General features: G+C 43.4%; 1 protein-coding gene across 1 annotated transcript; it reads left to right on the plus strand.

Moving 5' to 3' along the window:
- Nucleotides 1-16,903: 16,903 nt before the first annotated feature.
- On the plus strand, nt 16,904-52,012 carry LOC144492347 (actin-binding protein WASF3-like). Its single transcript, XM_078210343.1, has 10 exons — nt 16,904-17,036; nt 18,510-18,644; nt 25,134-25,287; nt 30,181-30,298; nt 32,095-32,097; nt 40,682-40,857; nt 45,745-46,008; nt 46,657-46,666; nt 50,137-50,503; nt 51,855-52,012. Exons 1-10 carry the CDS (start codon nt 16,904-16,906, stop codon nt 52,010-52,012), a joined length of 1,518 nt encoding a protein of 505 aa, XP_078066469.1.
- Nucleotides 52,013-72,089: the final 20,077 nt, after the last annotated feature.

Genomic DNA, 72,089 nt, shown 5'->3' on the forward strand with positions numbered 1-72,089 from the left:
CAGAAGCCCCCCTGTCCTCTGACACTGGCAATTATGAATTCCCACCAGTGCCTGCACCATGCAGTTGAAGTCCTCAGAAATGGAGGTCATGAGCTGAACCATGGTGCGGACATCTCTTGCCATGGAGTACACTTCCTGTGCCAATGCCTCCACTGTGGATGCCAACCTTGCAGTGTTGTTTTGGTGCGCTGAAGTGACAGCACCATGTCCTGGGACATAAGTTGAGGGGACCCCTCCAGTCGCCCTTGCAGTCCAAGGAGGGATGCTGTCATCTCCTCCTTGATGTTCACAACTCTGCCTTTGCAACCCCAACAAGTCTGGGATGACTGGATCCAGGGACACACCATTGAGCTGGGGCCCAGCATGTCTTGAGGATTCTCTTGTTTGTCTGCTGCCCCCACTTCATCATTAGCACAGGCAGGCTCTTCCTCCTCCCCGGCCAGTTTGAGAACTGTCTCCTCAAATGGTGTGAGGGTACTGAGGTCCGTCATTACTCTGGCTGGACTTGTTGTGGTTGAAATAGGGAGAGTGTAGGTGGCAACGTTGACATTTAAGATGGTGATGAGGTATGCAGGCGTAGGTCTCGAGTTGGAGCTGGAGTGTGAGGAGCATGGCAGCAAATAGGTGGCAACATGGTGATTGGGGGTGGGGGGCTCCTTATAGGTGTTGGCAAAGGCTGGAACCAGTTGGGTGACAGATGAAGGTGGAGGTGGGGGGCATGTGAGAAGGAGTCCAGAAAAAGGCTCACTTAACCTGGCTGAGCGAAGAAGATCGTTCATCTTCTTGTGGCACTGCTGCCCCATTCTCTTCTGCAGTGAGCTTGCACTCACCAGAGCTGCCACTGCATCCCAGGCATCCCAAGGGGTGGTGACCTTGGTGGAAGGCCTTCTCCTGTAGTGGGGGTAGAGTGCCTCCCACCAGTGTTGCACTCGCTCTGAGAATTGCAGGGCAGGTTTCCTGTCTGCCATCCCCTGCAGTCACTGTGGAACAAGTGCTGGGGAGCTGTTTATATGGGGCTCCCCACTGATTGGCACATTTAAGTTCTTCCATGGTGGGAGGTTATTCTCACGGCCATAAATACTTTTGTCAATGAGGCTCAAGACATGGTCAGAAATTACATTGGAGCGTCTGCACGATTCAGTTCGTTTTTCTCACTGGAATTCACACTCTGCCAGATTCTGGTAATATTGCCCCCCTTATCTTTGATCCTTGCTGCAAACTGTGTCCCTAACCATTGAGTCCATCTCCCTCGCTGGCAATTGTCTAAGACTGAACCGGATTGTTCACAACTTTGGTCTTTTATTAGACTTCATACTGAGCTTCCAACTGCATATCTGTGTTATCACTAAGACTGCTTTTTTGTAATTCTAACATTGCCTGACTCTTGTCCCTCTCTCAGCTCATCTGCTGCTGAATCCCTCATTCTTGCCTTCATTACTTCTGTTCTTGACTATTCAGTTGTAGTGCTGACCCACCTCCCACAATTTCCCCTGCATAAATCTGAGGTCATCCAAAGCTCTTTTTCTCATGTCCTTACTCACACCGAGTCCCCTATACTCACTGACCTAAATTAGCTACTGGTTAAGCAGTTGCCTCCATTTTCAAATTCTGATCCCTGTTTTCAAATCCCTCTGTGGCCTCACCCTCCCATTTCAGTATTCATCTCCAGCTCCACAACCTTCTGGGATATTTGCATTCCTCTAATCCTGGCTTCCTGAGCATCGTAAGAAGTTTAACAACACCAGGTTAAAGTCCAACAGGTTTATTTGGTAGCAAAAGCCACACAAGCTTTCGAGGCTCTGAGCCCCTTCTTCAGGTGAGTGGGAATTCTGTTCACAAACAGAACTTATAAGACACAGACTCAATTTACATGAATAATGGTTGGAATGCGAATACTTACAACTAATCCAGTCTTTAAGAAACAAAACAATGGGAGTGGAGAGAGCATCAAGACAGGCTAAAAAGATGTGTATTGTCTCCAGACAAGACAGCCAGTGAAACTCTGCAGGTCCACGCAACTGTGGGAGTTACAAATAGTGTGACATAAATTCTGATTCTAGGATCGCATGATAAAGACTCAGGAGGAAAAAAGCAGAAATATTTATGTGAAATAGTGTGACATAAACCCAATATCCCGGTTGAGGCCGTCCTTGTGTGTGCGGAACCTGGCTATCAGTTTCTGCTCCGCGACTCTGCGCTGTCGTGTGTCGCGAAGGCCGCCTTGGAGAACGCTTACCCGAATATCAGAGGCCGAATGCCCGTGACCGCTGAAGTGCTCCCCAACAGGAAGAGAACAGTCTTGCCTGGTGATTGTCGAGCGGTGTTCATTCATCCGTTGTCGCAGCGTCTGCATAGTTTCCCCAATGTACCATGCCTCGGGACATCCTGAGCATCACCAGTTTTAACTTGCTCCACCATTGATGGTTGTGTCTTCATCTGCTAAGGCCCTACGCTCCTTACACCTGCCTATCTCTCTTTCCTCCTTTTGAGACTCCCTCTTAAACCTACCTGTTTGACTGAACTTTAGGCCATATGCCCTAATATTTGCTTAGGTGGCTCAGTGTCAAGTTTTATTTTATAATATTCTTGTGAAGTGCTTTGGGATGGTTTATTGTAAAAACGCAGTGTGTAATTGTATTGTGGGTCGGTCTCTCTTTTCTATGAAGTGTTGCCCAGCTTCTGCTTAGTGCCTTCAACAGCTGGTGTGGCTGAAATGGAATATATGTTACACAATACAGACATTAGAGGGGTGATTTTAACCTAACCGGTCAGACAGCCTGCCTAATTTTACACTCCATTGATTTCAATAGAGAGTGAAATGGGACGGCGACAGAATGCTACATGACGTTTTGCTGTCAGTTTCCAGCTGAGCGACTTGGGCTAGGAATTATTCCCTAGGTGTGCAACAACAAATATTGAGGAAAGAGTCTTCTTATAAACGCATCACTCAACTTTCACAATTAATTTACAGTGAATAAGGGAACATAAAAACCATGATGAACTCTGGCCAGTAAACTGCCAGTCAGAGGGCAGTTTGATATCTGGCAAAGTAGAATGAATGTTGACATCTGCAATACCACAACTTGGCTATGGGTGCTTTAATTGTCCCACATAGGCAGTTGATTACATCATGTGCCAGTGGGAAACCAGCCGAAGATACAAGTCCAAGCTCCTGCTCATTCTGACTGGCATCATCACAGGCAAAGTTCACATATTTGCCAACCCTGGCAAGCTGTCTACAGGGTGATCTGGCATGTGTCTGTGGCAAAACCCTGGAAGGATCAGATAGCCACAAGATTGAGCCTCTGCCTGCTTGCTGCCCAGTGTGGTGCCTCTTCTAAGCTGCATTCCTCTGCTCCTCTCCCTTCTACTGCTCAGCTTCAGGCTGCTGTTGCTGGTCATGTTGCTCTTTTTCTGGTGTCTGGTTTAAGGCTAGTCGAGGTGCCATCCATGGTGACGTAATTCAGAAAATGTAGAGAGTAAGTTCTCAGCAAAAGTGCTGTGAAGAAACACTTTCTCACTATTGGCTATGTAGCTGTGAGTACTGGGTGCAGGATTTTCATGAGTGTTAATCATCTCCCTCAATTTCTATTGTGTTCTCGAAAAATCTTGAAAACCTTTGATTGCGATGTTAAACTTAAAACCATGTTGAAATATGACTCCAGTTGAGCGAATACAGGGGATTGTGCACCTCAAGTTGTATAATGCACTTGTGGTAAATGGTGGCTGGAGCCGGCTTCCCATTGTGCTGGTACTTTTGCTGGTTTTAATTCCTCACCTCCATCCGAACCCATACAATCCTGCATGTTAAAATTTCCCCAGAAGTGTTTTGAAGCAAGTTTCTTTGTCCACAGCAGAATGCTTGTTAGTAGTTCTACCATTCTTTGTCATTTGACGGGCGGCATGGTAGCACAGTGTTAGCACTGCTGCTACACAGCTCCAGGGACCTGGGTTCGATTCCTGGCTTGGGTTACTGTCTGTGTGGAGTTTGCACATTCTCCACGTGTCTGCGTGGGTTTCCTCTGGGTGCTCTGGTTTCCTCCCACAGTCCAAAGATGTGCGGGTTAGGTTGATTGGCCATGCTAAAATTGCCCCTTAGTGTCCTGAGATGCGTAGGTTAGGGGGATTAGCGGGTTAATATGTAGGGATATGGGGGTAGGGCCTGGGTAGGATTGTGGTCGGTGCAGACTCGATGGGCCAAATGGCCTCTTTCTGCACTGTAGGGTTTCTATGGTTCTATGAATGTCATTGAAAGCTTTTTCAGATTGAGGTTCAATCTGTAGGTTGTAAATATTAATTTCACTGGCAGCATCATAGGACTTATATTAAACTCTTAGACCACACAGCCAGACACTGATCCTGCATTGTTATTTCTTGAAATGAGAAAAATTCAGCAGAGCTGGTCCTCTCATTGCTCAGCTAGAAAAGGCAATGTGCACCTCGCTTATACAGGACATTCATTCCCTAATGGGTACTGATCTCAGCCAGGCTGGACATGGATAGGTCTGTGCAATTCTTTGTAAGATACAAATGCATCTCTCCTCCTGCCACCCTTGAACTAACCATCAGAAAGTGTATGAGTAACATTTAAGGGACAGTGGGATGTGGATAAAACTAAAGATGTTATAATAAAAGATCAGAAGTGATTTTTCTGGCAGTGCATAGCAGGGACATATGTCACATTACAAAAGATAGTCTAGAATATCTGATGCATTGTATTTCCTGCCACTCACTGGAAAGGCGTAGGGAACAGTTGTTCATACACATACGGCCCGTACTGCGGTTGCCTGTGCACACACACTTCCTGCCACCATACCCACCGGCGGAGATTTTGCCAAACGCCTGGGCAATTGATTTTGAACCAATTGAATCAGGAAATGGAAGTGAATTGACACTTCGTGCCTCACCCCCATTCCACTGTGGACCGAAATAGGCACCCAGAGGCTTTGAAAGAGAAACAGCTGCATCGACAGGGGGTTAAATCCTCTCACAAAACATCAATTAGCTTGCTACAAACCATAATAAATAACACCATGAAAATAAATAAAATAAATGGGATAATTTAAACTTTATTCATGCTATTTTCCCCTAAGCGTATTAGGGATTTGTGCAGGGTTCTCTGACACAGCATAGCTCAGTTGGTAGATAATGGGACTCTTAACCCTAGGTTCATTGTTTTTGAATTCTACTTGAGGTAATAGATTTTATGCTTAAGTATTAGATTCAAATTACGTTTTTATTGATTCTTACTAAAAAAAACAATCAATTCTCCAGCCTCTGAGCCTTCTCACTTCTCCGATCCTTTCACTTACCCGGTCATCTCACTTTCCCAACCCCCCCCCCCCCCCCCCACCCCCCCCCCCCCCCCCCCCCCCGCCCCCGCCCCCGCTCCCCCGCTCACTGCATCCTTCCTCAACCCTTTCATTTCCCCAGCCATTCCACAGCCCACTTCCCTGAACTGCCTGCACACGCTTCCTTCCCTGACCCTCCTGCCTGCTGATCCTCCCATTTGCAGTTTTTCTTGCATCCTCTTGCCATTTTCTTGGTGAGTGAGAGGGAGCGACAGAAGGAAGTGGCAATTGGGAGGGTCAGTAAATGGGAGGTTTGGGGAAGGCAGCAGCAAGTGGGTGAGGTGGCATGTGAGCGGGGGGCAGGGAGGGAAATGGGGACTGAGAGAGTCGGGGGAGTTGGTGAGGGGGGGGGGGTAATTTGAAAAAGTTAGTTATGTAAGTTATTAAGAGGATTTTTAGGCCAATTGGGTTCAAGGCAACCAGTAGGTCTTTGATGTAAAATTATAGGTCAGGTACATAACCCACCCTTATTATACATTTCCTTATAGGAAAGTGATTCCCGTTTAGCATGTTTTTGTTTAGCAAACTCTTTTTAGGAATACATTATGGATGCTGTGTGATGGATAGATGTAATTCTATCTTTAAAATGATGGGTGGAATTCTCCAGCCCCCCACTGTGGGTTTTCCCAAGGCAGAGGCACTTCCCATTGGCCACTGGCGGGATTTTCTGGTGCTGCGAATTTGATGGTGATTTACGGTACTAACCTGTGCCCTGCGGCAAGGGTTGACTTTGGTGGGACCAGAAGATCCTACCAGTGGGAAGGGCTGAGGATTCCGCCCTTGATCTTTGACCTTTGCCTTGCCAGTTTTCTTTCCCCAGTCCTCCTCCTGAAGTTATTGACTTCTTTTTGAGTTAAGAGGCCTTTGGTGCCTTTCCCAAATAGCCATGATCAAGTTTTATGATTGGTGGATGATGATGGTAGTGTATAATGTTCAATTTTGTCCTTATCCAATACCTGAATGGGTGCATATCCAGTAGAGGGCAATTAAAACTGATCAAGAACAAGAATCTAAGCCAATTGCCTGCTCCCTACTTATTTCCAATAACCAATGCATTTATTTGTTTCTAAAAGTCATCAGGTAAACTGTTTTATAATCCATTCCATTTTCTTGCAGCTTTGTTTGTCTCTTCAATGAGCAGGTAGGAACCAGTTGTCCAACTTCCAAATGCTTTTATCAAATCAGAAGTGCTTTGGATTCATGACACATTTTCAGACAGTTTTTTGGTCCACAATGGATAATTGGAATGTTTAACCATCTTCTTGACTCAAAACTGAATGGCCTAGCTGCTTCATAGAATTGTAAAATCATAGAATCCTGCAGTGCCGAAGGAGGCCATTCAGCCCTTCGTGTCTGCACTGACTACAATCCCACCCAGGCTCTATCCTCATAACCCCATGCATTTACCCTAGCTAGTCTCCCTGACACTAAGGGGCAATTTAGCATGACCAATCCACCTAACCTGCACATCTTTGGACTGTGGGAGGAAACCAGAGCACCCAGAGGAAACCCATACAGACATGGGGAAAACGTGCAGACTCCAAAAAGACAGTGTCCCAAGCCGGGAATTGAACCCAGGTCCCTGGCGCTGTGAGGCAGCAGTGCTAACCACACTGTGCTTGATATATTTATGACTTTTTGCATGAAGAAGAACTCAATAATATCTGACCTAAAATTATGATTTATTTGTTTGAACTAATGTCCTACAGTTTAAGATGAGGTATTATTAGGTGTTACCTTATAAAATACCCTTAACATTGTGAAGTAAGAGTTCATCTTTTGATTGCTTTCTGAGCTGAAAAGCCCAAGTTTATCCAGTATTTCCTCATAACATAGATCCCTGATATTAGTAATCAATTTCAAGGCTCCAGTGCATGAGTGTGTCTCTTATTTATTGGCAACTCAAAATGAGACATATAGGGGGCGATCATAGAATCATAGAAATCATAGAAACCCTACAGTACAGAAAGAGGCCATTCGGCCCATCGAGTCTGCACCGACCACAATCCCACCCAGGCCCTACCCCCATATCCCTACATCTCACCAAAAAAATTCTAAGTGCCAAACGAGTGTGAAAATGGAAGAGAATCAGGCTGTTTTTTTGGTTGCGATACCCCCTGCTACTGCGGTGCTTGTAATAAGTCTTCGGAGGCAGAAGTCCCTTCGTCAAAATCCCTTTATTTACAATTCCAACAGCAGTACAAAGTACTTTCAGACAGCAATCTACCTTCGGGAGTCCCAGAGGAACTGACATTCCCGTTTAAATACAAGGAAAAGATTCCCTAATTGGCCCATAAGTTGACTCCTTAATCAGGGAGTTCATATTCCAACAGGCCAACCTCAATGGCTCGATTGAAGTCATTACAGGGCTCTGCGGCTGAAACCCCCATTGTGCATGGACTGGTCAACCGCTGTTGCAGAGCGCCAGCGTTTGGTCAAAGCACGTTAAACCTTGATTATCACCCTCTCTGATTTATAATCCACAGTTTTGGCCCTGTAGTTCAATATCCCTATTGGCTTTGTTGATTGTTACTTTGCATTTCTTGAACATATTTGGCATTGAGTTTACACAGGCTCTTGGGTCTCTTGGCTTCATCTTTGGGTATTGTGACACCATTCAGTAAGTACATGTGTCATCTATTTTTCCTTTCTATGTGTGGCACTTTATATTTCATTTAAATTTCACCTGACATTGCCCTGCCCATGAATATACTTTATTCAACTCATTTTCTAATTTCTAACTTGGTATCATCCGCAAACTTGATCACTTTGCATTGACTTTCTGAATCCATATTATGTTTGAAACACTAGTGGCCCCACCAGTGAATACTGAAGTCAGCCACTCAGTAATTTCCCACACCTACTGAGATAAATTCTAACAAGTCCTCATTTCCAGTCCAGTAGTCAGTTTGTTATCCATTTCATCTGCACAGTTTTGACTTGAACTTGCCTTTTAGTCTTGGGTCACTTGAAAGCAATAATTTGAGCTCAGTGTTCAGTTGATACTTACAAATTGCTTTCACAATTCAGGACACCACAAATTGGATTACTGCAGACATCCATTAATCTGTATCTCTTTCACCAAAGTGAATATTGATGCCACTGTGTCAATCACTGAGTTGGAGGAGGGTAGGACTTCTGGCAGCATTCAAAACAAACCTCCTGCTTTACAGCAAGGTCTGTTTATTTAGCAAACAACAGCATTTATTTAAACAACACATTACAGCAAACGGCCATTTTGCTGAACAGAGTCTATTTAAATAGAGTCTCTTTGAACTATAGCAGCCTGAACCCATAACTGAAACTATAGTAAAGTCTCCCAGTAAAAGAAGAATTATTTCTCAAACAAGATGAAATGAGTGGAAGATAGTTGCATATAACAGATTACGTGCATAAAATCACTCACAGCTACAGTGATTGATGAGGGTGGGGTGTGGTTTACTCGGTCATCTCCATTCCTGTTGGGGCTAATGGGTCCTGATGTTTATGGAGTCATGATGTAGAGATGCCGGCGTTGGACTGGGGTAAACACAGTAAGAAGTCTCAACACCAGGTTAAAGTCCAACAGGTTTATTTGGTAGCAAAAGCCACTAGCTTTCGGAGCGCTGCTCCTCCTGGACTTACCTGACGAAGGAGCAGCGCTCCGAAAGCTAGTGGCTTTTGCTACCAAATAAACCTGTTGGACTTTAACCTGGTGTTGTGAGACTTCTTACTGTATTTACAGAGTGGCAGGGAGGGAATAATGACACTTCTTTGCAGGGTAAAGGGGAACACAGGATTGCTAAGAACTTGAGTACTGCTATATTTAATGGCAGCACTTCAGATTGATTTTTTAAAATTCTACTTCCCACCGGGCAGCTCAGAAGATTGACTGGGTGGGAAATCCAGCTTTGGAAATCTGGGGAAGGGATGGTTCCCTGAGGATTGTCATTGAGCATAGTGAGGTGGGCTAAAGGGGCCGACAGGTCACGGGCAGGGGGAGGGGGGGGGGGTGTGGGGGGGGGGCAGTGTGTGGGGGGGAGGCTAATAGGTCCTGATGTTTACGGAGGTTGCGGGCTAATAGGGAGTTTCGGACTGGCAGTTAGGAGCGAGGCTTGGCATCTCAGGTCTGGAGAGGGTGAGGTTGTCAGATGGCGAGTCAGATGATTGTGGCAGCAGATTTGCTTGAGGATTCAGAGAAAGCATTTCTACCCCTCCTGGCATGTACCCAATCCTGCCACAGTTAAAATGGATGCAGGTGCATTTCATACATTTTCCGAATTATCTCTCGCCCACCATTCCCCGGAAATGACTTCAGCGAGGCCATTGAAGTTGGCCTCTTGGAATATGAGCTCCCTGATTGAGCTTATTATTGCCTGCCCAATCAGGGAATCTTTTCTGTATATATAACTAGGAGTGTCAGGCATTCCGGATGCTGACACAGAACCTGTAGCACTCTATGAACTACAATGGAGTTTGTAAAAAAAAGAGTGGAATCTGGGGAACACCTACTGCTCTGCAGCCATTGGCCATTCATAGACTGGACACGGGAATTCCACTCTTCTGGATCAGCAAATCTCGCTTTAGGGAACTGCTGGCCAATCAAATGTAGCAGCTCTCCAGCACTTTGGGACAGTGGTATACAGGGTTGGATCAGGATTTGGGTAATGTCTGGGGATCTTGCAAGATGCCAAGTACTAGCAGACCCCAGCTGGGAATTCACAGGTCAATGAGGGCAATGGAAAACCTGGGAGCATATAACACCTTTGGTGAGGGAGGAGGGGGAAAGGTGGTGTGGTGGTCCCTCCAATGGTCATAGGGGTCTGTTGGGGAGGGGGGAGGGGGGAGGGGAGGGCCCCCCCTCACATTGCCACCAGGCCCCCCCTCACATTGCCACCAGCAGCCCATGAGGGAAACTGGGCTGGGCTTTTGGTGTGCGCTACTCCCATCGCTGCTTAAATCCTGACTTAAGGGATACAATTGGCCTATTGGTGGGTGGGCTACCCAGCACCAATCCGCCAGTGGTATAATTGTGACGGGTGCAGGTAAAATCTGGCCATATGCTCTTTCAATTAAGGAACACGACTGTAGCCAATGTTTGTGGTAGAATTGCTGTTAATAATGTTACAAATAATTTAAATTTTCAGGTTCTATTCACTCTTAAATTTGGGATAAAGAAAGGAGCAATCGCTTGCAAATGAATTTTGTTTGGGTCTGTAATAAAAGCCGAGTGCCTGCTATGAAAAAAAATGTTGGGTTTGATAAGAAAATTAATTTCAGAAAGACAAATAAAATATCTTTAACGTATGAGTGCTTCCACAATGTGCCACATCTCATTAGCTGTATTGTCAGTGTGTCTTCCCCGTGGAATCTTGCTCAGTTTCCTGTATGTGACTCAGGAACCTCAAGGTGCACTGTGCACTGATACTGTCCGCTTGGTACAGGGGGAACATTAAACACTGCCTGTGATGAACTGCTGAGTCTGATTATGTCTTCATCTGACTTCATGCCCCCTTAAAGCAAGGCTGCTTGCTTGTGATTAGAAGAAGAAACCTATGACGATTTTCTCCTCCTTAACTTGGTGACACTAAGGCGAGTTGCGATGACTCCCATCATTGGTCCAGCAAACTCCCTACAGACTGGTAAATCGAAGCCAACGATTTCCTGATCTGAATGCTGTCGCTGCTGATTAAATGAAGACACTCAAACATCAGGGTGTGCATTTCTGTTTGTCTCAGTGAAATTCCTACATTTTTATGTCCATGTGACACGAAGCCCTCAAAGTCACAAAATGTAGATTTCTACCGATGCTTATGGTGCACTCAGATTGACAGAGATGCTATATTGTGTTTGCTGGGGGGAGTCGGTGACTGGGGCAGATGTTGCGCTGTAGAAGCAGCTGTTCACCGCCCTAATTGTTAATGCTCCATTGGAGATGCAGAGTTCTGCGGCTCCTATAGCTGTGGAATTGTGTATAACCACTGAAGTGTGTGATATCTGTGTGCAGTCTGTACACGTGGTGAATTGTTGTCCTCCCTCTGCAGATCATTAGGAGCATGTGCAGGGCTCCGAGGAAAGACAAACATTTTAAAATTAAACTTGTGATTGCAGAGGGTCAGATCACCAAACCTATTTAAACAAGAAGGGCAGTTATTAGATTTATGTGTGACAAGCATTCAAAGAAGCTATATTTTAAGTCCAAATAATTTTGTTACTTCTATTGAATGGCATTTTTAACAAGTTTGAAATGTTAAAAATTATGACGACATACAACAGTTGTTCCTTTTGTTGTTTGATGCATTGGAACGGCCCTTGGGATAAGGGGAGGATTTTCTATCAAATTTCAAAACCTATCAAAACATCTGTGGCTGTGTAAATACTGGACTTCACTTATTGAGTAACTCCCTTTTCTTTTTGATCTAAAAAAATATGCACAAAGATCTGGAAGGAACAGAACACTCCCACTGCTCAAGCCTTGCGCAGAGGACAGATTTTGATCTGTATGATGCACAAGGTTTAAGCGGTGTATATATGCACGCACATTTCAAGATCCGTACAACTCCTTTAAATGTTTCTTTGTGACACAAAGGAATCAATGTGGGTATATTTACAAAAAGATGTAAAATTTGTATTCATGCATTGTGTACATACATCAGAAAGGCATTGTTTCATGTGCAAATGGTCTTTTCACATTGTGCTCAGGATTAAATCGACAGCATTTGAAATGCAGTCCAATAACATATATCCTATAACATCCTATAAAATGCCTGGGAGTGGCTGATGTTCACACTGATGAGAACAGAAGTCTGACCCACAGCTAGTTCAGGCTACCTGCAACATAATATCATTGAGGCAGCCTTCTGTTAAAGTTGGTCACTTTCCAAACAACCTTTCTTCCGCTGAGTGGGGTTGGGGTTCTGGAGAAGAGTGTTTAGTGGGATATCTGTAACACAAAATGCTGTTTGCACTTTTTAATGTAACAGTATTATCATTGTTGGAGGTTCAATAGAAAGAAACTTGTTTCCTATACCTCTGAACTCTGTTCTTGCAGCCCTCGAAAATCTGGGGCCGCAATTTAACTGTCCTCCCCCACCACGGGAATTGGAGCAGGCGAGGGGCGGACGATGGAAAGGTCCATTGACCTTGGGCGGGATTTTACAGTTTCGGGATGAGCGATGCCATAAAATCCCGCCCTGGGTCTTTGGCACTACCAGAAGAAGCCTCAGATACACAGACGTTAGATGTAATGGTCTCATCAAAGACCCCATAAAAATTTCTCTTGTTGCTGGATGTAGTGCAGGTCATGATCACTTTGGTGAAGGTTTCTACTTTTTGGTATTTCTAATAAAATTTAAAGTTTGTTTTAAAGAGTTTCCAAAAATTCAGGATGATTTTTTTTCAGGTTCTGCACTAAATATTCCTACTTTCTCTCTTAGGTTCTTAACTCATCTGTTGACCCACAGTGTCATCAGGTTATACAGTAGAAAAAGAGATCCTTTGGCCCATCATGTGTGTGTTGGCCATCAAGCACCTATCTATTCTAATCCTTTCGATCGAGAAATAGGGATGTAGGATATAGGAGCAGGGATAGGCCATTCAGACTGACAAGCCTGCTCTGCTATTCAGACAGATCATGGCTGAGCATCTACTGCCATTTACACCCACTATTCCCTTACGCCTTGATATTATTAGTATCCAGATGTCTTTCAATTTCTGCATTGAACATGCTCAATGATTGAACTTCCAAAGCCCTCTGGTGTAGAGAATTCGAAAGATTCACCACCCCTTTGAATAAAGGAATTCCTCCTCACCTCAGTCTTAAACTGCCTGCCACTTCTTCTGAGACTGTGGCTCTAGATTCTCCATGTGGAGATGCCGGTGTTGGACTGGGGTAAACACAGTAAGAAGTCTCACAACACCAGGTTAAAGTCCAACAGGTTTATTTGGTAGCAAAAGCCACTTTTGCTACCGTGGAAAAGTAGCTTTTGCTACCAAATAAACCTGTTGGACTTTAACCTGGTGTTGTGAGACTTCTTACTCTAGATTCTCCAGCCAGACATCCTATTCCCATCTACCCTGTTACACCCTAGAAGAGTTTTCTAAGTTTCAACGAATCCACCTCTCATTCTTTGAGGGTCTAGAGAATACAGGCCCAATTTCCTCAATCTCCCCTTATAAAACAATCCTGACATCCCAGGGGTTAGTCTGGTGAACCTACATTACATTTTCTCTGTGGCAAACGTATCTTTCCTTAGATAAGGAGACAAAAACTGTACTCCAGTTGCAGTCTCACCCAATACAATTACAGCAAGAGATCTTTACTCCTGTACTCAAATCCCCTTGCTATGAAGGCCAACAGACTATTTGCCTTCCTAATTGCTTGCTGCACTTGCATACTTAGTGACACATGAATAAGGACAACGAAGTCCCTTTGAACATCAATGCTTCCCAACCTCTCAGTATTTGAGAAATACTCTGCCTTTCCGTTTTTGCTACCAACGTGGTTGACTTCACACTTGTTCACTTTTATATTCCATCTGCCATATTCTTGCCCACTCCCTGGCCTGTCCAAATCCCCATGAAGCTTCCTTGCATACTCCACACAATTCACCTTCCCACCTAGTTTTGTGCCGTCAGCAAATTTGGAACTATTATATTTGGTCCCCACATCCAAGTCATTTATATATAGATTGTGAGCAGCTGTGGACCTAGCACTGATCATTGTGGTACCCCACTAGTAACAGCTTGCCATCCTAAGAATGACACATTTATTCGTACTCTGTTTTCTGTCTGTTAACTAGTTCCCAAGGCATTGCGGTATTTCACACCCTCATTCAATGTACTTTAATTCTGTTTACTAACCTGTGTGGGATCTTATTGAAAGTCTTCTGAAAATACAAATGCACCACATCCACTGGTTCTCCTTTATGCTACAAGTAATCCTCAAATAACACCAACAGGTTTGCCAAACATGATTTCTCTTTCATAAATTCATGTTGACTCTTCCTAATCATATCATTATTTTCTAAGTGTCCAGTTATCACATCTTTTATAATAGATTCTAACATTTTTCCAATTACTGACATCATACTAGCAGGTCTATAGTTCTAGGTTTCTTTTCTCCCTCCATTCTTAAATAGTTGGGTTACTTTTGCTACTTTCCAGGCTGCAACAATCTTTCTAGAATCGATAGAATTTTGAAAGATAACCACCAATGCATTCACTATCTCTGTAGCCATCTCCTTTAGCACTTTGGGAAGTGGCTCATCTGAAGCTTTATCAACCTTCAATCCAATTAATAAAGAGGTAGTACTCAAAAATTAATACTATTTACTTTAACTTCCTCATTTTTGTAAGTCCCTTGGTTCCTTAGTATTTCTGGGTGATTTTCTATATCTTCCTCCATGAAGGCAGACATAAAGTAACTGTTTAGTTTTTCCGCCATTTCCCTATTTCCTATTATTTCTTGTTAATTTTCCTGTTTGTGCCTGTAATGGACCCATATTTGCCCTTGGTAATTTTTTCCTTTTCACACCTAAAGAGGCTTTTAACATTCCGTCTTTGTTGCCCAATAGCCTATGTTCATGTTCTCTTTACCCTTCTTCTTATTAGTTTCTTAGTCATTCTTTGCTGGATTCTGAATTGTTCCCAATCCTCAGGCTTGCCACTTTTTCCTGGCAGGGTTATGTAACTGGACTAGTAATTGAAAGGCTTAACTAACTAACTTAACAAAACTAATACACAATCCCATTATCGCAGTTCGAGATTTTGGCCTAATTGTTCACACGAATGGCGAGATTCCCAGTGGCAGAGGCTGGATTCCAGAAATCCTGGCCCCGAACTTTGTCCCCATCATTTTCACAAAAAGGAGAATGGGGCAGGTTGTAGTTGCACGTCTGTGGTTCATGGAGGCAACTACACATCCTAAAGTGCAACTGCCTTCAATCAGAATCAATTTTTGTTAATGTAATGCCCAGAACATGACTTGCGCATTTTAGGCTTATCAGGACAAGATCTTTAGTGGGGCTCTTTGCAGATGTAGGGTACACTATTGGAAATGTAGAGTACCTATTTAGATACGGTTCTGGGACACCATTGGGAGAGGTGAGTTGTCCTTTGGGATTGTTCAAAATATTTATGAATGTACAAAAAAAGTGGATAAACGCTTTTGAACTGTCAAGCTCATTGGAATTTTCTGGGAGCAGTCAAGGTATTTAATTCTCCTACCCTTTAAACATTTTAAAGAACTGTTTGCAGCTTTAAAAAAAAACAGTGCTTGCTATTTGATTCTGTCTGTTGGCATAAGCCTGGAAGTTAACATTATAGCATTAGTGCTGAATGACTGGCTTCACAAACTATCCTTACTACAGTGGGCTGCCTGTCGGTTCACAGTTTGATTGACAGTTCCAAGTGCTGATAAAGTATTTGAAGTGGGACTATGAATACGAATGTTTGTTGTTATAATGGATTATGTGAATGAAGGATTTTAAATGGAGTGAATGGGTTTTTTATCAATGAAAGATTTTTTAAAAATTGTGAATTCATCAATAGACACTTAGGACTTGACATTATTTCCTCTCAGCTGAGATCTGCCCATGGTGAAGACTCTGTGAGTTGTCATGCAGCGTGTAAGGACAACAGGTAATGGGTAGGAGGCATAGATTTGCATGAGTTGACTCTGTTGTCACTGAGGCTATAAACGGCCATGTGAGGTGAGTCAGGGCATAGATTAGCATGGAAGGTATGAGGGACTATGGGGGAAATTAGGGGGCAGATAGGACAAAGTGCTGAGTCATTGATATGGCCTTTTCCCTATCCCACCTCCCCACCTCGCAGGCAGCGGGCCTGTCTCTCATTACACCCCACGTACTTCCCCCCCCCCCCCAAAACGCACATTTGACTATGTGGTGAAATTCTTCAGGCGTCGGGTTTATGAAACAGGGAATTCTCCTGACCCGGAAGTGAAAATTCGGACCTTTGAATTCAGTTTTAAAAACCGAGAAAAATTGTGGTCATAGTTGTCATAAAAACACAATTAATTCACTGATATTAATTGAAGTTTTTATTTATTCATTTGCAGAATGTGGACAACGCCAGCAAGGCCAACATTTACTGCCCATCTCTAGTATCTTACCAGAGTGGCTTACTGACCCATTTTAGAGAGCACACTGCAGTGAGTCTGGAGTCACATATAAGCCGACAGGTAAGGGCAGCAGATTTCCTTTTTGAAAAGACATTAATGAACTAGATAGGGCTTCACAACAATGTGGTAATTACATAGCCATCATTATAAATAATATTTTATTCCGGATTTATTTATCAATTGAATTTTTAATTACCTGTGGGTGAGTTGGAATTTGAACTCAGTCTCTGGATCATTAGTCTTGGATTCTGGATTATTCATCTGCTATCATATTTACTTTGCTACCATTCTCTATTTGCAAATAGAGGAACATCTGAGAGAGTAATATTGTTAGTTTAAAAAGTGATTGCTTTTACAAAGTCCTTGCCGTGCCTAGCTTTCTTATGTAACATGCTCTGTTTCAGGGATTTGATGTCGATCTGAAATAAAGATGCCACTCATCAAGAGGATCATTGAACCACGGCATCTGTGTCATGGGGCTTTACCAGAAGGTGTCACCAGTGAGTTGGAATGTGTGACGAACAGCACATTAGCTGCCATTATAAAGCAGCTTGGCAGTCTCAGTACGTACCTTCATGTTTAATCTGCTTTCTGTTATTATTCCTGCCAAGATTTACCGATTGTGCTGAAAAAATGTATTTCTGGTAATGGAAGCCATTCGTTCCCTTGTGGTTGCAAAGGGAACCCATGGGATTTCAATAACCTCAACTCATTTCCAAGTAAGCATGGGATCATATGACACTGTATAGAAGCTGCAAATACCATATTGATGCAGTAGCATGTCCTCTTCTAAGGTTGAAGTTAAGTCAGGTGGCTGGAAGTTGGAAATTTCACCATATAAATATAATGGGCAGAATTTTCCCATCTCAGACTAAGTCCCATTGGGGGATGGTGTGGGGGGGGGGGGGGGGGGGGGGGTGTGGGCGGGGGGGGGGGGGGAGTGTTTGCTGCTGCAGAGGTCAATGGGAGACCATGTCGTATATTCCAGCACCAATCTCATTAATCATGCATCCAGTGGTTTAGTGCTGTGTTCCATGGCTGGGTGGGCTTGATGGCATGTGTCATCATATCTGGGTGCCATATTGAAAAGGTGCCCAACATCACTGACCTACCATTGAAGAAGAAAGAAGATGGAAATCCTGAAGAAAGAATCTCCAGGAACAGGCTTGAAATATCCACCTGATAGATGCTCTTCCCGTCCACTGCTGTAGTGTTCCAGGTTCCACGGTCACTGGTGGCCTCCATCCCAAACACCGGAGGAAGCCCCAGGCATTCTTCAACTAAGTTGCGATTTCTGCACACCATGTTCCAAACGTATTCTGGACCGGCGAGTTTTTCTGCTGGCATCGCAGAGAATTGAAAGTGGGAGGGGCAAGATTCCGGTCAGGTCTTCATCTGCATTCCATTAGTGGGGTGCAAATCAGTTTCACACTGGCCACCAGCGGGTTTCCTGATCCACCATGGCACCAGCTGAAGATCCTGTGGGAAATTCATGGCGGCGTAAAACCTATTTCTTGAATTCCTACTGAATCCCCCCACCCTGTTGGAGACAGCGATGGACAATGTCACAGTGGTACTCATGTAACTCATGCAAGCATGAAAGGAAATGAGAAAGGAGAAGGCCAGAAACCTCTCTGCTCTGGACTTCAAGGCTGGAATTTTACCGGCATGCCTGCCCCAATTCCGGGGGTGGGTGAGGCTCAGAGAACAGTATTCTCCGTTGGCCTCGGGCGGGATTGTATGAACCTCGGGCAGACATACTGGTAAAATTCCGCCCCAAACGTGCTTTGTTATTCTATCACATCCGATGAATTTAAACAATTGTCCACAGCAACTTAGCACACAAAATCTTGCCACATAAACTGCACTGGTATCTTACAGGCATCAACAAAGACAACTGATAGTTATATCTTTGTCACCTTCAATTTCTCCTCTGCATGCAGCTTGCAATTAAAAATTGTCTGTTTCTTCATTATATTGAGAATGCTTAGAATAGACTGTGGTTCTAACTGATGCACTTGCCTTCTTCCTCACAGGTAGACATGCTGAAGATATATTTGGAGAGCTTTTTAATGAAGCTAACAATTTCTGTATGCGAGTTAATTCTCTGCAGGAGAGAATTGATTGCCTGGCAATTAAAGTCACCCAACTGGATTCCACTGTGGAGGAAGGTCAGTGAAGTGGGCGAGAGGATTGCAGACCAGGATAAACTGATAAGCAGTTGCATTGTATTGTGCTGGGAGGGTTTTCTGCAATTTGTATGTATTGGCGAAGAGAAATTAGCCAGATAGAGGACACACAACCAAAGAGCATGATGTGTAACAAAAGGAGTCCTGAAAATATAATCACACAAACATGAAAGGAGGCCTATGTGCATCCGAGGCCTCAAACATTCTCACTGCAAATTAGTACAATTCCCAGCCCTTTCAGAACAAATCACTTACCGGGATTTTACGGCCTCGATCGAGCGATATCGGAAAATCCTGTCCAAGGTCAACGGACATTTCTGTTGTCTGTCCTCGCCCGCTCCTATTCTGTGGCGGGGGGGGGGGGGGGTAGAATCCTGGCAACTGAGTTTGTTTATAAACTTTTAATGTTGCTTTTTCAGAAGATGGGTTTGGATGAAGAAGCTTCTTTTCCCATTTGATTTCAGTTTTACAAAATACTCTAACCCTCCTATCATCTCACTAAATAGTTTTAGTTAAACAGAGTAAAGAACTTCAAGAGCACATATGAAGAACTAGTCACACCAAATTGGCAGGTAGGACCTATATAGACATCTGCACTTAGCACTGATTATGCCTATGCCTAACTTGCAAGTTCACAGACAGATCATGCTTGGTTTCTTAAAATGACAGTTATTGCTACATTCGTAGGAGACGTGATTGAATCATTTTTTTGTAACTCAATCACAGCTTGTTACTTACTCCTGCTGTACTGGCTTTGGGGAGCAATTATTGGAGCAATTATTACTGTGGCAGATTTGTGAATGTGCTCTTTACACATGTGTGTACATCTCTGCTATAAATAACGAATGGCAAAAACTCTCCCCAGAAATTCATACATCTGTCACTTCTTTGTCAGCAGATAAAATGTTGGGTGAGATTTTCTGGCTTCCCCCCAGCGTTTCTCTCGGTGGCGGGAGGCAATGTGGCACTTGCTGGTGGTGGGATTTGCTGGATCACAACACTATCACTGGGAATTTCCATTGAAGCCATCCCATGCTGCCTGGAACCCCGTTGCAGGAGGTGTGCCGCTGGCGGGACCAGGGAATCCGGCCAGAGAGTTCTAGCCATTACCTGCAATAAATTGACTGATTTTGTACAGAAGTTTTTATTATGGGACTAAAGATTCAAATCTCTCCGTGGCAAGCTATGAACTGGCATTTCTATGAAGGTTTTTTGTGTGCCAACATCAAAATAAATGAAACCTGTGTGTGTCTCACCTATATATGGTTTTAAAACCTGGGAAAGCCACTTGGGTGGCACGGTGGCACAGTGGTTAGCACTGCCGCCTCACATCACCAGGGACCTGGGTTCAATTCCTGGCTGGGATCACTGTCTGTGGAGTCTGCATGTTCTCTCCGTGTCTACGTAGATTTTCTCCGGGTGCTCTGGTTTTCTCCCACAGTCCGAAAGACATGCAGATTTAGGTGCATTGGCCATGCTAACTTCTCCCTCAGTGTACCAAACAGGCGCCGGAGTGTGGCGACTCGGGGATTTTCACAGTAAATTCATTGCAGTGTTAATGTAAGCCTACTTGTGACACTAATAAATAAAAAACTTTAAAAGGATGTACAAACAATGGAAATCTTACTGGTTCAAGGAGACATCCTTCTGCTATCTTCCATTTCCATTAAGATAAGGTTCAGAAATTCTGCAAGTTGTTTGCCTGCTTGATGACTATGAAATTAACTTTTAGGACTGGGAACTGTGGAAACCAATAGGAATAAGATTTGCTAAAATGCATTGAGTTTGTTTATTTCTAGTAGTATTTTCCAACATTGATGAGATTTCTAAATGAAAATGATATTGTCTCATTTGTTAATTTTGAAAATGTCTCTCCTGTGAAAAGTCAAAGGCTCTTTTGCTCTTTTCAAATCTTACTGTGGTTTATTTCTGTTTTTGTTGTCTCCAGCTCTGCAATCCCCCAAGGCTGAGCTTCAAATCCCCATACTTTGCGATGAGATCTATATAAGCTTTTGATAATTCATCCAGGAAGATGAATGACAGCCTGAATTTATGTAGGACCTTTAGTGCAGCAAAGTGCAATGCAGAGGCAAAATCAGACAAAAACTGAGTTCAAAGCTGTTTCGAGGTTTCCTCCTTCCTAATAAGGAGCAATATGCATGTTTATAGCATCTTTAATGAAAAAGAAAATTCAAAGGCACTTAACAGAAATTGAATCAAAAATTTGTGCCAAGTCAATGAAAAGAAGATGAGTCAAAACCTTTTGGGAGGGTTTTTAGGAGAGGGGAATAAAAAGATGGAACAGTTTAAGATTCTAAGAGTTTAGGATCTACACAACTGACAATAAGGTAGTTGGAAGGAAAGGTGATCCGTTGAGGCCAGATTCTGAAGAAAACAGAATTCTCAAGACGTTTTAAGGCTTGAGGAGGTAACAGGTTATAGGGTGAAGCCATGAAGGATTTAAACGTGTGGATGAGAATTATAAATTGAAGACATTGGGCTCCTGGGAGCCAAAGGAGCACAGCACAGGGTGATGGGCCAAAGAGACTTGGTGCAGGATAGGATATATTTAGCAATTTTGGACAAGTGAAATTTATGATGCGTAATGTATGTGCGGCAGGCTTGGAGGATATTGGAATAGTTGAGTTTAGATTTGATATTCACCTGGATGACTGTTCCAGCAGCATATGGGCTGATGCTGGAGTGGAGGTCGGTGTTATGATGCGGTGAATATGGGGTAAAATGTCTACCAATACATTGAAAAAGATGCTGAGGTTCACCTGAGTAGCTGGGGAGAAGGGATGGAATCAGTGTCGAGAGCATGGAGTTTGTGCCAGGGGCCGTTCAGTCTCCTCACAGTTTTAACTGGAGGAGATTGTGTGTTACCCAAGAATGACTATCACAAAGCTGTCTGATGGCACAAACATATTGCAGGAGTCAAGAGAAGTGGTGGAGAGATAGAGGTTAGTTTCATCAGTATTCTTACAGAAACTATTGCCAGAGCAAAATTAGGGTGTGCTTCATGCAAAAAGTAGTAGAAATATTAACCCCTCTCCCAAAAAGTCTGAGGATGCTGGAATAATTGAACCTTTCAAGACTGAAATCGAAGCTTTTAGTTTGGTATGGTATTAAGAGATATGGACAAAAGGTGGGTTGAGGCACAGATCAGCCATGATCTAACTGAATCATAGAAGCCCTACAGAGCAGAAGGTGGCCATTTGGCCCATTGAGCCTGCATCGACAACAATCCCACACAGGCTCTATTCCTGTAACCCCACGTATTTAGCCTGCTAATCCTCCTGACACTGGTCACTTTAGCATGGACAATCAACCTAACCCACACATCTTTGGACTGTGGAAGGAAACTGGAGTACCTGGAGGAAACCCACACAGAGCAGGGCGAATGTGCAAACTCCACACAGAAAGCCATACACAGAAGGGTGAACTAGGCTTGAGGGGCTCAATGCCTTACTCTTGTTCCTACTCTATGTTCCTACTCTACATTGTTATGTTATCAGGAACTGATAATATTTGCTGCACAGTGTCACTGACTATGTTAAAGGTTGATAGTTGCAGCAGGTGTTTTACAGTCACTTTGTCGGAGGCCACATATGAACGTAATACCTTGCCTGAGAACCACTCTGGATTGCTGCAACATGTTGCACCAGAGAGGGGTGAGCCACAGATGTCCTGCACTGCAGGGCTTGGCTTTTCATCCTGGTTTGTCATCTTGGTTTGTCAGTTCGAAAGCAGTCCTCTACAGCCAGCCAGGCCTCCTCCAGTGACTGTGAAAGTGAATTTGCCCTCAGCAATGCTTCCTCCCCCGCCCTCACCAAGTGACGTGTTGTAATAATGAGTAATACCCTGTAGGTCTCTCTACCCTCATACTTCAGCTTGCAAAATCACTGATGCCTACACACACTCCCCCACAGATTTCTAACTTAAGGATATTAATTCTGCTGGAACGGATTTGATCTACAGCTAAAAGGAATAGTATTTTAAATTAACCCTGTGTGAGGAGGATTATTTTACCATAAACCTAAAGCTTAATCGTGTCTTTGCAGGGTTTGCTAATGAACTCACTATTTCACCCTGCATTTGAACCCTATTGATTTTGCTGTGTTAGTATAAACTTGGTTTGCTTGGGTGTTACTTACATGTTTGTATGTGTGATATTTAAATGAGACCCTGCTGCCCAGTCTTGTTGGCTTTGTTACTCACTACAGGGCCTCCCTGTTGGGGGGTGGGGGAGGGGAGGTGGGAGGTGGGGGGGGGGGGGGGGGGGGGTGATTCTCCCAAAAGTACTGAATTGGCGAGAAAACTGGTCTAAATTCCGACTGCTTCTTCAGTTCAACTTCAGACTCGAATCTCCCACACTCTGCAATGCAGAGGTCACAATCGTGAATCGCACTAAAAGCTTGGGGGTAGGGTGGGGGGTGCCTATTCACGCCAGAGGCTGACAGCTCTCGAACTGTGCGCATGCGCAGTGGCCCTGATCTGTCTGTCTCCTGTTTGCTGGCCAGCTCAATCGCTGACCAGCCCGGGACCCTAGCAGTGCCCCCCCCCCCCCCCCCCCCCCCCCCGCCTCCTCCCATGGACTGATCGTGGTCCTGCAAGCATTCCCGGGCCAGCCCCAACCACTCTCTCTCCCCTGTCCAGGAGCTGTCTAATGCCCCCTGGCCATGGGCACTTTGCCCCTTGGGCAGTACTACAGGTCACAGGCTGGCACTGCCTGGATGCTCATGCGTACGGGGCACCCCCCCCCCCCACTGTCCGACCCCCTGGGGGCCCCTAATTGCACCACCCCTTCACTCTGGCGGGGTGTCCCGCCAGTCTTTGAATGTGGGGAGCTACTCTAAACCCTGCCAAAGTGAAATACTCCTGGCGGGGTGGGAGATGCTATCGGGCCTGGAGAATTCCGTGCCAGGCTCGATAATCATATTTAAAATATATTTTAAATAGATTTTAAAAAGGTTTAAATTACTTATCTCTCTTCCTGCTGTTTCCAGCGCAGTCCTGGCTGCGTCTGTTCTCCGGCTGTGGGAGATGCGCATGCGTTCCCGCGAAATGGCCAACATGCGAATCTCCTATCCTGACATGCCAAAAAATGTGCCTGTCAGGATGGGAGAATCGTCTGCATGGTTCCTGGACAATTGCAAGGGGTGGGATGGAGGAAGTTGGGGGGGGTGGGGGGGGTCTTGATGGTCTCTATCTTGGACCAGGTCCTCATACTTGTTGGAGGTGAGGGTCATTGGAGATTTAGTTTTACACCTAAAATTCCTCCAAAAATACTCATTTTCTTTAGTGATGTGAAGTGGGGTGTGGTGATATTTTGTGTTTTTAAAAATGAAAATAGAAAAAGATGAAGCATTCACAGCTATTCCAGCCTTGGTGCAGAGAAAAGACACATTCAGGCTTCCAAGCTAAAACTTTTCCTTAAAACTGAAAGAGAAGACCCTTTGCAGAGTGAAAGAAAATGAAAAGGAATGGGAAGGAAAGAGAGAATGGCTAGACTACCTGCCAACTGGAAGTTAATGGAATGAGTAATTTACAAGAAGTTGTTAAACTCGTTCTAGTGAGGTAGTGAAAGTATATTGGGAGAACAAAAGAATAAGTAAAGCTAAGATGGTGTAAAACACAGGAAGACCTCAAAGGAAAAAGACAAGAAAATGGAGGGAAAGGAAGAAGTGTAGGGATGGAAGGGATAGATGAGAATAAATTACAATGAGTCTAATCAAAGGGGCGGTTAGTTCGTGTATGTGTCATTCCATAAAGGAAATAATAAGCATTACCACTATTGGGCCATTACAAAATTTGATTACATTGAAATTGAGAACTAACAGTGTGCACAGTTGGTGGGAGATGGTGGCCTTGGGGTAATGTTGCTGGGCCAGTAATCTAGAGGTCCAGGATGACGTCCTGGGGACATGGGTTCAAATCTCACCAAGGCAGCTAATGAAATTTGAATTCAATTAATAATCTAGAATTGAAAAACTAGTCTCATTGTTGATTGCTGTACAAACACATCTGGTTCACCAATGGCCTTCAGGGAAGAAAATCTACCATTCTTAACTGGTATGGCCTCTATGTGAGTTCAGACCTATAGCACTGTGGCTTAGTCTTAATTGCCTTCTGAAATGGTGTAGCAAGCCATTCAATTCAAAGGCAGTTAAGGATGGGCAACAAATGTTGGCCTTGCGACACCCAACATCCCAAACTAGAACAAATTTTTAACAAGTCAAATTGGTACACAGATTTCAGAGAGTGGGCCATTTTAGGGGATTTTCACAATAACTTCATTGCAGTGTTAATGTAAGCCTACTTGTGATACTAAGAAATAACCTTAAACTTGTGCAAGAAGGAATTGAGGTTAAAAGTTAAGTTTCCCTTTCTTATTGATCATTAGTTGTTGCTATGCAAATAAAAGTGGATATAATATTTCATTAGCCGTCTGTTTGTTTTGGTTTACAGTCTCACTTCAGGACATCAACATGAGGAAAGCATTTAAGAGTTCAACAACACAAGATCAGCAGGTGGTTTCACGGAATACTATTCCAAATCCTGTGTTGGAAATGTTCCAACAATGTGATAAACCACCACCTCTCAACATCTTGACACCATACAGGTCAGTTTACTTGGCACTTAAAAATGCACACAAATCCGGACTATATCAGAGGAAAAATTGGTTTCCTCAACAAGTCACCAGATTTATAAGCAAATCTAATTCTTTCCTTGGGAAGTTTTGATGATTTTTTATACCTTGGTCAAGGTGACGTTAACAGCACATAGGGTGGTCAAGTCAGATTCAGTTTAGAGTGGTTTAAAGCAAAACACTTGATCACACAATGGCCCCATGACTTATGGAAAGATGGGTGACTCTTAGCAGCCAGATAATCTGGAGATGTGGGGATCATGGAGTCCAGTTGAGACTTTCTCTGTTTGCCACCCAAAAGCTGGCCAAGTTGGGAATTTGGCTAGCTCTTACATGGGAAAACCATTGGTAGAAGACTGAAGCTCGGAGCTGGAGTGGGGAGAGGGTGGGGGAATGTAAAGATCACAAGAGTTAGGTATTAGATTATAATTGGTCTGATTGGGGGGGTGGTATTGAATTAATGATGGGGACTCCATCTGACAGGGGGTCAGAATACAGGGTGTCATTGGTGTCAGATTGCAGTGTGTTGGACCATGGGGGTTCAGGAGATTGGATCATGGGAGGGAGAGTTTAGATCCTGATATGGTACATTGGATCACGTCAGAATGTTGGAGGTAGGATCTGTTTGTAGGGATTGGATCATGGTATGTTGGCATAGGACCACAGAGGGTGGAATCATGGGGAAGATGGCAAACTGTAACAGGTTAGTTTTGGGGATTGGAATGAAAAAGTGCTTCGATCCCTCTTGGTCCACAAACAGTACTGGAAAAGCACTTAACTGCTGGATCTGTTAGTTGTCACTTTAACAGGATGGTATTCTGAACCCTGGGAAACCTGGACTGCAGCCATTACATACAAATATCCACTAAGATCTGAGATACAGAGCCTTGTTAACACATTGGGTAACATTCTCCCAAACAAATTGTGTCGAATTCACGTAAAACTGGAGTAAATCCTGTTGGCTTTTTCAGCGGGATTTTCAAAATTAATCTCCCACACTATGTGCATTGCAGAGTGCACTAGTGTGAATCTCATTAAAAATTTGTGAGTAGGGCCTATTCCCGCTAGAAAGGCCGGCAGCATAGAGCTGAGTGGGCCACTGTGCATGTACCGATCTGTCATAGCGGAGATCGGCACATGCGCAGTAGCCCCGCATTGCCGGACTCTCGATCGCTGGCCAGCCCCACAACCCTACAATGCTGCTCCACCAATCCCTCCATGGACCAATTGCTGGCCTCCCAACCTTGAACCCACCCACCACCTGACCGTCCTGGTCTGATATCCACACCCCCTCTCCAACAACCCCGGCGGCCAGCTCCAATCGCTGGCCTTCCTCGCTCTGTCACCAAGCCCAAGTGCTTGGATCACGAAATCTGATAACATTGAAATTGAGAACTAACAGTTTACACAGTTGGTGGGAGATGGTGGTCTAGTGGTAATGTTGCTGGGCTAGTAACCTAGAGACCCAGGATGATGTCCTGGGGACATATGTTCAAATCCCACCAAGGCAGCTAGTGGAATTTGAATTCAATTAATTATCTAGAATTGAAAAGCTAGTCGCATTGTTGATTGTTGTACAAGCACATCTGGTTCACCAATGGCCTAGAGTGGCAGCAGGACCCCCCCTCCACCAATCTCCCCCTGAGGCCCCACCCCCTTGGCACTGCCCAATGACTGGTGGGCAGTGCCAAGTTGCCCTATGGGCATTGCTGCTTTACACCTTGGTAGTACCAGGGGGCCAGGTGGGCAATGCCCAGGGGGCAGCTCCCCTTACCTCCCAATCTCCTGGGGGCCTCCATGGCTCCGCTTCACTCCAGTGGGGTTGGGCCACCAGCTCCCTGCTAGTGGGGAGCTATTGTAAACCCCGTTGGAGTGAAACACTCCTGGCAGCGAGGCTCGTGGGCCCAGCGACTTCAGTCCTGGGTTCACTAATAAGATGCTAATCGTCAATTTATTAATTTATACAGATCCGCGCTGATTTCTGATGCTGGAAATCCGGCGGCCAGAGAAGCCGTGGCACCCAGCGGGGAGCCCACTGAACAGCCTCCACTTGAGTGTCCCGGTCCGCTGCGAAAGCCCCTCCCCCCTTGTGTGTCAGCTGTGACCCAATTGGTAGCACTCTTACTGCTAAGTCAAAAGGTTGTGGGTTCAAGCCTCACTCTAAGACTTGAAAGCACAATCTGGGCTGGTGTTCTAGAGCAGTGATAAGAGAGTGCTGCATTGTCAGAGCTGCCGTCTTTCAGATAAACTGAGGCCTGTCTGCCTTCTCAGGTGGACGTCCCATGGCACTGTTTCACAGAAGAGCAGAGTGGTTATCCCTGGGACTTGGCCAATATTTGAAGTCTGTGTGGAGTTTGCACGTTCTCCCCGTGTCTGAATGGGTTTCCTCTGGGTGCTCAGGTTTCCTCCCACAGTCCAAAGATGTGTGGGTTAGGTGCATTGGCCATACTAAATTGCCCCTTAGTGTCCTGGGATGCATTGGTTAGAGGGATTAGCAGGGTAAATATGTGGAGTTGTGGGGATAGGGCCTGGGTGGGATTGTTGTTGGTGCAGACTTGATGGGCCAAATGGCCTCTTTCTGCACTGTAGGGATTCTATGATTTATCCCTTAATCTATATCAAAACAGATGATCTGATTATTTACACATTCCTGTGGGATGCTTGCCCCTGAAGGCCATGGTGAGCCACCTTCATGAACCCTGCAGTCCATGTGGTGTAGCTACATCCGCATTGCTGCATCCCCGCTCTAAGAAGCATGTTGGGAGCCATTAGATACTTTCTTCACAGCTCTGATCCAACATCTTACTGTGGATGAGACCATTCATCCAAGGTAACATTCCCATCTACTTGGGTGGCACGTTGGCACAGTGGTTAGTACTGCTGTCTCACAGTGCCAGGGACTTGGGTTCAATTCCGGCCTTGGGTGACTGTTTGTGTGGAGTTTGCACGTTCTCCCCATGTCTGTGTGGGTTTTCTCCAGCTGCTCTGGTTTCCTCCCACACTCCAAAGATGTGTGGGTTAGGTTGATTGGCTAAGCTAAATTGCCCCTTAGTGTCAGGGAGGTTAGCAGGGTAAATATGTGGGGTTACAGGGAAAGGTCTGGGTGGGACTGTTGTCGGTGCAGGCTCGATGGGCTGAATGGCCTCTTTTTGCATTGTCAGGATTCTATTCTATGATTCTATACTCTATTCGTTATTTACTGTACTTGTAATCTGCAATTAAATGAATGTGTAAATCTGAAAATTATCTGAGAGTTTTCTGCTCAGTATTTCTAGCATTTTTTGTTTGTAATATTTGCAGAACTGCAGATTATTTTCTGTGCTGTTCTTTATGTGCAAGTGTTGTACTACTTACACAATTAGACAGCAGGGGATGGATGATGAAGCACTAAATAAGGGATAATTTATTCATTGATTAAATGGAAGAAACCCACAGTTTAAAGATAAAGCAAAGGAGTTAAGTGAGGTGCTAAATTAACTTTCTACATTGCTAAACAACCTGCAGTAAAATGGAGTAAGTCAATGGTGTTGGATGAGATCTTTTCGGCCTTTTGGCTAAGATCAAGTGTAGTATGGTCGGCAGCCCATGGTCGGCCGCACTTGGTTGAGGTCATTGAGTTACGCTGAGGCTTCATATGTTTCATGTGAAGCAATTTTTTAAAGCGGCATCTCGGCCTTTTGGCTAAGATGCAAATGAGCTCAAGTCTTGGAGAAGGAACCTCCCCCTTCTCCAATCAGCTTGGCTCATGTAGATCAGGCCCAGGACAGGGTGGTTTGGTCACTCGCCCTGTCTTGTCAGCCTGGATCTGAAATGTCTCAACTTGTTGAGACTCTGAATTGGATTTGATTTGATTGAATTGGAAAAGTATAAAAAAATGAAAAAAAAAAAAAATGGTGTTGGATGAGATCGCTTCTCGACCTTTTGGCTAAGATCAGGTGCAGTATGGATCGGCTGCACTTGGTTGAGGTCATTGGGTTACACTGAGGCTTCGTATGTTTCATATGAAGCAATTTGAATTGGAAAAGTATAAAAAAAAATGGTGTTGGATGAGAGGGTGTGATTTGCACTTGATCAGACACTTCCGGAGTTTCTTTTACTGCTACAATGTAGACCAACACTTTAATGCAGGCAAAGAGAATGAGGCCTACAAGTAAGTATACTGCAAAAGAAACAAAAACAGAAAATGCTGAAAAATCTCAGCACGTCTGACAGCATCTGTGGAGAGAGAATAGAGCCAATGTTTCGAGTCTGGAGTCAAAGCTCTGACAAAGGGTCATCTAGACTCGAAACATTGGCTCAATTGCTCTCAGACCTGCTGAGATTTTAGAGCATTTTCTGTTTTTGTTTCAGATTCCAGCACCCACACTATTTTACCTTTGCTGCGACAGAAATTGGGAACATTAAGAGCAGGCCCATGGAGCAGGCCAAGTACAACATTTCAAAATGGCCCAGGTAGTGTTTTTCAAAGCTGACAGCATTTCACAAATTCGACTCTTGTTACGAGAATCACAGGCAGTTAGTTACAAGATTGAATAAAAGTGTCATAGGGGAATTAGAGAGAGGAATGAAGTTGTCGGTTTCTGCCAACGGACAGAAGTAGAAAGATTAATAACCTGGCAGGAAGTGCGGGGTTCCTTGTGCTGACTTTTGATTTGAAGGGTAATTGCCATCATGTGAAAAGATCTGCAATGTAATAATTTGTTTTCTTCAGCATATTCTCGCGTGATATTTTATATTCTGACCAGGTTCATGCTCTGTGAAGGGCTGGGTGAACAAATATCAGGGGAGATGTATTACTTGGTGCGTTATCATTCTGCTTTGTAGGAGGATTTTACACTTGGCTTTTTTTTGCAATTTCTGTTGCAGGGATGACAGAAAAGATGGGCTGAAATTTTACACAGATTCCTCCTACTTCTTCAATTTATGGAAGGAAAAGATGCTGCAGGCCACAGAGGATAAAAGGAAGGAAAAACGAAGACAGAAGGTATTAGAAAGAGATTTTGTTCTGCATGTTTAATATTTCATATACAGCCCTGTTCACTCACTCCAGGTCAGAATCAGATATCATGGGCAATCACTTATAATAGACAAAACCTTGAATTCCAAACCAAATCTGCAGAGTTTGGCAGTAAACATACTACTTACAAAAGGCAGCTAGCACAGGGTGGCATGGTGGCACACAGTGCCAGGGACCTGGGTTCAATTCTCGCTTTGGGTGACTGTGCATTTGCATGTTCTCACCGTGGTTTCCTCCAGGTGTTCCAGTTTCCTCATAGAGTGCAAAGATGTGCAGTTCAGGTGGATTGGCCATGCCAAATTGCCATTTAATGTCCAAAGATATGTAGGCTAATTAGCCATTAATGTGTGGGGTTACAGGGATAGGGCAGGGAAGAGGACCTGGGTAAGATACTCTGCCGGAGAGTCTGTGCAAACACAATGGGCCAAATGGCCTCCTCCTGCTCTCTAGGGATTCTCTGGATACTCATTGCAACCAGCTCTTTTAATTGGGTGTCCAAAATTGAGGAACTTGGGATCAGCTGTTGATGCTTCAGGCTGGATTTTGGAGGTGGGAATGGGGGTGCAGGGACTGGTGAGGGAGGGCTAGGAAAATAAATGGGAACAGTGTTGGGATGGCTTCCCGTCAGATTTCTGCCATCTGGGAAGTTTCCCAGGAGGCAGCAGGAAACCAGATTGGCTGGTAGGCCTCCATGATGGGCAGTTTTAAGATGATGATGGCATTTTACACTGGCAGATTATCCCAGCTCCCCACCTCGTATGAATGCTGTCACCTCAATGGAGATGTTCTCTCTGCAGTAGGCCAGAGGCTTCATGCCTCAATAACGGAGGTGAGGGCAGAAAAGGCAGCACCAATTGGCCAAACAAATCCTCCAGGAGGGTTTTCTCTCCACTCCAACGATCCTTACTGGTTTCGCTCTATGGGACCACCAACGTTACTAACCTCCCTCCAGCTCAGCAGCATGTTTAGAATAGCAATTCACCATTTTCCTTCCTGGAGTAATTCACACTTTTTTTTCAGTGGGAATTCAGAGAAGAATCTCCCACACTCTGTGCACTGCAGAGGTCACTGGCGTGTATGTCATTAAAATTCAGTGGGCACAGCACAAATTCTTCCTGCCTGAGAGGCCAGCAGCATAGTGCTGAGCGGGCCATTGCACATGTGTCGATCTGTCAGCGCGGAGATGGTTGCTGATCAGTCAGTCAGAGATGAGCTGATCTGGGGGCAACACGGATGGTGTTGGAAGAAGCCGTAGGACGTCTAGGGCGGCGGCAGATCCTCTGAATCCTTTGGGAACTGGGGCTGTCCCGGTTGGGATACCTAAAGTGGACAAGAGACCTGAATGGATGCTGGGAGGTTCTGGCGATCCTGAATTCAGGATGGCACCAGAGCATGGTGACTTCTTGCGAGCTGTCCCTAGCATAGCCTCTAGTTCTATTTTTTACTCTTGTTCACTGTATTTTGCACACTCTCCTTTCCTTCACTCCTACGTACTCTATGAACTGTATGCTTTGTCTGTATAGCGTGCAAGAAACAATACTTTTCACTGTACACCAATACATGTGACAATAATGAACCAAATCAAATCGAATGATGGTGAAACTCTCCCCTGAGCTGATGAACCATGCTTCAACACTGCAATTAGAAGCAAGAGAAAAGGCAACTTGTAACTTAAAAATCAGGATCAAATAAAGTATTAGTTGTTGTTTTAAGGTGATATGTGGCTTTAATTACCAAGATCTCTTCTTGCCAGGAAACTACAGCAGGTTCCAGTTCTTATTAACTGTGTCCTGAGGGGTAAATCAAGTGACTGCTTACAACAGACAAAACTTCAAGGCACAAACAAGTTCATTAAAAGTAGCTCACACTAGATTCAAAAAGGTGGAGTCTCTGATATCCAAATTCTGTAATTGGAATAAACACATTAATAAATTTATACCAGATAATGTCATTCATCCATTGTGTTAAATTGGATTTCCTGCACAGAAAATTCAAAATGTAGCCATTCGACTTTGCATCCAGAAATAATTTGTTTCAGGATTTTTACCCTCGGGCAGAGAAGTCCCACCTCTAAAATTGCCATTCAGTCAGTATTTGTTTAACTTCTCTGCCATTTTCTGGTCCCTTATTATTTTCCCACTCTCATTCACTAAGGGGAATTCTTTACTTTGGCCTCTTTCTTCCTATTTATATATTTATAGTCTGTTTTTATATTGATTGCTGGTTTACTCTAATAGTTTATCTTCTCCCTCTTTATTTTATGGTCATCTATTCATGGTTTTAAAATTTTTTTCCAATCCTCTGTCTAACCACTAAGCTTTACCACATGTTTTTTTTCTTTTAGCTTAATACTTTCCTTGATTTCCTTGTTTAATCATGGTTGATTTACCCCCTTCCTGGAATTCTTCTTCCTCACTGGGATATATTTTTGTTATGAGTAATGAACTATTTTCATAAAAGTCTGCCATTGCTGATCAAATTCTCTGGAATTTAGAAGAATGAGGGGAGATCAAATTGAGGTATAAAAGATGATAAAAGATGGAGCGGATGCTTCCTCTTGTAGGGTATTCTAGGACGCGAGGTCATAGTCTTAGGATAAGGGGTATCAAATTTAAAACAGAGATGAGGAGAAACTATTTCTCCCAAAGGGTTGTGAATCTGTGGAATTGCTACCCCAAAGTATGTTGGATGCTGGGACAATGAGTAAACTTAAGGAAGAGTTAGACAGATTTTTAATTGGTAATGGGTTGAAGGGTTATGGGGAGAAAGCAGGAAAATGGGGATGAGGAGCATATCAGCCATGATCGAATGGTAGAGTGGACCCAGTGGGCTGAATGGCCTAATTCTGCTCCTATATCTTATGAACTTACGAACTGTCTTTTCTGCTAAACTTCTTTCCCAGTCCACTCCACCAACTCTGCCCTCATTCCTTTATAATTACCCTTAATTAAATTGAAGACAGTTGTTTCTGACCCAAATTTCTCCCGAACTGAATGCTACATTCTCCCATGTTATGGTCACTGTTTTCTGGGGGTTCATTTACTCTGAGAGTGTTTATTAAACCTGCCTCATTGCAGATTATCAGATCCAAAATAGCCTGATCTCTGGCTGGATTCACAACATATTTTTCTTGGAAACTGTCCTGAATATACTTTATGAATTCTTCCTCATGGCTACCTCTGACGATTTGATTTTCCCAATCAACATGAAGGTTAAAGTCACTCATGATTAAAGTACTGCCTTTTTTACATGCCCTCATTATCCCCTGAATTGTTCTCTGTCCTGCAATCTAGCTACTGTTAGGGGGCCCATAGACGACTTCCCATCAGTCTGGCCTCAACCCAGCACCAAACCAGCAGCATTAACATTGCAGATTAGTGGAAAAGGAGTAGGAGTTGGATCTATTTCACTTTAACTCCTCACCTGTTTCTGTCCTAATCGCGGGAGAAAGTTAAAATGATCCCTTCAGTGTCAAACTTAAGAATAAGGCTTGGGCAAGATAATTAAGGCTACTGGAACAGGAGGAGTTGTCAATGGGAAGGAGGGATTAACTCAGTGAAACAAATGGTAATAGACAAATGCTATTCAATTAGACAATGGCCAGGATTTTCCAACTCTGCCATGACAGGCTCCCCCATGACGGGTGAGATGATACATTTGAGTCTCTATCGACTTTAGCAGGACCAAAAGATCCCACTGGCGGAAGGACCTGCAAACTCCCGCCCAAATGATCCCATTACATCTTTGGGAAGATTATTAAACTCACTTCTGTTTATGAAGCTGCCTTGCAAGCCCTTTCGGAAGTAGCAGTGTCCCTTTGAAAGGAAATGTCTGCATGTTCCTGAGCTTATGTACAGAGGAAGGGTCTCCTGAGGCATTGAATTGAATTTCTTTTAATAGGTTTCACAGTTTGGGTATTATCTTCTTCTGCCACTGGTTAATTTTTATTACAGCTGACAGATGCAGTCAGAAGTTGTGCAGTGAACCATAACAGGAGTATGTGCAATTAACGGAGCAAATGGGAATAGATTGGGAAATATGAGATGTGCTTTAAATAGAAAAAAGCACAGAGGGGCATGAGAATGAATCAGAATTTTACACAGCATGGTGCTTTTTACAACATGATAATGATGACTGCCCATTCCTAATATTTATATGCTGAGACATAATACTTATAGAGAGTAGTATTTCTCAATAGAGACAATAGGAATGAGAGGCCATCATCATTTGCTCTTTATATATTTTCTCTTGGGTACTTTAAGCCTGTATTGCATCAGTCATTTTCTTTTTGAATAAATCCCTGTTCTTCCAAATAGTTAGGGTGCGATCATACCTGCCGTTCACGCCATGCTTCTGCTGCAGTGAAGTTGGAGAATTTGGCGGCCAGCCAAATCTCCATTCACTGCGAAGGGATGGGAAAATCCTGCCGGGATAAACGGAGGTAAGATTCCGGCCAGAGTCTTTACTTTTTGACACTCTAATTTTATTGCACAAAATTTTAATTCGAGCAAAATGTTCTGATAGTCTCATCATTGTTGCTTACCGACGCTAGTATATCACTAACAGGTGTCAGCTACGGCTAGGTTGGGGCACTCTCACCTCCAGGTCAGAAGATTGTCGGTTCATGTTCCATTCTAGAGACCTGATCACACAAATCTAAGCTGACACTCCATGCAGTTCTGATTGGGGGAATGCTGCACTGTTGGAGGAGCTGGCTTTCAGGTCAGCATTAAACTGCTTGCTCAGGTGGATGTAAACAATCTGACGGCACTATTTTGAAGAAGAGCAGGGAATTAACTCTGCTGTCCGAGCCAATATTTATCCTTAAATCATTTATTCGTGGGACAGGGCGTCGCTGGTTGGCCAGCATTTATCGCCCATCCCTAATTTTCCTGAGGGCAGTTGAGAGTCAACCACATTGCTTAGCTCTGGAGTCACATGTAGGCCAGACCAGGTAAGGACAGCAGATTTCCTTCCTAAAGGACATTAGTGAACCAGATGGGTTTTTCCAACAATCAACAATGGTTTCATGCTTATCAGTAGATTCTTAATTTCATGTATTTTTAATTTTTATTGAATTCAAATTCCGCCATCTGCCATGGCAGGATTCAAAACTGATCCCCAGAACATTAGTTTCTGGATGCATTATCTAGCGATAATATCACTCGGCCATCGCCTCCCCGGCATCACTAAAAACAGGCTATCTGGTTGTTGTTACATTATTATTTGCCAGCGCTTGCTGTGTGAAAATTGGCTTCCATCACTTTACATTACTAATGTGAACACATTTAAGAAATACTTCATTGGTTGGAAAGTGCTCAGGGATGACCGGCGCTAAATTAATGCAATTAATGAAAGGCTCTAAAGTAATGTGAATTTTATTTTTCAACAATAACACATGTAACATTTTTAAAGTCATTAAATAATCACAAACTTAATAACAAACTTGGGTGGAATTCTCCCATTTTCAGACTAGTGGGAAAACAGGAGGGTTTCCCGCTGGCACTGGCAGCGTCTGTCAGTTGGGATTCTCCCAATTTATGTATCCCATGAAACATGCCAGCCAGCCTGGCTTTACAGAGATTGGAACTCTCTGGTCAGAATCAGGCTCCTCCTCCCCCCAAATGGTGTCCACCCCTGCTAACCAGGGCAGCACCTCCAACACCTCAGCAAAGAGGGGACTTCTACCCCCACCCCTCAAATAACATCTCAGCCCCCCACACCATACAGGCGTGAGGGTAACCTGATATGCCCCCCTTCAGGCCCTGCATCTTGACAGTGACAATGGTGCACTACCCCCAGCACCCTGGCACTGACATCCTGGCTTGGCGCCTTGGACCCCAAGGCAGTCAAGGAGCTAGATTCAGTGACCATTTGCCATCCAGCACTGCCAGGCTGTAGAGGGAGGGTCCACCCAGGGTCTTGGGTTTCTTCAAAGGGAATAAGTGGTCTGCAAAAGAGGAAGTGAAAGCAAATAACCCCTTTGAAGAACCACAGCTGCCATCAGGCTCAGAATGTTTATAAGCATTACGGTTACAAACAATGGGGGGGTGGGTACTTAAGGTGTAGTCAACCATGACGGGAAAGATAAATAAACACAGCTGACTGCAGGCTGAGTGGAAAACCATTAAGCTGTCAATCAAAACTTATTGCAAAGGACTGCACTGTGAAATTTAATGAGATCTAAGTTTTTTAACGGGGCTGAGTGAACAACTGGAGAAGCAGACCACCCCCACCCCCCACCCCCCCACCCCCCACCTCCCCCAGTGAAAGTGACATCCCCTGTCTGTCAGAGGGCTTCAAAGGGGTCTGCTCACACTTGCAGCTTCTGAGAGAGAAAGGGAAATCCCTGATTCAGAATGGAGTGCTGCTGTAACTTAAAAGCCTCAGAGGTGACCAGGGGCATGATGATTAAAGTGACCAGGCCATTCAAAGGATTCACAGATGACCGACAGAAATGATGGTGTTAAAGCTGTCTGAAATCACCATAAGAGTTTTAACAACACCAGGTTAAAGTCCAACAGGTTTATTTGGTAGCAAATACCATTAGCTTTTGGAGCGCTGCTCCTTCGTCAGATGGAGTGGAAAGAGAGCAGATTTCCACTCCATCTGACGAAGGAGCAGCGCTCCAAAAGCTAATGGCATTTGCTACCAAATAAACCTGTTGGACTTTAACCTGGTGTTGTTAAAACTCTTACTGTGTTCACCCCAGTCCAACACTGGCATCTCCACATCATTAAATCACCATACCAGGGGTGATCATCAGGTCTGCCAGGACTGGAACGGGCAGTCCAACCATGGGATCCCAATCACAGGGGACAGTACTAAGATCAAGCCCTTGCCCCCAGTCCAAGCCCACTCAACCCACAGGACACTGGGGGGGATATTTCCACTTAGGTGGCACGGTGGCACAGTGGTTAGCACTGCTGCCTCACAGCACCAGCGACCCGGGTTCAATTCCCGGCTCGGGTCACTGTCTGTGTGGAGTTTGCACATTCTCCCCGTGTCTGCGTAGGTTTCCTGCAGGTACTCCGGTTTCCTCCCATACTCCAAAGATGTGTGCGTTAGGTGGATTGGCCATGCTAAATTGCCCCTTAGTGTCAGGGGGACCAGCTAGGGTAAATGCATGGGGTTATGGGGTTAGGGTCTGGGTGGGTTTGTGGTCGATGCAGTCTTGATGGGCCGAATGGCCTTGTTCTTCACTGTAGGATTCTATGATCCTCTTCAGCCTGGCCGTGACAGAGGGGTAGATGGCCACTGAACGTACCCTTATGACCCCCCTTGGGGTCCAACATGCCAAGTCCATGTTGGTCATTACCAGCGTCAAAGCCCATCCAGCTATTTCCTGCTGAGGAGACAGATGCATGGCGGGAGGTCACTGAATGGGCCGTCCTGTTCACTAATTGTATCACATTTAGGAGCTTTGCATAATTTTGGGGTTTAACCTGATCGAGGGCGGTGGGGCGCGGCGGGGCATGCTGGGTGAATCCCAATTGCCTTCACGGGATTCCCGATTCAGTGGGACATTGGGATTCCTGCAGGGTATCTAACGGGGCTGCAGAATCCTTTCCCTCGACTTTACCAACTTTAGATCCCCACTTTACACCCTCACCAAACCCCACCTCCCACAAGTAACCACGTTGCCTCTGAATATCCTAAACTCCTCGTAAATTCCATGCTATATTTTGCAATCACTTTTGGAGGGCTCATCACACTGAACCCGAATTCCGATTCATGGAGACTCATGATGAGCATTGCATGACAAAATCCCCTGAGCCACCATGTGGCCAGTGCATGTGGACCACATCTCTTTTAGTAACCCACTCCTTTGTATTCTTTACTGGGGCAGTTCTCCTTCAGTGGATTCCACTTCTTCCAATTTTCTTGAGTTTAGTACCAGCTGCTTTCTGCCTAGTCACGATTGTTCTTTGATTGCTCCCTTTTAGTATCATTTATCAGAAGAGGTCTTTGCGAAAAGAATATTACAGAAATTTTTTAATGTTAGATTTTAAAAATTGTTTTGAAAAATCTGCTTACGTTGAGGACACTATGATCTCCACATTTCTAAATCAGTTCTTACCATAGAATCGTAGAATGGTTACAGTACAGGTGGAGGCCTTTTGCCCTTTTGCATCTAAGCTAGCTCTCTCCAAGAATGACTCATCTAGTTTCACTTCCTTGCCTGTGCCCCATATGGTCACATCAGGACACTCACCTGATGAAGGGGCAACGCTCCGAAAGCTCATGCTACCAAATAAGCCTGTTGGACTTTAACCTGGTGTTGTGAGACTACTTAACTGTGTCTACCCCAGTCCAACGCCGGCAACTCCACATCATGTGCCCCATATGACTGCAATTTTTTCTCTTCAGATAATTATCCAATTCTCAGTTGAATTGATCTTCCTAAACAAGATTAAGTAGACAACATTTCAGAGAATGTTTTTTAAGTTTTGTCCAAATTAAGAAAAAAGTTTTGTGGGCTGGAGGGGGCAGGGTTTATTCATGTTCTGATCAGGGCGCCCTTTAAAGATGGCAGCCCGATCTCAGTGCATCTGGGCTTTGCCAGGGAGCTGAGGCTCGCCCGCCCCCCCGCATGATGGCGTGAAACACATCTCTTTGATTTTTTTTGGCAGAGTGTGGTAACATCTAGAGAGAAAACCAATATGTTTCTCTCCAGAGAAGCACACCAGTTTTCTCGCCGGAAACAACACTCTGCCGTTTTTTGGTAAGATTCCCTGCCATATAGGCCGGTTGTGAGGATGCTCCAGTCACAACCTAGTTAAAACCAGCTTACTCAGCACAGATTGAGCTTGAGAACTCCTGGGAAGATTTGCTTTTCAAAAATAATATTCTTCCCTGATGGTTTTTGTTCCACGTGTTTGGTTCCAGGTTCTGTCTGATTCACTCTGATGTGAAATTGGCTTGCTTATCCAGGCAGCAAAGTAAGTACATTTATCAGCAGAAGAGACTGAATGGGGTAGAACAGCTGCAAGTCTGAACTGCACATTCAATTACTGCAGGGTCTGCTCAGGTTGCTGTGGGAAACTCAGTGTGGAGAAAGCTGTGATCTGAGCAGATGCAGAGAGTTGTCGGTGTCGCATTTGCCAGCTGCTGACATGTGCTCAGAGCTGATAATTTGTCACTATTAGTCAGAAATCAGGAACTGTAAGGCTTGGTGATCATACCTTACTCTGTGGGAAAGTCAATTATTGCAAATGACTAGACAGTTTTCTTGTGTATGGGGAATAGTCAACAATGTGCAATTTGCAGAGAAAGCTAGATACACCAAACAATGATGTAAAAATTCCTTAATTTTTTTTGGAACAGCAATTTTATTATTAGTACTATAATACTGTTAAATTAGGTGTTTGGGCTTTGGTATTTTAGGCATTTTACAGTTGCATTAGAAATATGAAGGGTGCCATGTTTTTGTCTGCCACCTGCTGAACAACTGGAGTACTGCATGCAAGCTATGAAAGTATACCTACAGCATATAATGCACCATAAAACATACGTTCATTTCTGAATAAATCACTAATTTTTTATTCCAAACAGAATAGACAATGTTCTCATGCAACTGGAAGTTCCCAAGAACCTACAGCAGCACCCAACTTCCCAATACATTTAGATACATCTTATGTATCCTCACTTGGCTAAGTTTTCATAGAATCACAGTGCAGAAGGAGGGCATTCGGCCCATTGAGTCTGCATTGACCACAATCCTAACCAGACCCTATTCCCGTAACCCCACATATTTACCTTGCTAATCCCCCTGACACTAGGGTCAATTTACCATGGCCACTCAACCTAACCTGCATATCATTGGATTGTGGGAGGAAACCGGAATACCCGGAGGAAAGCCACTTTAGGTTAGGAATGTTTGTGCCTCTTTCCTTCCCACTTCCTCCCTGTGCCTCCCTGCTCTTCATTCAAATCCAATATGTCGAGGTGAAATGCTCACCTGGTGTGGCATGGTGGCACAGAGATTAGCACTGCTGCCTCACAGTGCTACGGACCCGGGTCCGGTTCCTGGCTTGGGTCACTGTCTGTGCGGAGTTTGCACGTTCTCCCCGTGTGCACGTGGATTCCCTCCGGATGCTCCAGTCTCCTCCCATAATCCGAAAGACATGCCGGTTAGATGCATTGGCCATTCTAAATTCTTCCTCAGTGTACCAAAACAGGCACCGGAGTGTGGCGACTAGGGGATTTTCACAGTAACTTCATTGCAGTGTTAATGTAAGCCTACTTGTGATACTAATAAATCAAACTTAACCAGTACTGAGACTGAGCTGTGCAACATTTTCTGAGCTTAATGGCTAATGTGTACATCCAAATGTTCTTGTCTCATAGGAACAGAAACTGGTGGAAGACGCCACTCGCGAAGTGAAGAAGGTTCGTAAAGCTCGAACTCGACGACCAGAGTGGGATATGATGGGACGTGACAAAGAGTTTAGAGCTGATCACAGGTTTTCTCCGTCACCCTACCATGCAGCATCTTCTGAAGGATCGGTGTCACCAGATACCAGGTACCAAATTCCATAGAAACATAGAAACTAGAAGCGGGAGTAGGCCACTCGACCCTTCAAGCCTGCTCCATCATTCATTTTGATCATGGCTGATCATTGAATTCAATGTCCTGATGCCCTGTTCCCCCATATCCCTTGATTCCTGTAGCCCCTGGAGCTATATGTACTTTCTTCTTGAAATCAGACAATGTTTTAGTCTCAAATACATTGTGAGGTAGTGAATTCCACACATTCACCATCCTCTGGGTGAAGAAATTTCTTCTCACCTCATTTCTCAAAGATTTACCCCTTATCCTCAAACTATGACCTCTAGTTCTGGACTCCCCCACTATCGGGAACATTCTCTCTGAATCTACCCTGTCTGACCCTGTTAGAATTTTATAAGTTTCTATGAGATCCCCTCTCATTCTTCTATACCTCAGTAAATATAATCCCAACTGACTTAATCTCTCCTCCATATGATAGACCTCCCATCCCAGGAATCAGCCTGGTCAATCTCCTCTGTACTCCCTCAATATTCCAGCTTATACATTGCAGAAAATGAGCTCCCTAATGTTCCAGGATAATGAATTCTATACAGTGGATGGTATCAACCGCAGAGTTATGTTTGTAAACATGTGTATGTAAACTTCAGTTTTTCACCTCGATAGCCAAGGAAATCCTTGTGCTAAATTTGCTCCTAGTTTGGTGGCATCAACAAATTTGGTCGTTTGGTTTTTGAAGTTATATAAATCAGAAACAGTAGAGATCCCAGGATGGTGCTCTGGCGCACACTCAACCCTCACCACTCTCCCCAACTGAGAACTTGATGTTTCCTACTCTTCAGTCAGGCTCTTATTCTTTCCCAGATTTACCCTGAATTCCCACAACTTCTGAGTTTAACGGATGGTCTTTTATGTGGCACCTCATCAAAAAAGATTTGAAATCGTGGTACATGATGTAATGGAAATTATCACAGTTCCTCTTAATTATCAGTTAGAATCATAGAATCCTACAGTGCAGAAGGAGGTCATTTGGCCCATCGAGTCTGCACCACCACTCCCACCAGGCCCTATCCCCATAACCCCATGCATTTACCTTAGCTAGTCCCCCTGACACTAAGGAGCAATTTAGCATGGCCAATCCACCTAACCATTCTGCATGGGTGCATAGGAGACCGTGCCCTTTGCACATCTTTGGAATGTGGGAGGAAACCGGAGCACCTGGAGGAAATGCACGCAGACACGGAGAGAATGTACAAACTCCACAAAGACAGTGACCCAAGCCGGGAATTGAACCTGGCGCTGTGAGGCAGCAATGCTAACCGCTGTACCACCAGGCCACTATTGCTTGATATTGAGGAGGTATGTCTGACCCACAATGTCACTGGCAAACTGATAGCATTTCGAAGAAATGAAATGATGAGTTCACCAATACCTGCCAGAATGTATACAAAATTGGTGAATGTGCCCCTTGGTTGGAAAAAGTGCTTGCATCGACACCAAAGAATGGTATACATGCTGACTATAGCTTTGTAGCACTAACACCACTTGGCAGCATCATGCTGGTAGCAATTATCAGAAATAAAATTGTGCTTGAGGTAAAGAGATAGATTTCCAGTGTGAAAACTGTTTTCATCCGACAGATATATTTTCTTCCTTGACTTATTCTGGATGGACATTCCTAAAAAAGACTTAAAGAAATGCTGGAAGTCAGAGTTTGTGAGTTTAATAACTTGAAGCATGCAGATATAGGACCCATAGCTGAAAATGAGATGAAACTAGAGAAAGCAGTGGACAGGTAGGCTGTTGTCAGCACCTATGTGGATTGAAGAAGAAATCTATGGAAATAAAATCAAGATTAAATAGTAATCAATCGATAGATACAAATGTGTAAATAAATTTAGAGGATCAAGCAAGTCAATGTATTTTCCTTTTAGGGATACAACATTCTGAAGCGATAAGCATTACACTAGCAAGAGTAGTAAATAAGATTTGGAAGAATAAAACTATAACTTGAGCAGACTTCTGAAAATTATTATCGAGGGCAAGATATTTCCTAATCCCATACTGACAGTGAGCACCTGCCTGCAGTTACATAGGCCAGGAACTCACTATGGATATTTAATAAGATCAGGATCAGATCATTGTAGCCTTGTCAAGAACAAAGTTCACCATGCTGCAGTCCTGCTGCCTCAACATACATATTGGAAAAAATGACCTTTATATGACCAGTAGTTCTCTAGAGTCATCAAGTATGGACATCAAAAGCTACACGCTATACACATTATGTTCCTTTGGGATATGATACGAAATGATGCACAGAATTCCATGGAGGGGCAATGATTGGGTATTTGAAAGGATAATAACTGTGAGATCGATTTCTAATTACTTTATATACTTGGCTATGGAGAGGGAGACTACCTAAGCAAGATTATTATGCTGGGAGAAACATAATACTAAAGACTGAGAGGAGGACCTAGGTGATTGGAGGAATAGGACAGAATGGCAATCAAATTAGCAGCTGCAGCAGTATCAGAGAGGCAACAAATGTGCAGAAACATCAAACAGACAAGTTTGTCTTATGGTCAGAATTTTCTAGTTGGGAATATTGAAGATCATCTAAATTGCTCAGCTTGAATTTGGCTGATTTTGCAAGTGATCATGGAGAAGATAATGCCCCAGATCATCTGGATAGTGAGAAGACCAGGATACATGGCAGTAAGAAACCTGGGAAGAAATTGAAAAAAAATTGGGTGAGGGATTGTTTCACATAGCGCAGCTTTTAGCGTTATTAAGGTGGTCATGTTCTGTATGATCCTGGTGTTGGTCTGTTGCCATTCTGCATGGGTGCATAGGAGACTGTGCCCTTTGCATGCGCTGGGAGGCTGTGAATGGAGACTGTGCCCTTTGCATGCGCTGGGAGGCTGTGAATGGATGCTGTGCTGATTTCATGCAGTCCAACAGGCTGATGTGATGCTAGGATTCCTGATTTGGAGAATGAATATGTCAGCAATGTATTCTTCTATCATTTTGCAAGCAGGAAGTGTTAAGTTGCAAAGGATCCAGCACCAAAATTACAAAGTCATTGTTTTTGGAACATGGTCTATTGTGAAGAGTCTGGGAGTACTTTGGATTATTACAGGAGGTGTATTGGTAAATTCTTGGATTGGCAGAGGTGTTGGTGCATCCTCAGGGTGGGGTGGGGTGGAGTGGAGGATTGTGGGTGAAGGGAAGTGCAGTGAAGTTGGTGACCTGTCCACACAAAGGCAGCAACATACAGGGGCACTTCCTCTGAAATGCAGCATGACAGGGAGTTAGAATAGAGACGATGGAGAGGGCATGCTCTGTATCAAGCTCTGTGCCATGTTGAAGCTGGTGCAAGTCAGCCAATGTACATGGCATCTCTGTTCTGTTCCACGTCCATCAGTGTTCTCCTGTATGCTGTCCCATCAAGGTCCCCACCCACGTCCTTCGGAGCAATACTCATCTCTCATTTTTTCCTTCAGTAAGCTGGCAACTGAACCTTCCTTTATCCCTTGCCTGTGCCCAGGTGAGTCACCATGTGTTGGTCCCAACTCTTTGTCAGACTTTAAGGTTTGTGAAATGCCAGTGTCTGAGATGGTGACTGTGAGTGCCAGGAACAGTGACAGGGTCTCTTCATCAGTGCTGTGCTGTTACTGTCTCTTCCCCTGTCTGGGGTTACTGTGTTTGGGCAGGCAGCAATTTTCAGGTTTCTGAAAGCATAAATTTGGAAGGCAAAGGTTGATGTGAAGGTACAGGGTTGGGATGGGGTGTAAGAGATCCGTGTTCACACCGTGAACTTCATGCTCATCATGCCTGATAGCTTGATGGGGCTGAGCCAGGATTGCGAAAGGGTGCAAGAATGTTCTGAATGATATCGAGGGCCCTGTCATAGCCAGCCCCATGAGTGGGCAACCATGTCCTCTATAAGGGCTCTGGAGATGCAGACATCCTTGTCCCCTCCAATTCTGCTCTGTTCCTTCCATGTCCTGCAAGAGAGGGAACAGAATGTTAGTGATGGTGCAGCACTAAGTTTGGATGATGAGTCTGCCAGAGCAGAACAGCTGAAGGCATGTGGAGGCAGCGATAAGTGGAGGTGAGACTGGCAGCATTAGCAGGTGTGTGAGCTGGAGCACCTGATTCTTAGGCATGAGTTCCGAGTCCCAGGGAGTGCTGCTGGGTGTGTGAATGGGGTGTGATGCATGGAGCAGGGTGCAAGGTTGCTGGTGTAGTGTAGTAGATTGGTTCATTCACAGGTTGTGGCCGTTGCTGGCTATCTAGCATTTATTGCCCATTTTTAATTGCCTTTGAGATATCATGTGAAGATGTGTTGATGACCAGTAATCACCAGTAAGAGGTCATTAGTTTGTATGGCACTGCTTCCAGGTCCTCAGAGCTAGACTGGGAGTTAACTTACTGGTTACCTATTTCGACTTCATTCTGCGGATGGTGTTTCAGGGTCTCCTGGGCCCCTGTGGAACCATGGTCTCTGTTCCTGCTCACCTGAATCACTATAACCTGCAATGCTGCATCCATCAATCTGGAACCCTCTCTTTATGGTACAGTCTGCCTTCAGCGTGAGTGGGCTGGAGGATTCATGTGATTGACAAATAACACTGTTGGTCCATTCTGCTATGCGCAAAGGCCATGGGCAGCTTGGAGGAGAAACAGTAGTGCAGAAGCAACTCGAGCCAAAGCTACAGTCGTGCAGATGAATTGGCTGCATGCAAGTGACATGGTTCTCACATCGACTTGAATGAGTGCAAGCAAATTGTGAGGAGTGAGCCCTGTTCCCAAAAACCAGAGCAACCCAACTTCCAGCCCATTGTTTTATTCTACAACAATTCTCATGATAAATCACATTTTCTTATATTTTTCTTTACAGGTCCTATGTATCTGACGTGGGGGAGCTTTCATATCCTGCTAGTCCCAACCATCCAGTTCAACAGTCGGCAGTCTCCATTTCCTATGTAGTACCCGATAACAAAGAGCTCTTATCAGCCGTAACCCAAGCACAGGATCGGGCATACAGACTGCCTGCTACAAACGTCAGGCAAACTTCACTTACCAGAGCACAGCAGCCCCACCTGACGCAACCTGCTGAGGCTACTCTCAATGGGCCACGGCCCCAACTTGTTAAAGACTACAGGTAAGCAAGACTATGTTGTTGTTGGATTAAATACAAGAGAAACGTGAAGAGCTAAGAGCTAGTTGAACGGTAGGATTACTTTATGCTTTAGACTTTGCTGTTTGCTCGTTGCTGTTTCTCTTCCAATGAAAATTATCACTTCTGGACAGCCTGATAGCCTTATACTATTTAGCAAGCCAGGAAGAGATGCCGAGAAGATGATGCTTAGATTAAAGTGCATTTTCCAAACTACATTAAACATGGGCACATTGCAGGGAAAATATATTTAGATCAGTTAGAGAGACTCTTTATATTTGTGAAAAGATTCCTGCTGCTGGTGCCCTTTACACTGTGCCAAAATGTAGAACATGGTGATATAAAAACTCAAGTAGGCAGTACCTGCTTTTTGGGCAATAAATTATTTTCTAACTCTGCAATATGACAGGCAGGAAATGCATGCTCATTATGAGTTAAAAAGCCAAAAGATTGGAAGTGCCCACACCTGAACCAGTGCTTTCTATGACCCCACTTTCAAAACACATTGTCAGTTGACCCCCCTGCATCTTCCAATGGACACAGATTTTCTCCTACTAACTCCCATTTCTCACCCCCAAATGGATTTTGATGGCCCTCATGAACATTGATTTCCACAAACGCCCCCACCCCCAGTTACCACCAAGTTCTCTTTTTTTTTCTTCCTTTCACGGGACATAGGCCAACATTTTTATTGTTCATTCCATCTGATCATGAGTGATTTCCTTCCTCTCAATCGCAGCTCTCTGGCCACCTGAGTTGATGACAGCCTCCTTTCCTGGTCACCCTCTTCCTCACTTAACCTGAAACCCGCTGAGAAGACAACAGTGACTCGATCGACATTGAGCAACCTGTTATTCTCTACAGCTTACCAGCTCCATGAAAGTGAGACCCAAGACCCAAAATCATGGTGTCTTGGCCCTTGCTAAGTAGTATAGGGATTGACCTTTGCACTCCCCCATGCTCAAAAATGGGTGCACTTGAACTTCTAGACCCAAATTTCTGAGGCTCAAATAGACCTGACATGGCTTTTACATCGCTTAATCCCATGAACTACTTTCTTATCATGTCCCTCAATGCCTTCTCTCTCCAGAATTGTCCCTTGAACTCACTTATGTCTTTTGTGGGGTGGGGGAGGGGGGGGGGGTGGTTTGGGGGTGGGGGGGTGGAGGTTGGGAGATGGGGGTGGGCGGGTGGTGGGGGGGTCGGGGGGGATGGGGGGTCAGGGGGGGGGGGTGGTCGGGGGGGAAGGGTGGTGGGGGGAGGCGGGGAGGGGGAGGCGGGGAGGGGGAGGCGTGGGGGGGGGAGAGGTGGGGGGGAGGCGGCGGGGGGAGGCGGGGGGGCGGGAGGCGGGGGGGAGAGGCAGTGGGAGGGGAGGGAGGGGGGGAGAGGGGCGGAGGGGGGGAAGGGGGAGAGGCAGTGGGAGGGGGGTGGGGGGAGGAGGGGCGGAGGGAGGGAGTACAGGCAGTGGGAGGGGGAGGGAGGGGGGCGGAGGGGGGTGGGGGGATGGGGTGGAGGGAGGGGGGGAGGGAGGGGGGTGGAGGAGGGAGGGGGACGGGGGTGGGGGGGGCGGGAGGTGGGGGGAGGGGGTGGGCGGGATGGTTGGTGGGGGGGATGGTTGGTGGCGGGGAGGGGGGGGGGCGGGGTGGGAGCGGGGGGGACTCGGGTGGGGAGGAGGGGGTGGGGGGGAGGGTGCGGACCATGCAAAGGTTCATTGACCTCAGGCGCGATTTTCAAGTTCTGAGGCGAGCGTGGCCGGAAAATCCTGTCCAGGATAAATATTTGAAGCAAAGAAAAATGCAAGGTTACAGGGAGAGAATAGGGCAATGAGAACATTTTTGGACTGCCTTAACAAAGGCCCAGCACAAACACATTGAGCACAATGACTTTGTCCTTTGTTGGAATCATCTATTCCATGGATTGTCTTGGAGACTGTCTTCCAAGTGAGGAAAGAGAGGGAGATTTTTGATGAGCTTTGACCCAGAAGCAGTGCAGTAAGGAATATTTGTAATTTCTTTAAAATGTCTATGGTAGCTGCGATTGTTTGCATTAATTGTAAAGGGATCAATTATAATGTTTTTGAATAATTAGAAATACTGGTCCCTGTGACCTGGCAACCCTTAACCTGGAAGAAAGTTAAGGTGAGGAAGCCATGAGACAAGACACAAAGAAGAGCTGCAGCATAAGGGAAAACATTTATAAGGAGTATATGTCTGTTGTACAGTTAAACAGGACAAAAAACTGAAGGGAAGCAAAAAATGAAGAATGAATACTGAAGACTGGGTTAGAGCAGAGATTGTGAATTAAACAATTTTACTGCTGCTGCTTTGCCAGAGCCAACCAGGTTAATTTAAGGAGTATTATAAAGGAGCCTCTGGGGAATCATTGCTAAAAGATTTATTTGAGCCTGAGAAATTTGGGTCTAGAAATTCAGGTGCACCCGTTTTTGAGCATGGGGGAGTACAAAGGTTGATCCCTATACTGAATAATGAGGGCCAAGACACCATGATTTTGGGTCTTGGGTCTCAATGTCATGGAGCTGGTGAGCTGCACGGAGTAACAGGCTGCTCAATGTTGATCATGTCATGCAGGTTATTATAACTTCTTTAGAGACCAATACCCTTTAAAGAGAAATTCAACTTCCAGTTAACAGCTGAAAGAATGACACGTCAAGCTTTCACATTTTAAAACTTTCATTATAACGAATGAGTACAAAATACTATTGAATAAGCACTATTTATTTTTTGTAGATAATTTATACTACAGACTAGAGGTTCCCTGTTTAACTTTTAGTATGACTGATAATCTCCCACCATGGTTATACACTACACTGTTCGTTAAATGGATATTTAACCTCCAGGAACCAGTCTATAATTATACTCAGCTCCTGAAACTTGTTTTCTTCTTACTTTCCCAGCTAAATAACTTTTGATTACAGAACTGACTTTTAAATGAGGGTAGATGTTACTGTAGCTGTTTTCACTTTGGCTCAAGCTAGGCAAATCTTCCAACCTCTTTTAAAAACTCATGAACTCTTGCATTTTCAATCTGAGCACAAGCTCCCACCCATGTTCTGCATGGTGAATAATAGAGCCAGCATTTTCTCTGTTTCAGGTGCAGGATTGGCTGTCTCTGTCTTATGCTTTCTGTCTCTCAAATGGCTGCAGACCACCCAAAAGCAGACTGCTGCCTGGCTGTGATGTGTTTATTGATCTTGTGGGAAAGCCTATAATCTGATCCTAAAAATGGCTTCCTTTGCCCTCTGCTCCATGGGAATATGAAACACACTAGTCTTGTATATACAGTAGGTAGAATTTCTAATTAGCTATCTTTGGTCCCGACTCCCTTTCTCTTAGAAGTAAGTAGATTCCCAGCACAACTGTTCACAATTAAATACCTCTAAGACTTTTCTGAGATTTTGGGGGACTCGGGCTTTACTCATGGTATATCCAGAGACTGCCTCCATTGTCTCTAAGGGTCAATATCTTGCACTTTCTTCTCAATAAAATAGTCCAAGCCTTCTTTTGATCCCTGACAATCAAATGAACCAGGGTTACTATCAATTAGACTGCAGACCAGATCACAAACCCCTTCATTCACCCTAAATTTAAAGCGAGCTAGTCACAAAGTATAATAACCTTATAAACCTCAAAGAAGGTGCTTGTAGTTGTATAAGACATTTTTATTGTATCAACTGGTTAAAATAAAATTTACCTTTTTAGTTGAAGTATCATTTCCCTGTTAATTCATACTGAATTTGCATTGGTTCTGATTTGTGTCAAAGGAAAAGGTACAAAAAGTGTAATCTTGGTAATTTCTTCACTTGGGTGTTATTTGGACAAATTTAGTTATTTTGGTTTAAGGTTCCCCCATAGCGATCATTTAGTCTGCAATAGTATTCCTGCTTCAAACTAAAGAAAACTTAAATTGCACTTCATTTAAAGAACAATATTTTTGCAAACAGTGAAATACCCTTTTTATTTCATTTGTGTCTTTCTTGTAATTACTTTTGTCTGGTTATTCCACTGTAGCCCAGTGTGTTTATAATGTTTGACTAGCAAGTAAGCGTTGACTAATATTTCCAATGTTTCTTTTTGCAGTGCACAGCCAGTACAGTTGGCAGAATACTATACCCCACCTGCCCCTGCCCCTCCTCCTCCACCCCCTCCCCTCATTCCATCAGCCCAAACTGCATTTGACAGTCCTATTTCTGCACCTCCCCTTCATGCACTCAGTTCAGTGGCAGCTGTAGGCCGCACATATACCCCATCACCTCCCCCACCTGCACCCCCATTATCTTATACCCCTCCCCCTCCTGGCCCTCCTGCTGCACCTCCTCCTCCGCCACCTGGCCCACCCCTTTTGGTCCCATCCCCACTCCACTCTGCCTCACCACCCTCTGCAGTTGAAATAAAGAAAGCCCAAGCAACTCTAATGCCAATTAGCGATGCTCGAAGTGACCTACTTGCTGCTATTCGGAGAGGTGAGTTGTGTTTCATTTTATCTAAGTTATAAAGTTCAGGCAGCTCATATAGTAGTTTGTCAATAGTCAGGTCACTCCCCTCTTCCTCCAGGACATAGCTGAAGTGTGGGGCAGTACACTATTTGGTGCCTTGACTCAATTTTTTAATTTTCTTTTTCAAAATCACAGCTCAATATAATAATTAACATTGACATTCTTTGCTTTGTTTCTGCTTGGATTTTAATATTTTAATTTAAACAGTGAGTTGGGACTGTATTGTCAAAGAAAACATGTTGGAGTTACTGAATCTGATAACCCCATTCTTCTAGGCTAACACTGATAGTTGCCCTCCTTAACCAAAGGACCTGCGAGCAATTATTTTCACTGTATCCTGATACATGCAACAATAATAAATCAAATCAATTAATTTCAATTGAACTGTTGTGTATTTCTCCCTGGCCAGTTCTACCAGTCAGGCCAGCTGTTTTACAAGCCATTTGCCCATGTAGGAACGATGTGGAGATGCCTGTGTTAGACTGGGGTGGGCACCAGGTCACATGACACCAAGTTATAGTTGACTAGTTTATTTGAAATTGCAAGCTTGCGGAGCAGCATCATCGAACCCATATAGGAAGTATCTTCCTGCCTCTGACGGATCTGCAACAAGAGGAAAAAGTATCAATTTCCATTCTTATAGAGTAGATCAAAGCCTTAGTCTGTTTCAGCTGAGTTTGACACATGTTGTCATCTGAATTGAAAGGTCATGAATTAATATGTGCAGTAGTGTAATCTTGAATTTATTTCAGCAGATTGTGACTTTCTAAGAGCAGGTTTGCCTCATTTTGATTCATCTTAACACCACCTGTCTGCTTTCTTCCATATGCCTCACTTGAGAATTATATGTAATTGCCTTTTGAATTTATTTATATGATCTATAAAGTGGCCTTCCCTAGCAATTCATTCTGCAATTCTATTATAATTTTTATATAAGACTACCTCAACCTGTCATCTTACTCCTAAATTCTTTATTTTAAAATATTTTTTCTTGGTATTTGGACTCTTCACCAGAGTGAATAATTTGCTAAACTAAATTCGTAAATTTTTTTCATAGCCTTGAAAACTTCAAATCCGCAACCTGAATTTTGTTTTCCAAACATAACAAACTCATTTTTCTTAACATTTGCTCATCATTTAAATCCTTGTAAATTAAATCCAGAATCATCTTCACTCCAGCCATATTGTCATTATCCATCATTTTCCAGTTGATACCATAATGCTTTATTTAAAAACATGTTTCCTGCAAAATGTCCCCTGATTTGAAATGATGAAAGTATGAAGAAACCTTGTAATCAGAACCCATTGCCCGTTGCAGGAATTCAACTTCGAAAAGTACAAGAACAAAGAGAGCAAGAAGCAAAAAAGGAACCCGTTGGGAATGATGTTGCAACCATTCTGTCCCGTCGGATTGCAGTGGAGTACAGCGAGTCTGACGATGACTCGGAACTGGATGAGAACGAGTGGTCTGATTAATAAGTTAATTCAGTAACGTTCTATGGAATGACCCAGCCCACAAGATTATTTGTTTGTTTTTAATGGAGTGGTTGGTAACTGCAGTTACATTTACATGTTTTTAGTTGATGCATCAGTTCAATGACACCCAAGCAAAGCACACGTAAAAGTATGTAAAGTACATCATGTTGTTCATCTGGTGTAAGATGCCACATGTTTCTATGAGCATGGCTTTGGTTCTTCTCCATGATTTAGACTATGCTTCTGTGAACAGGTCATAGGGTTATGTATTTTAAATGACCTTACACATCCAATGACATTTAATATATTTGACAGAAACGCCAACATCTAATCACTGGCTGATGTCAGTGTTTAGCATTCCTTATGGTTGACCTAAAATCTATGTATCACTCTGTATTTTAGATGTTGATTATCAATGTCTTGCCTCCTCCTTAAAGAGTACATTTATAATATAAACTTGAAAGGCATTTTTCTGTAGTTGATTATAAAGAATAATTGGTAAATATTAGAGATTTGAATCCAAAAATCAGTATTCCTTGGTGCTGATGGTATTAATTGATTTTCTACATTCCAAGATTACTATTTTCTGAGGTTATAGGTCAACAACATTATCGGCACTGACAATCTAGAGGTAACTTCACTTTGCATTTCATTGTATGAATATGAGTAATAACCGATACTCAATTAATTTTGAGAGTAATCAGTCAATGGGGTCAGATAATCAATGTGAATCACTTGCATTTTGCTCTAGTTTACTGCCTTGTAGTTACAGAGATATTTATATGTGTAATTGTTGGCATATTTGACAAAGTACCAGTTGAAAGTAGATGTTTGAAGGTACCAAAGTGTATGTGTTTAAAGACCAAGATCCCAGATAATTATCTCTTGAGGGGCAGTCCCTCAATTTGACACATCAATACTGATTGTATAAGAGGACAGCACGCACAAGCCAGTAAAAATAGTATCGCCTGCATAGTGTGATGTTTGGGATTTGTCTCCTGTTATACAGAAGCCAGGTTTGCCAATGGTGGTGGAGTAGCATATGTCTGCAGGGTTAAATATAAAACTTGATCTAGATTTGTATTTTTATTCTTCCCAAATTCGCAGGATCACAACATTATCCAAAGAGGAATGCCAGTTTACCTAGCTTAGCTTTACACACTAGAAAACCTACAGTTCTCTATTAAAGCATTGGATCGCCTCTCACTGACTGCAAAGTATTTGCCACTGCCATACCTGTTCAATTGTTCATCACTCTTTCTATAAATAATTTTCTAACATCATTTCTAAATTTGCCCCTTAACCATGTGCACTATATTGCCTTTTCATTAACTTTCAGGGCCAAAGACCCCAAATTTCTTCATTGCTTCCATTTAAATCAGTAACCTAACCCACAAAACCATATCTTGTCTTGTCACCTCACGTTTTTCTTTTGTTTTAATGCTCGAAATAGGTTGTTGGAGTCAAGCGGGTAAACTTTTGCGTGACATCATTTATTTATATTTTGTTGATTTAGCAGCGTTCTATTTGCTTTGTTGATTGCTGCTGCTCATTGACTGAGCATGTTAAATGCCAAGATAAAGAAATGGCATAAGCAAATGGTTGGCAAAATGCTGCAATGATAATGATGCTACCTTCATATGTAACTGGGACTGGTTCCAGAATGAGAAAATAGATCAGGAAGAATGAGTTGCATTCTAATAAAATGGGAACCATGGGACCACTAAGGAATAGAGAAGAATTTAAATGAGATTAGAGGAGGGTAGGGCTAGATCTCATTTTAAACTGATAAGACTTGATGTTAGTAAACAGATAAGCTAAAAATTAACAACCCAAAAATAATGCCGGTTGCAACTTCCAGCAACAGGCAGCTCAATAAGAAGAAATGTGAAAGCAAATCTTTGCTAAGGGCACTTAAAGGCTGAAAGCATTCATAACACTGAACCAGGGAATGTTGTATCAGTGGGAGATAATGATATGACAGAAGCATGACTAGCCTCAGGAGATGTAGATGAAAGGGTATAGAAGGTGTTACACAAATGGATGGTTAATTTACAACAGCCATGATTTCTCCACCTACTGCCATCCATAAACAGAAAGTTTCTGATTTCTTTTGTGATTTCCCCCCTTTTTAAGTGGTGGCGTGTTTTTCCCCAACCCTTCAGTTTTGGAATGACCCAATCCTCAATTAATAACCCTACAGCAAATTCAGAGAGTGAGTTTATTTTACACATGCTTCCAAAATGCAGGAAGCAGTTTGCAACATCCCCCACTTTTGCATTCATACAGCAAAAGAAGGATGAGGGAAAGAAAGGGGATCAGGGCCAAAACCACAGATATAGAAATAAGAATTACGGTTTCACATGAGTCCAGAATCAAAAGTCCAATTGTGTAATCTTTCAGAAGTTAGCAGTCTGAAACTGTTGCAGGGTGATCTGCTTTTCCAGAGTGTCAACTTTCACATTGGGAAAAGGATCATAGAGATGAATTAGTCGTGAAGGCACAGATACAGAATTTCAGATGTTCAAGTGGAACACAGTGTGGATGAGGGCCAGGCAACTTAAACCTGGGCAGCGATCTTGGTTGCTACCTTGTAGGTTCCCATATCTGGAAGGAGGAGAACATGCTAGGAGATCTCAGAGATGCAGTGATCATGACCATCTTCAAGAAAGGTGACGAGTCCAACTGCAGTAACTACAAAGGAATCTCCCTACTGTCAGCCACAGGGAAGGTTATTGCAAGAACCCTCCTTAATTCCTGCAGCCTTTTCCCTGTGTTTGAAGAACTCTTGCCAGATGCACAATGTGGATTCTGCCCACTAAGGGCGCAACAAAACATGATTTCACTGTGTGACAACTACAAGAGAAATGCAGGGAACACCACCAACCCTTGTAAGTGGCCTGCTTTGACTTCACAAAGACCTTTCACACTGTCATCTGTGGGGGTTTATGGAGCATCCTCCTCCAATTCGGCTGCCTCATAAGTTTGTCACCATTCTCTGCCTGTTCCACGATGACATGCAAGCCATGATCCTGACAAATGAATACACCACAAATCCAATTCCCATTTGGTCTTGGATAGCAAAAAAAAATTATGATTAGCTAACAATAGAAACTAAAAGAAAGCTAAATTTTAAACATATATTTTTTAAAATATGTGAACTTGTTGATCATAATGGAGAAATTTGGCTCACCACAAATATAAAATATCAAGGCTAGTGAGAGTGTTTGGCAGGAATAATGAAGCTAATATTTAAAAAACCCAGTTATACCTCAGTGAATAAGATGCAACTTTTCCAAGGGTTTTTACGTGAGATTAACAGCCGAGGAATGAAAGTCAAATTAATGTCAATGCAAAGACGACCCATTGCTTGCATTCGTTGGGTGCGTCAGCATTCCATGCTCTAGAGAACAACAAGATCACTGACAGCAACTGTTAGATTTCCATGTTATTTGGTATATGTGTAGACCCCCAAACCTGCCCCCTTTCATGTGCTAGTGAAAATAGTTGGCGCTGGAATGGAGGTATGGCTTCTGGATTTGGGATGCAGCCACCATTTTCTCTTGCCTCTGTCTCCATACCGGTCTTGATTGGCACCATGAGAAGCCAGCCCCAAGACGTGGGTATGCAAAGGACTTACAGGAGACCGATTTGGGAAAGTTTGCCTATTTATACCTCATTTTAAGACAAATCGAATGTATTCAAACATGTACTGAGAATATGTAGGATGAATAAATACCTAAGATGAGCAAAGAAACTACAAGTGTTCAGAATATTTTAAATAGGTTAACAAGACAATCCAAGTTGAAAAAGGGGGGCAAATGAACCAACAAATCTACGATGAGGAAGGTGAGTGGGGGATGTGTTCTTTTTGGAAGAATGCAGGAACCTCCAAAGCATATCAAAAGAGGGCCAAAGGGCAAAGAGTTCAATGAAATTAATGTAACTGCTGACACTAAACACAACAGCGAGAAGGTAGTTTTTTATTCCTTCATGGGATACAGGCATTGTCAGCAAGGCTAGCATTTATTTCCCATACCCATTTGTCTCTGAGAAGGTGATGGTGAACTGCCTTCTTAAACGTCTGTAGTCCATGTGGTGTAGGTACAGCCACTGTGTTGTTAGGGAGAGAGTTCCAGGATTCTAACCCAGCAACAGTGGAGGGACAGTGATATCCGGGCTAGCATAGTGTGTGGCTTGGAGATAAATGTAGTGTTGTTCTCATGCATCTGCTGCCCTTGTCCTTCACAGTGGTAGAGGTTGCGGGTTTGGAAAGCACTGTTGAAGAAGGCTTGATGAATTGTTGCACTGCATCTTGCAGATGGTACACACTGCTGCCACTGTGTGTTGGTGGTGGAGGGAATGTTTAATGAGTAGATCTGGCACCAAACTGCTTTGTTGTTGATGGTGTTGAGTTTTTTGAGTGTTATTGGAACTGTGCTCAAACAGGTAAGTGGAGCGTATTCCATCAAATTCCTGATTTGTGCCCTGTTGATGTGTACAGGTGTCCTTTGCACTGACATAATTGAGGATGGAGATATTTGTGAAGCCACTTCCTCCAGATCGTTGTTTAATTGTCCACCACTGATTATGAATGGATGTGGCAGAGCTTCAGATTGTTGATCTTATTTGTTGGTTGTTCAATCGCTTAGCTCTGTCTACCACCTGGTACCTCATCAGTTTGACATACAAGCATTCCTGTGTTGCAGCTTCTGATGACTAACACCTGATTATTAGGTTTGCCGGGTGCAGCTCCTGGCATACTCTTCTGCAATCATTATTAAACCAGGGTTAATTCCTTGGCTTTATGGTGAGGGTGAATTGAGGGACATGCCAGGCCATGAGTTTACAGATTGTACTTTGAATATGATTTTGCTGCTGATGATGAACCATCGCACCTCATGGATGCCCAGTTTTGAGTTGCTAGAATCTGTTCTGAATCTAGTCCATCTATCACAGTAGTAATATCACACGACATGATAGAGGGCATCCTCAGTGCAAAGCTGGGACTTCATCTCCACAAGGACTGTGCATTTGTCAGTCCTACCATTACTGACATGGACAGATGCACCTGCGACAGATAGATTGGTGAGAATAAAGTCAAGTTGTTTTTTTCCCCTCTTGTTCATTCCCTCATCACCTGCCACAGGCACTAACTGGCAGATATGCCCTTCAGGACTCTGCCAGCTTGCCCAGTAGTGCTGTTACTGGGCCACTCTCGGTAATGGATATTGAAATTTTCCATCTAGAGAGTATTCTGTACCACCCTTGGCTCTCTTTCCAAATGGTGTTTAATATGAAGGCATACTGATTCATCGGCTGGGGGAGGGCAGTCGGTACTAATCTACAGCAGATTTCTTTACCCATGATCTGATGGCATAGGATTACATGAACTTCGTAGTCAATGTTGAGTCCCAGGGCAACCTCCGCCGGACTGTATACCACAGAGCTGCCGTCACCTCTGCTGATTCTGTCCTTCGGGTGGGACATACACAGGGATGATGACAGTGGTGTCTGGGATATTTGGTGTCTGTAAAGTATGATTCAATAAGCGTGACTATGTCAAGCTGTTCCTAACTAATCTGTGGGAGAGATAAAAGCCCCCAGTTTTAGTAAGAAGGACTTTTCATGAAAAACAGAGCTGGCTTTGCAGGTGTTGACGTGATGTGATTTCTGAATGTTGATGTTTCTGATGCCTAAGTCGGTGCTAAATGGTCCATCCAGTTTTTTTTGTCTTTGAATTTTCTGGAACACAACTGAGTGGATGTGAGGCCATTTCTTCTACAATACTAGCAAGTCAAATACTCAGGAAAGAGGCGAATCTTAAAGAATGACAATACGAGGTGAAAATAAGGATAAACATAGTTAATGCACTCAAAATTATTCCAATCAAGAATTCACTTGGGAAAACTAATTCAAACGTGTTCAGGCTTCAGATCAACAAAATGAGAATAGTAGATATACTGAAATAAAGAGTAGTCAATTTTCCAAAACACAAACATCTGACAAGAACGATTAGATTTCAAATCACTTTAAGGTACAAATTGAGATTTACTAGAGTGACACTGAGAAGCTATATTCTGCTTACAGTTGCAGGAAGGCCAGGGAGTGCTGTCAACAACAAGAGAACAGCACAGATGGAGTTTAAATTAGACAAATGTGAGGTGATGCATTTTGGTAGATTGAACCAGGGCAGGACTTACTCAGTTAATGGTAGGGCGTTGGGGAGAGTTACAGAACAAAGAGATCTCGGGGTACATGTTCATAGCTCCTTGAAAGTGGAGTCACAGGTGGACAGAGTGGTGAAGGAGGCATTCGGCATGCTTGGTTTCATCGGTCAGAACATTGAATACAGGAGTTGGGACGTCTTGTTGAAGTTCTACAAGACATTGGTAAGGCCACACTTGGAATACTGTGTGCAATTCTGGTCACCCTATTATAGAAAGGATATTATTAAACTAGAAAGAGCGCAGAAAAGATTTACTAGGATGCTACGGGGACTTGATGGATTGAGTTATAAGGAGAGGCTGAATAGACTGGGACTTTTTTCTCTGGAGCGTAGGAGGCTGAGGGGTGACCTTATAGAGGTCTATAAAATAATGAGGGGCATAGACAAGGTAGATAGTCAATATCTTTTCCCAAAGGTAGGGGAGTCTAAAATTAGAGGGCATAGGTTTAAGGTGAGAGGGGAGAGATACAAAAGTGTCCAGAGGGGCCATTTTTTCACACAGAGGGTGGTGAGTGTCTGGAACAAGCTGCCAGAGGTAGTAGTAGAGGCGGGTACAATTTTTTCTTTTAAAAAGCATTTATATAGTTACATGTGTACGATGGGTTAAAAGAGGGATATGGGCCAAATGCGGGCAATTGGGATTAGCTTAGGGTTTTTAAAAAAAAAATAAGGGCGGCATAGACAAGTTGGGCCGAAGGGCCTGTTTCCATGCTGTAAACCTCTATGACTCTATGACTCTATAGCACAGCCCCTGTCTGTTATGGTAATAGTAGTCAAATTAAAATAGATTCATGATGAGCAAAGGGGTGAAAGGTTATCGGAGGGAGGCAGGAATGTGAAGTTCAGGGTAAAATTAGATCAGCTATGATCTTATTGAATAGTGGAGTATGTTCCAGCACCCAGTGGCCTAGTTTGTATGTTCTTGTGTATTGCTGTGTGTCTACATTGATACAGTGTGTTTACCTTCAAAATGCTCATATTCTTATATTTAAAAAAAGGTTCTACAGCAAGATGCACTTCAATCCCTAAGAAGGATCCAATTAAATAGTACTGTACTTACACCTCAGAATTTCAGCATTATTAAGATTTAAATCCCTAAAACATCAGCAGCAGCAAGTCAGACTTTCAAAGCCAGAATCACCTGGACCTTAATCCATGGTAAAGTTGCCGGAGTTCACTCACCATGGTCTGCCCCTGCCCGCTACGATTCCTGTGGTGGGTGGGACAGGGAAATTCCGCTGTCCATGGTGTCACCATCATGTTGAAAAAGTAATAGAAGTGCTGTATTTTGGCAACCACTTTGGTTAAGCAAAGCAACCCTCTTCTCCTGATAGAATCTATCCAAAGCACTGAGACTAGAGATAAGAATTAATGCAGTTATCACAAGAGAATCCTTCAATAATGGAGAAGTCTAATTAAACCAATGCTCATATTTTAAAAAGGAGGTAAATCTAACCTGGGCAGACTCCAGCAGCCTTATCAATACTTATTTGTAATGCTTTTGGAATTTTTTTCTACTGTTTTTAGCTCCAGTTTTTCTCGCCTTAAATTTTAGATCTTACAGATGAGCCAAAACTTCCTCTGCTTTTGAAAGAATCTAGGTGAAAGTTGATTTAGGTTCGCATTTCAATAATGTGCTCCAGGAGGATAAACAGTGCAACATTTCTGTTACAAAAATAGAAAATGCTGGAAAATTCTAGCAGGTCTGACAGCATCTGTGGAGAGAGACTAGAATCAATGTTTCGAGTCTGGTTGACCCTTCATCAGAGCTACTCATATTAACAGTGTTTTTAGCAACTAAAATAATCCTATGCTTCCATAGAATTGTCCTCTTATCATTTAATAAGTAGTGGAGCTTAACTCTGAGCTCAACTATTTTAGATTTGTATTATTAAACCACTTTATTGTATAAAAGAAATATTCATTTTTCTTCTTTTATAGACATGGCTGGCAAGGACAGCATTTGTTGTCTATTCCTAAAAGATTAAAAGTAACCTAATACATGCATATTTATAGTAAAGGTCTTCCTATATTGTTTCTTAAAAAGAAAAAGATATAAATTTGTAAGTTATTGCTAAGCTATATTTTTTCTAGTATACATTATTATATGCAGTGTTTCTTGATACTTCTTACTGTCGTAGGAAATAAAGTAGCTTGGACTGTTTTCTGAAGAATTTCAAACTGAGCCAAAAATGTAAACAGCTACAACTCTTTAAAGATGTCCAGAACAAATACTAGCACCTCTTGTATCTGAGGAACTATTGACCACGTCTAAAACTAACACATCCTGACCAGTCCACCTTGTTTGAAAATAGCCTTTTTTGAAAATGTCAACAATGTATCGGAAAAAAAACTCAGCAGGCCTTGCAGCATCTATGCAGAGAGAAACAGAGTTAATAATTTTGAGCTCATATGACTTCTTCAGAGATAAAGAGAGGGCGAAAAGTGATGGGTTTTCTACTGTTGAAGAGAGGTGTGCAGAGCAGGTGGAGCAAAATGGAAAGTCAGGGATAGGTGGAAGCTCAGGAGAGATTTGACAAAGAAGTCATGCACACAAGATATAATGAATGGTGGCAATGATGTTAAAGACTAAGGAAGGTGCTAATTGTGGCTTAAAGATCAGAACAACAGAATGTGTAAATAGCAGAACAAGGGTCAGTGCTCTATGAAAGCAAAACATAAGAACAAGTTACAGACTGGCCTTATGAGCAAATGGAAGGCAGAGTTCATAGTCTGAAGTTGTTGAACTCAGTGTTAAGTGAGTAAAGTGCCTCCTTGGAGGATGAGGTGCTGTTCCTCCAGTTTGCGGTTAATTTCATTGGAACATTGCAGCAAGCCAAGGAGAGAAATATGGGCACGAGAGCAATGCAGAGGTTTGTTGACCTTGGGTGGAATTTTTCAGTTTTGGGGCAATCATGTCCAGAAAATCCCACCCCAAAAGTTGGATAAATCTTTAAGTGAGTGGAACGATTGCTGATTGAACAATAATTGCAAGATCCTAAACTTTTGAAATGACATAGTACTTGTAAGTATGTAACGGATGGTTCAAAATAGGTAAAAGTGGAGTCGACAGTGGTGACATTAGAGATGATAGTGGTTTTCGTAGCTAACTACCAAAATAACTAGAGCTGCACTAAACAACGCAAATAAAGTGCTGATAAGTACATAAGAAATAGTAGCAGTTGACTATATGGCCTGTTGAGCCTGCTCCACCAATCAATATAATCATGGCTGACCATGGGCTTCAACTCCATTTTGCTGCTCCCTCCCCATACAGGGGACAGGACATTCCTGTGCTGTACTGTTCTTTGTTCTTTGTTCATAGTCCTTGATTCCCTGAGAGACCAAAGATCTGTCTATTCCAACGTTAAATGTATTCTACAATGGAATCTTCAGAATCCTTTAGGATTGGGATCCTTTAGCAAATTGCAAAGATTCACCACCCTTTCAGTGAAGTAATTTCTCCTCTTTTTAATCCTAAATGATTGGATCCTTATCCTGAGACTGTGCTCCATTATTTTAGATTCCCCCAATCAGTGGAAACAATCCCTCAATGCCCACCTTTTCAAGCCCTTTCAAAACTTTATAGGTTTAATTCTTCTAAATACCAGCAAGTATAAGCCCACTTTACTTGACCTCTCATCACTGGACAACAGCTTCATCCCAGGAACCAATCTATTGAATCTTTGCTGTACCACCTCCAATGCATTTATATCCTTTCTTAAATGTGGAGACTAAAACTGCACACAGTACTCATGACGCAGTCACACCAAAACCTGTACAACTGTAGCAAAACATCTTTATTCTTGTTCCTGATTCCCTCTGTAATAAAGTCTGACATGACATTCACCTTCCTAAATGCTTGCTGCACTTGCTTGCTAACTTTCTGCATTCCTTGCACAAGCACGCCTAAGTCTCTTTGACCAAAAGAGAAAATGCTGGAAAATCTCAGCAGGTCTGGCTGCTATAAGGAGAGAAAAGAGCTGATTTTTCGAGTCCAGATGACCCTTTGTCAAAGCTGACCCTTTCTCAAAGTCTCTTTGACCATTGATTTGTAATGTTAGTCAGTACATTAGAACATAGAACATAGAACATAGAACATTACAGCGCAGAACAGGCCCTTCGGCCCACGATGTTGCACCGACCAGTTAAAAAAAAAACTGTGACCCTCCAACCTAAACCAATTTCTTTTCGTCCATGAACCTATCTACGGATCTTTTAAACGCCCCCAAACTAGGCGCATTTACTACTGATGCTGGCAGGGCATTCCAATCCCTCACCACCCTCTGGGTAAAGAACCTACCCCTGACATCGGTTCTATAACTACCCCCCCTCAATTTAAAGCCATGCCCCCTCGTGCTGGATTTCTCCATCAGAGGAAAAAGGCTATCACTATCCACCCTATCTAAACCTCTAATCATCTTATATGTTTCAATAAGATCCCCTCTTAGCCGCCGCCTTTCCAGCGAAAACAATCCCAAATCCCTCAGCCTCTCCTCATAGGATCTCCCCTCCATACCAGGCAACATCCTGGTAAACCTCCTCTGCACCCTCTCCAAAGCCTCCACATCCTTCCTGTAATGTGGGGACCAGAACTGCACACAGTACTCCAAGTGCGGCCGCACCAGAGTTGTGTACAGTTGCAACATAACGCTACGACTCCTAAATTCAATCCCCCTACCAATAAACGCCAAGACACCATATGCCTTCTTAACAACCTTATCTACTTGATTCCCAACTTTCAGGGATCTATGCACACATATACCTAGATCCCTCTGCTCCTCCACACTATTCAAAGTCCTCCCGTTAGCCCTATACTCAACACATCTGTTATTCCTACCAAAGTGAATTACCTCACACTTCTCCGCATTAAACTCCATCCGCCACCTCTCGGCCCAACTTTGCAACCTGTCTAAGTCTTCCTGCAAACTACGACACCCTTCCTCACTGTCTACCACACCACCGACTTTGGTGTCATCAGCAAATTTGCTAATCCACCCAACTATACCCTCATCCAGATCATTAATAAATATTACAAACAGCAGTGGCCCCAAAACAGATCCCTGAGGTACACCACTTGTAACCGCACTCCATGATGAATATTTACTATCAACCACCACCCTCTGTTTCCTATCCGCTAGCCAATTCCTGATCCAATTTCCTAGATCACCCCCAATCCCATACATCTGCATTTTCTGCAGAAGCCTACCATGGTGAACCTTATCAAACGCCTTACTAAAATCCATATATATTATGACTCCGAAGATATTTAACGTGATTTTCTCTTCAGTCTGCCCATGTGCTTCAATTTTAAATGTATAGGAAATATTCAGAGTGTGGAGGCAATGTAGAGAAGATTAATTGTTGCATCAGAGGTGATTTAATAAGAAAGATTAGGGAATCTGAGACTTTTTAGGTCTGAAAAGTGGTGTCGTAGAAGATTCATGGAATTACACAGACATTGAATAGTGTGGGAAATAGTAAAAGTGGCATATTACTTTAGATAAGACAGGATGTTAAAGTAAGAGACCATATGGTAAATCTAGCATAAAGCCAATCTAAGAATAATGCCAGGAAAATCTTCAAGCAAAGAGCCAAGACTTAGAGTAGTTTGGTTTGGTGAGGAGAAAAACCTTAGATTTACTCTGCAGTTGGGTGGTGTGATGGGATACCATCCGTTTTCTTCCCTACGGATGGATGATTGGCCTCCCTCGCCTGTATATATTTTACTTGTTGATGCATTCTTGGGGTGTTCCTGGCAAGGCCAGCATGTATTATCCATTGCAAGTTGTTCTTGAGAAGGTGGTAGTAGACTGCCTACTTGAACTGCTGCAGTCTATATTGTGAAGGATCTCCAATGGTGCTAATATGTGAAATGGTCTAGGATTTTGACCCAGCTACAATAAGGAGACAACTCTTGAGGCAGGAATCGTAGCACCATCCCTTGATTTCATACCAAATTAACCCATGGCTAGTTCAACACCATTCATGGACTATGTTTGTGAACCTTTAATGTTCCTATTTTGAAGTATTTATCCTCTAGATGATTGATGCACAGGGTCTTTGAAGAAGGCTGCCATATAATTAATAAAATGAATGGAAACAAGTTTCCTCACACCCTGTGTTGGGCATTGCCTATAGCCAATGTGTGCTTTTGTTAACAAATGGAAGAAGAGTGCATGTCACTCCTGTTTCCCTGTGAAAATAATAAAAACACTAATGTGAGTGCACACTTTATCTTTTACATAACTGAAACTCTGAATCCTATGTACAGTATAGTTATAAATTAGCAACTGATGGCAAATCATAGTCATTTTCACATTATTGTTCACCTATTTTCCTTTCCATGTGGCAGGAATTAAAAGCAGTTGAAATGGAAATCATTAAAATAGCTACGGTATATGATTCAAGGATGATTACCACCCTATCTCTAGAAGTTCTTATTTAATTCAGCTTTAAGATAATCATTTTTAATTGAGGTATTTTAAAAATAGGCCAGATACAAAATGGCCTAATGTTGTCTTCTCCCTCTTTAACTCTAACAAATTCATGCAAATTCATGGTGTCACAGAATCACAGAATATTACAGTGCAGAAGAGGCCCTTTGGCCCATCGAGTCTGCACTGACGCATGAAATGCCCTGATCTGCCCACCTAATCCCACTTGCCAGCACTTGGCCTATAGCCTTGAATGTTATGGTGTGCCAAGTACTCAGGATAGTACTGGTAGTAGCGAAAAGAGTACACTCCAGTAGGCTTTTATGTCATTTAATTTCTGATTTGAATTAATTCCAGTAAAAGTAGTAGGCGATAAAAATAATTTCTGCTTAAGGCAAGTTTAAGAGTATTTAAAGGAATGCTTGTTTTGCTTTTCTTTCAATTTTCCCTGTTACTTTGCCGAAAGTGCTATATGGGACACAGATACTCATCGAGCAACAGCTCTGTGGAAACCTTCCACAAGTTTTATTTTTCATTGGTGATCCTACATAATGAGCGTTTATAAGGCCACCGACATGACCACAAAACATGTTTAAAGCCAAGCCCAATCCTCATCATGCCCAGACATGCACTTTTCTGCAAAAATGACAAGATATTGGCTGATTTTTCTCCATTCATAGCCTAGGGTGCTGAAGCCAGTTATATCACAATTGAAGCTTTCAGCAAATGGCTTGTTGTTAGGTCATTCAAATGATATTTCTAATAAAAACAACTTGGGAGTTTTATTTCTCTCAAGTTGATATTTCCAATCAAAAAATAGATATGTTTGTCAGTATTCAAGATTACTAGAAGACTTTTTTTCATTCATTCGTAGGGTGTGGACATCATTGGCTAAACCAGCAATTATTGCCCATCCCTAATTGCCCTTGAGAAATTGGTGGTGGTGAGCTTCCTTCTTGAACTGTTGCAGTACATATGCTGTAGGTGCACCCACAATGGTGTTAGAAAGAGAGTTCCAGGATTTTAACCCAATGACAGCGAATGAGTATAGTTCCAAGTCAAGACAGTTTGGAGCTTGACGGGGAACTTGCAGATGGTGATGTTTCCATGCATCTGCTGCCTTTGTTCTTCATGGTGATGGAGGTCATGGAATTTGGAAAGTGCTGTTGAAGAAGCCTTGATAATTAGCTGCAGTGTATATGAATGGTACACACTGCTGCCAATGTGTATTGGTGATGGAGGGAGTGAATGTTGAAGGTGATGAAGGGGTGTCGATCAAGAAGGCTTCTTTGTGCTAGCTCGTGTTGAACTTCTGCCAGGGTGGTGGGGGAGGAGGGGGTCTGCTGAGGTTGGAGGGGTGGGGGGGGGATCGCCACTGCTGGGTGGGGGTGGGCTGGACATCAGGGCGTTCCTGGATGGGAGAGTGGTCTGGGCTGGCCCGGGAATTGTCGTGGGGGCATGGGGGATACTGGAGGAGCAGCACTGTGGGGGTCTCGAGCTGGCCAGTGAGCGGGCTGGCCAGCAAACGGGGAGTCTGACAGATTGGAGCCACTGTGCATGCGCAGAGTGAGCCTCTGGTGCAAATAGGCCCCGCCCCCCTGGGTTTTTAATGATGTTCATGATTGTGACCTCTGCATTGCAGAGTGGGGAGATTCAGGTCTGAAGTTGCACTGAAAAAACAGTCGAGTTCCAGACCAGTTTTCTCGCCCCCCCCCCCCTTCCTAATTTCTGAGTATATGTTGGAAGGAAGGCCGTTATGTCAGTAATTAGGTTGTTTGTTTTTAAAGTTTATTTATTAGTCACAAGTAAGGCTTACATTAACACTGCAATTAAGTTACTGTGAAATTCACCTAGTCGCCACGTTCCGGCACCTGTTCGGGTCAATGCACCTAACCAGCATGTCTTTCAGTCTGTGGGAGGAAACTGGAGCATCGGAAGAAACGCAAGTAGACACGGAGTGAACGTGCAGACTCCGCACAGACAGTGACCCAAACCGGGAATCAAACGCAGGTCCCTGTGAGGCAGCAGTGCTAACCACTGTGCTACCGTGCCGCCACAGTTTGTTTTCCTAATCTGTGTTTTTTTATCTTTAGTGATTTATGTTATAAATATTTCAGTATTAGTAATTCTGAATAAGTATCTACTCACTTGAAATTTTGCTTTTTCTTTAAGTAAACTGATCAGTAATGATGGAGCAGAATTCATTTCTGTTTATAAATGATTTCTCTCATGGTTATAAGTCAATGTTCAACAATTTGTTTCTTTTATCGGCTCTAAATTGATCCAGAATCAACGCGAGCCTATAATGAATATGGAATGGGGTTCTGTTGAGTAACAGAAGTTTATTTTAATGGTTGAAAATCATGGTCCAAGAATTTCTCCGTTAGCAATATTTACTAATTTGCTAAAAACATAACTTCAGTCCCTGTTTAGGTATAATATCACTTGACCTTGAAAATATTTTATCTTTTAGTTTAATCTCTTAAAATGCATTTGCTTGCCTTAGTCAGTAGGACTTATCTCTAAGTTAAAAGTAAAGGTAGGTGGGTTGATCTGTATGGTAGGATGTCCCAGATGAGACCAGCAAGTGGGCAATTAGTATCCATTTAAGGGCCTCATCCTGCTATCACTCATATTTAACAAGCAGTGAGAGAAGTCCGTTCTCAACCATTTCCAGGTCTCAAGTTTCATTTGGAGGCCTCCCTCTCCATATCCACCCATCCTACCCCCACCACCCCCCTTCCCCCACTCCCACCCAGTCCAACAAACTCCTTGCCCCACTCCCCTTGTCAGCAGCTGCCAGCCTTACCTGGAAGATTGGTTACTGAACACCTCCTCAATGTCCTTGGTGCAGTACTCACAGCAGCCACCACCCTTGGTGGCACGACAGAACTGCCTATCTTTGGCCAGTAGCTTTATGAGGTGGGACGCCCTTCTGGAGAGGGGCAGAATTACCCCATGGTAATTAAAGGCCCAGCTAAACAAATTAAAACAAGGCTAGCCAGCTAAGTGCATGTGGTGTCACCACAGACATTTACCTTGGTGTACAGGGAGCCTGCCCTCAGTATATAATCCAGCCCCCATAGGTTCAAGCCTCAAATTAGTAAATTTAGAAAGTTGGCACTTATTCTACTGCTGTAGGGGTTAGGACTAATGTAAATAGTTAGAATGGAATAGTAAGCTATACTCTGTGCCTTAGTGTACCTGTCCTGGGAATATTTGATTCAGATATTTGTTTTCTTGGTTGATGAGCACAAAAAATATGAATTAACCTGAATTTTGTATATACACATTAGAAGTTGAGAAAACATCCTTTAACTACATAATACAAAATAATAAACTAATTTTCTGTCCAGAGGAAAGAGGGAAAAAAGGTAAGCAAAAATAGGAGTAGTTGTTTAAAGTGTTTGAATTGAACTTTAAGGAATTTATTAGCTGAAATATGTAGTACCAATACACTACGGAATGATGGGATTAGGTTCTGGCAATATCCTCTCTCACTGCTGTATTCTCACTCAAAAACTCACTCTTTATTCTCACTCTTTACTGGTGTAAAGAGTGTGCTGAATGAACACAGGAGGAAGAGAGGGAAAATCATGGAGCAAAGTTGCCTTTTGGATGTCTAGAATAAGAGGGCTTATCTAGGGTGTAACTTACAATTTAATATACACACACGTCAACTGATCTCACCATTGGCTTTCACTTTCCCCTGACCTTGTGCTGCTCAGGCTGGGCATCGGACTGTGCTATTTCTGTTGCTTCCTATCATCAGAACTAGCATGAAAACAAAATGGTAACGCTGTAATTCCACTATTGCTTTCCTTACCCAGATACATTTCCGTGTGCATCATTGTATCATAATGAATTATGTGTGGTGTAGTTCCAAATGAAAGAAATAGCTGAAAGTAATGTGAAAGAGAAAGCACAAGAAAAATAGAAAGTGAGGCCAGACTGAATCACAATGACCTATTGCAATAAATAAATTAATCCAGTCAAATCACATTGTAACTCCCACTATTGTTTCCCTTTGTAGAATATAAAGCCACACAATGGGCCCGATTTTACCATTCCGTTGCGCCTGTTTTCGGGCGCGAAAACGTGGTGAAGTCGGGCGTGAGGCCGATCCGCACCTGCGTCCGTGCAGATGGCCACGTTACCGAGGCCCGGGAATGGCCATGATCCGGTTTGCACCCGAAACAGGCACAACGGCGATTTAAATGCATTTGCATGATTTTCAATTGAATTAATGAACTACCCGCCCAACTTTATCAGCATTTCCCCCTTTACCATTGCGTCTGCCCATCCAGATTCAGCGCAAAACAGATATGCTCGGCACTCCAGCTGCTGAAGAGGTAAGTTCGGCGCTTCCAACGGCTCTCTCACTCAGATCAATGTGGGGGGGGGGGGGGGGGGGGAGGGAGGTGGGCCAGATCATTCTCTGGTGAGTGGGGGGGGGGGGGGGGGTGGGAAGAAGGAGCCTGATCGTTGTCTGGTTGGGGTTGGGGGGGGTGGGGGGGTGGAGAAGGGAGACCCGATCATTTTCTGGGGGGGGAGGAGGTGGGTCAGATGCACCTCGGAGGGGAGGGAGGCCAGATCATTCTCTGATTTGGCCGGGGGGGGGGGGTGGAGGGGAGGAGGGAGGTGGGTAAGATGTATCTCTGGTGGGAGGGGAGGCCTGTTCGCTCACTGGTGGGGGGAAGCAGGGGGGTCCGCTGCCACTCTGCAGGCGATTGATGTGGGGGCAGGGGGTCGCGATCGGTCTTGGTAGCGGGGGGGGGGGTGAATGGATAAAGGGGACAGTTATGTTCTAGGGGTGGGGGCGATGTCTGTGGGGGCATCGCTCCCATTTTTTGCTCCCAGGCCGCTTTATCCACTTTTTGCGGCCCCGGAGTGATGTGACTTGGACGCGCTTTTTCAAACTTTTTTCTAACTGCACATGCGCAGTTCAGAACTTCGATCATTTCAGGCGTGATAAGCCCCGCCCACAGCGTGATTCAGACCCACAAATTTTTTTCAGGCTAAGTGCGTATCGGGGCGCCTGAGAGCAGATTTCCAAGTCAGATCTGAATTGCGCCCAGATTCAGCACTTAGAATGAAAATGGTAAATTCGGGCCCAATGAGACCCTTCAAATTCAACACATTCATGCTCTGAATTCTCTGAATTTTAGCTAATTGAGCTATCTACTCAGTTTTAGACTAGACCTCATGAATTTTGAGTCAATGTATTCTCCCACTCACTTGTATTTCTCATAACATGGAGCACATTTGCCATTGAGGACATTTAAGTTTCCAACGAGCTTTCATCATCCACAAAACTAGCCTCAGAGCCATAGTACCTCTCCCAGCCTCACCCTCATCTGCCTTTGGAAGGTAGGAAACCCGATAACATGATTCAGTTTTACATTCTATAATTCACTATTTTAAAAAATATCTATTTTGGAAACTGCAAAATGTTAATGTATGCATATATAGTTTGATATATCTTTTAATTTCCCTTGGTGCATTTTGTATTACTGATACGCATATACATCTCTTCGTATAGTAAGTCTAAATATGATCACTGAATGGTCACGATTCTGAAGTATCTTCAAAGTATCTCCTTTGTTCAGAAAAATATTTTCATCCTTTTAAAGGTCTGAAATTTGTTTGGGACAGTAATTTGCCTTTTATAAATGTAATATTTTAAAATTAGAATCTTTCTTACTGCCAGATGAATAATCACATCCCATGGCCTCTTATATTCAAAACATGATAGCAAAATTATCCATAAGTCTGACTGAAACACAAGCACAGCTGAGCAATAGTGTATAGTGCTGCTTCCTATTCCAGGAGTCAGTGTTTACATTGCTGCCATGAATAGCAATTACAGAATCATTAACAATTAGTATCTCACCTCTAGTCCTTGTCATTTCAGAGATGTCAAATTGCATTTAAAATATATGAATACTTTATTTACAAGATCACTGTTTGCTGACTCATGCACTTCTGTTGGCTGGTGCTATATACATAAATGTAGCTGCAGATTCTTGGTTCAATCTGTACATTTGATTTCTGTGTACTTGGAGTCACAGTAAGAGTTTTAACAACACCAGGTTAAAGTCCAACAGGTTTATTTGGTAGCAAATGCCATTAGCTTTCGGAGCGCTGCTCCTTCGTCAGACGTAAGATTTCCACTCCATCTGACGAAGGAGCAGCGCTCCGAAAGCTAATGGCATTTGCTACCAAATAAACCTGTTGGACTTTAACCTGGTGTTGTTAGAACTCTTACTGTGTTTACCCCAGTCCAACGCCGGCATCTCCATATCATGACTACTTGGAGTCATACAGACATACAAATTAGGAGCAGGAGTAGGTCATTCGGCCCCTTGAGCCTGCACTGCCATTCAGTAAGATCAAATGATTTGATTGTTACTTCAGCCCCACATTCCTGCCTACCCCCTTTAACCTTTCACTCCTTCTCATTAAGAATCTATCTAGCTTTGCTTTTAAAATATTCATAAGCTCTTCCATTTTGAGGAAGAGACTTTCAGAGATTTACAACCCTCTTGAGAGAAAATGTTTTCCTCACCTCTGTCTTAAATGAGCAATCCCTTATTTTTAAACAGTGACCCACTAGTCCTATGTTCTCCAACAAAGGAAACATCCTCTCCACATCCACCCTCTAATTACTCCTCCGGATATTAAAGGTTTTGATCAAGTTGCTTCATATTCTTCTTAACTCTAGTGGATACAAACCAAACCTCTCCAATCTTTCCTCATAAGACAACCTGCCCATTCCCGGTATTAGTCTAATAAACCTCTGAACAGCCTCTAAAACATTTAGATCTTTCCTTAAATAAGAAGATCAATACTGTTCACAGTGCCCTAGATGTGGTCTCACCAATACATTGTACAACTGAGGTGGTCGGTTTAGCTCAGTTGGTTAGTAATGCTGAGTGATGCCAACAGCATGGGTTCAATTCCCAGTTGAGGTTATCCATCAAGGCTCACCTTCTCAACCTAGCCCTTTGCCTGAAGTGTGGTGATCCTCAGGTCAAATCACCGCCAGTCATTGTCCATGATCATTTGGGGCAATATCAACTGAAGCATAACCTGCCTGCTTTTGTAATCAATTTTCCTCAGAATAAATTATAACATCCTATCAACTTTCTTAATGACTTGCTGTACCTGTTGTGATTCATACACTAGGACACCCAAATCCATCTGCACCTCAGAACTCTGCAACCTCTCACCATGTAGATAATATGCTTCTCTCTTATTCTTCCTGTCAAAATGGACAATTTCACGTTTGTCCACATTATACTCCCATTTGCCAGATTTTTGCCCACTGTGTTCCTTTGTAACCTCTTTATGTCCCTTTCACAAGTTACTTTCCTACCTATTTTTGTATCATCAGCAAATTTAGCAACCA

The sequence above is a fragment of the Mustelus asterias genome, chromosome 4 (assembly GCF_964213995.1).
Source record: "Mustelus asterias chromosome 4, sMusAst1.hap1.1, whole genome shotgun sequence".
In the NCBI taxonomy this organism is placed as follows: domain Eukaryota; kingdom Metazoa; phylum Chordata; class Chondrichthyes; order Carcharhiniformes; family Triakidae; genus Mustelus; species Mustelus asterias.

Bases quoted from the DNA above. Each gene is read 5' to 3' on its own strand.
- LOC144492347 (XM_078210343.1), top strand. From the start codon at position 16,904: ATGCCACTCATCAAGAGGATCATTGAACCACGGCATCTGTGTCATGGG. The intron at 17,037-18,509 runs GTACGTACCTTC...TCTTCCTCACAG, and splicing joins AAAGCAGCTTGGCAGTCTCA to GTAGACATGCTGAAGATATA. The intron at 50,504-51,854 runs GTGAGTTGTGTT...TGCCCGTTGCAG, and splicing joins ACTTGCTGCTATTCGGAGAG to GAATTCAACTTCGAAAAGTA.